The sequence below is a fragment of the Sciurus vulgaris genome, assembly GCF_902686455.1.
Source record: "Sciurus vulgaris genome assembly, chromosome: 8".
Taxonomy (NCBI): domain Eukaryota; kingdom Metazoa; phylum Chordata; class Mammalia; order Rodentia; family Sciuridae; genus Sciurus; species Sciurus vulgaris.
The window spans coordinates 39,341,293-39,413,381 of record NC_136468.1 but is presented as its reverse complement, the minus strand read 5'-3'; the positions used below and the strand labels follow the sequence as shown (position 1 = coordinate 39,413,381).

General features: G+C 34.5%; 1 protein-coding gene across 1 annotated transcript; it reads right to left on the bottom strand.

Annotated features, from left to right (window-relative positions):
- Positions 1 to 30,084: 30,084 nt before the first annotated feature.
- PPP1R3A (protein phosphatase 1 regulatory subunit 3A) lies at positions 30,085 to 67,779 on the bottom strand. Its single transcript, XM_079150539.1, is given in 5 exon segments — positions 30,085 to 33,458; positions 33,461 to 35,108; positions 37,015 to 37,139; positions 37,240 to 37,298; positions 66,935 to 67,779. Coding segments are annotated over 5 exon segments (3,339 nt in total). The 5' UTR covers positions 67,723 to 67,779; the 3' UTR covers positions 30,085 to 32,739.
- Between the last annotated feature and the right edge of the window lie 4,310 nt (positions 67,780 to 72,089).

Genomic DNA, 72,089 nt, shown 5'->3' with positions numbered 1-72,089 from the left:
CTACTCTGTCTGATTCAGAAGGCTAGTTGTTCTTGTGAAAATATTTTACATTTTACACAAATAAAATATCACATAAATTGTGTAGCATAACTCAGAATATGAACCTCGAACTCACCACAAATATAAAAAAGGACATTCCGAATACTGTCAGCATGCTTATCTCCACTCATCATTCACAGCCATTAATTTTATGTTTAATATAGTTGCACCTTAAACATAGTTTTATTTAAACATACATATATCCCTAAGCAAGATAAAACAGTTACTCTTTATTTTTGAACTTTATTAAAGTGATATCATCTACTCATAAGCATTTTGAGATTACAAATTTGTAAAGGCTTTCAATTTGGTCTTAGAAGTGTGTATAAAAGCAAAAAATGTAAAAACCTGAAACTCAGAACAACCCAAATCTACTCACAGGTGAATAAATACTAAATTGTGGTATATTCTTCCAGAGGCATATTATGTAACAGGAAAAATTACAGCAGAATATAACAATAAAGAATATCAATTACCTACTTGGAAAAACTTGGTGAGATGAAAGAAATGAGGATATGAGAAATAAGGGTAAAGACAACAATAACACTTTCTGAATTCTCTTTAGTAAAAAGTAAATAAAAGCTTTCTAAGTAGACTTTTTCTTACTAAAACAGAATTCAGCACTTAGTAAGTTAAGCTTTAACAACAGGAAGGTGATTCTTTCTTCAAGACAGTCTCTCCCTGGGAGGCTTTGCTTTAACCATTATGCTCCCTGAAGAGCTGCTAGGTCACCACTTCTCCAAGCTGCCAACAGAGGCTGGTTTTCTTCTCTGGGGCCTCAGCACATATTAAGAAAGGCTGCCTGCAGCCTGTTCAGGAGCTAGCTGACCTGTTTATTTTGTCCCATTAAGGACAAAGGCCAAATCCATTAAAATAAAACATTACCCAACTCAATCATGGAAAATGTTTTCTTCTATTTCAATAGGGGAGAGGGTTGCATTTTGCTGAAGATTTTTTAAAACATTAAACAGTGTTACATACACTAAATTTGAGTTGTAGAAATTATTTTAAGATATGTGAATACATCCTACTGTTGAAGTAGTAAATAATTACTCCTATAAAGTTTTTAAAAAAATATACATGCCTATAGCTAGGAATATTCTATTTGATTTAAATCTTTCCCTTCCAATGTCTGCAGTGTTCTAGGAATATAACATTAATTACTACGATAAGCTAGTCTAAGTTAACACAACTTTGCTTCATCCAGATCCATTACAAAAAGGTAAAGTTCAACTTTTTGTTGAAAAGACAAAGAAGGAATTCTTGTTTATGCTTCTGTCTCAATGTAAGCAGCATATTGTTCATCTAAGACACAATTTTCCATTTCCTAGAATCTTAGTCACATTTCTCAGCTATCTACCTATCTATACAAAAATATAATGTGCAAAAATTATCACATATCATTCTGAAATTGCAATTATCATGGTTCATTTAGATAAATATTTTATTTCTGCAAGTAACAGTTCACACTTCTATAACTCTGTACTCTTTGCAGTTAAACCTTGCAACCCAGGAGGTAATTACTCTTATTTGTCCTCATTTTGCAGATGAGAAAACTGAGCCCCAGGGAGGTTAGGTGACAATGCCATCATGGTAACACTGCTCCTATGTATTAGATTCGTAATTCAAACCAAAAGAGCCTGGCTCCAGGGTCCATGCTCTGCAATTTTCAACTATGCAGCCTTTACAAAACAGCAATAAATAATGAAGTCACCTAAATTACCAGTAGATAGTTAAGCTAGCAGCCCAACCAAAAGATGATATTTTCAGTTTGTTAAACTACTTTGAAAGTTAGGCTTCAAAGTCTTTCCACCTTTATTAAAGAGATACATTTTTTCATTAGCAGTAATGGTGAGACTGTGAATTCTTGCCAAAATGCATTCTTAACAATTTCTGTTCTCATGAACTTAAGGTACTGCCTGTCACACACTCAAAAAAATCCCTGATAAGATAAATTAAGGACAGGCTAATGGAACAAGTTGGCAAATTAAAGGAAATGGAGAGGTAACAAGATGCTTCAAATCAAAATTTTGTTCTTGAGAAACAGTAAAGTTTTGGGCCTAAATTAGTCAGATGGAGAGCCTGTATATATCTATTTTATTGAATTAAAAATGTTTATTAATTTAATTACCTTCATCTTTCATCTGTGTCCTTGAGTCATAAATTATCAGATTACACCTGTAATTATTTTAATAGTATACAAAAATTGAACCTGAAAACTTAAGTAAATAGCATTCTGATATCAACATAATGCACTCTAATGCCCCAACTTATGTTCAAAAGAATAGTTTCACCAAATATTATAGCATATTAAAATACCACAATATAGCTCAAAATCAACTAAGTGATTCCCACTGAAAACAAGTTTAAAGGGTACAAAATTTTCAAATGAAGAAATATTTTTAACATCTGCTATTATGGACAAAAAATACAATTGGCAAAAATTCACTCCTCAAACTATTTTAGTGAAGAAAAATATGAGGTAAGTATTTGTGGGTTTCCAATCTTTATGGCCTGCCACTTACCTAATACATGTAAAAGAGGGAACTTAGATTCCCTGCCCTGCTAATCTCTGTATAAAAAGACTGGGCCCATTATAGCAATCGTTCTATTCTTTCAGTTAAAGTTTTATTGAACACTTATAACACAACACAGCTCTAAGAGCTCCGTAACACACTGTTTGTGGGTGGTACTTTAACTTGCTTCCAGCGTCCACAAGAATTATTTTGTTTTGAGTCAGGAGGTAGGAAACAGTGGAGGTGTTCTTAACATATCGGATGTGGAAACTGAGGCCCAACCTATTAATTACATTTCTTAAAGTCACAGAAGTGGTAACAAAACCAGAGCTACCAAAGCAATAATAAAAATAAAAAGCAGAGAGGGAATGGGCCAGTGTGATCCTCACAGAAATAGCCCATCAAAAGGTTCTGCTTCATAAAAGTCTTCATTTTAAAGCAATGTTAAATGGCTTGGTTGTACATGGAATACACGCCAAACTTGCTTTGTCATTAAGAGTTAAGTTTCTTTTGATTAATACAAGCCAACTTCCTATAATAATGCTGTTTTAAAATATGGTTGGTGTATTTCTTTATCATGCTTTTCTCTCTTCTTGCTTAAACTTAATTGAAAAAACAAGCTTCACAAAAGGCACCCTAGGAATAAATAGGGTATGTAATGAGCAACCATTATACACGATTTCTTCACTCATGTGGAACCCCTATAACCCACTAATGAGTTCACCACTTGTGAGGTACTAAGGCCTTTTGTTTCAACTAGGTTAATCATATTTTATGGCCAACCATTATGTCTCTTCTATTCATGTGTACTACTCTTTCATCGCTAGGTAAAGTATTCATACTTTATGGTCCAATTTATTATTTGGCTGTATCTGAAAATCCAGCCTATATGAATATTTTGTTTGATATGCAAAATACACCAAAGTTCCTGTTATCTTTACAAAGATACAATAAATTATATAAAAAGCCAAACTTTAGGAAAAGAAGAAACTGAATATTGGGAGTTCTTAAGCATTCTCATCTACAGTGTTGATACACTTAAGTATGAGAAAATTATTTTGACCCAATATTGATTATAATAATGGCTATTATTTAATGAGCACCTTCTTTGTGCCTTACTCCTCACGTATACGTTTATATATCCATTATTCCACCTGACCAAATCTTTAAAACTGGCAGTATACAATAGTTAACTCGCTTCACAGCTGAGGAAACTAAGGTTCAGAAAGAATAAGCACCTTTTCCTCGTCACGCATTGGCAAACTCCCAAGTTGGTTTCAGCCCCGCGCATGCGCACACTCTCCAATACCCACATTCTTTCCCGCCCTCACTCCCTCTGCTGTATCAGACCAGCAGGCAGATCTTCTGTCTGAATTCCTACTCCATCATTCCTCCAGCTCATTTCTTCAGCCGTTTATTCAAAATGCCTTCATCCAATGCCTACTACAGGCCAGGCACTGTTTTAGGAAATGAGGACACAAGGCAAACAAGATGAAATCCCTGCTCTCAAGCATTATAGTCTCAGGACAAAGTCAGGCAACAAGATATAAACAAACAATATAATTTCAGAAAGTGATAAGTGCTGGGAAGAGTTACAGGGTGGAGTGCTAGAGAATACGGGGTGGGGGAGGTGCTAGTGGAAAGGGGAGTGTCTATTTTAAATTGGAAGACGTTCATGAGGAGGTGACATCTGAGCTGGACTGTGAGTGATCTCAGGAAGACACCAGGTAATCTGGGGCTGGGCGTTCCCAGCAGAGGGAACATGGAGTGCAGAGGCTTACTGCAGGAACAGCTTAGCATGTTCAAGGAATAGTTGGAATGCCACTATGGCTGAAATTCAGTGAGCTGAGAGCAAAGTGGTAGGAGGAGACAGGGCTGGAGAAATAAGAAAACACCAGGTCTGATATAGCCCTGGTAAAGGATTTTCTCTTCTTTTTATCTTTTTAATTCTAACTGATATACAGAAACACAAAAATTGTACCTGTTAATGGAATACAATGTGATGTTTTAATATGAATATCCATTGCATAATCAGATTAAACATATCTGTCTCCTCAAACACTTAATGCATATTGATGGAGAAAACATTCGAAATCCTTTCCTCTAGCTTTTTGAGCTATACAGTACACAGTCACTATCCACAGTCATGCTACTGTGCAATAATCACACACACAAGAAATTCTTATTGCTGGGTACCTGTAACTTAGAATCCATTGACCAAACTTTCCCCACTTCTCCCTTACAACTATTTCCCTCACCTCTGGTAACCACTACAATACTCTCAATTTCTATAAGATCAGCTTCTTTAGATTTCATATGTGAGTAAGATCATGGGGTATTTGTCTTTCTGTACCCAGCTCGTTTTACTTAATATAGTAATCTCCAACTCCATTCATGCTGTTGCAAATTACAGGATTTCATTTTTATGGCTGAATAGTATTCCATTGTGAATATGTATCTCATTTCCTTTATCCACTCATCAGCTAATAGAAGCTTAGATTGTTTACAATTCTTGTAAACTATTCAGCGAATAGTGATGCAATAAACATGGGCATGCATATCTCTCTTTGACATCCTGGCTCAGTTCCTTCGGATATATATCCAGTAGCGGACTCCTGGATCAAAAGGTAGTTCTACTTTAAATTTTTTTGAGAAACCTTCATACTGTTTTCCGAAGTGGCTCTGGTGAGTCCATCCAATAGTGTACAAGAATGCCCTTTTCATCACATCCTCTTATCCTCTTGAGCACTTGGTAGCTTTTTAATTTTGAAAATAGCCATTCTTATTATAGTGGGATGATCTCATTGTAGTTTTGATTTGCATTTTCCTGATGATTACTGAGCACTTTTCCATATACCTGTTGGTCATTTCAGTGTCTTCTTTTGAAAAATGTCTATTTAAGTCTATTGACCATTTTTTGATTGCATAATTTTTCTTTTGCTATTGATTTTTGAAAGTTCATTATATATTTCGGATATTAAACCATTGTCAGATGTATAGGTTGTAAATATTTTTCTCCCATTGTGTAGGTTGTCTCTTTACGCTGACGATTGTTCCCTTTGCTACACAGCTTTTCAGTTTAAGATAACCACATTTGTTTGTATTTCCTTTCTTTGCTGTGCTTTTGTGGTCTTGTGCAAAAATCCTAATTCATTTCAATGTCCTGAAGCATTTCCCCTGTTTTTATTTCTTTTTTTTATTTCTTTATTTTTATTGTAAACAAATGGGATACATCTTGTTTCTCTGTTTGTACATGGAGTGAAGTCATACCATTTGTGTAATCACACATTTACATAGGGTAATGATGTTTGATTCATTCTGTTATTTTTCCTTACCCCCCACCCCTCCCACCCCTCTTTTCCCTCTATACAATCCCTCCTTCCTCCATTCTCGCTCCCTCCCACCCCCATTATGTATCATCATCTGCTTATCAACAAGATCATTTGTCCTTTGGTTCATTTTTTCCAGATTTTACATTTAGTCTTCAACCCATTCTGAGTTGAGTTTTTTTTTTTACTGGTGAGGGTCAGGGGTCTAGTTTCATTATTCTGCATGTGAATCCTCAATTTTCCTAGCACCATTTGTTGAAAAGACTGTCATGTCTCCAAGGTGTGTTCTTAGCCTCTTTGTCAAAAATCAGTTTTTGCAGATCTACAGGTTTCTTTCTAAGTTTGCTGTTCCAGTCTATTGATCCCTATGCCTGTTTTTATGTCAATACCATGCTGTTTTTATTACTACCACTTGATAGAATATTTATGGCCTCTTGAAATGCCCACTGTCCAGTAGAATCCTTTCAATTCTCCCAAACACTTTTACTTGGGTCTTCTCTTCCCACCACTCTCAGGAAGTATGTGAATGCAATTCATGCCACCAAGGAAAAGCCTGGGATGCATGTGGTGTATTTGCCAATGTATTTCCAGGAATCATCACGATTCCTAGAATATAGGAGCACCTCAATGCCTTGGGTTGAATGAGTAAGCAGTAAATTCATGAATGAAGTGTTTGAATTGTTAATGTTAGTTTTACAAAAGGAGCTCTGCTGTGATCTTTAACACTGATATCACACAAACTTGTATACATATAATCTTTTGTGTATATGAATCACATATATATATATTTCATTCTAATTCTCTTCAAAAAAATTTAATAGGAAAGAGAAAGAAGGAGGAAGGAAGGAAGGAAGGAAGGAAGGAAGGAAGGAAGGGAGGGAGGGAGGGAGGGAGGGAGGGAGGGAGGGAGGGAGGGAGGGAGCACTGGCTTCATCCAACTTTGTTTACCCCAGAGTGGTCTTCTGTGCCCAAGCAGCTTTGCCAACCAGATGTTAGAGATGATAGATGTGAACTCAACATTATGTCCCCCTTCTAATAAAGTAGACACAATTCACTTATTCAGCAACATTTTTTTACACTATATTTAACCCTACATTTGCTTTCTTATTTTCTTTCTTTTTCCTCTTTCTCCTCCCTCTAGGCTAAACAAAACTGGGTGTGACCCCAACTCAGATATGTCATCTTGAGCAAGTTAGTTGATCCCTATGATTCTCAGATTAATCTATTAAGTGAAAATAATCCTATTAAATCCAGAGTTTTATTGTGGAGATTAGGGAATTGTTAAAAATAAATTGCATAGCATTATGTTTGAAATATTACATCTGCTTAGAAAATAAAAGATAGTTTATCATGATCTCTAAAAATTTCATATGCTCCACAATCTCTCTGATGAATTATAGCTTTGTTATCCTTTATCAGTAGATTTATACCCTAGAATGAATATTTAAAATTATGAACCAGCAAACTCTTCTTAAACCCAATGGTTTCATCTTTTTAAACTATAAAAATTTGGTGTTTATGATCATAGGTTTTGTTTTCAACTTGATTATTTTCCAAGTCAGATGAATTTTCAAGTTAGTCGTGTATAAGAAAAGGGAATCGGACATTTTATACATATGAAGCTTCTTTGGTTTTGACAAGTTGAGAGGTATATTGTGCTTAGTTCTCAGGATCATTTTTTTACTTTTCAGACAAAAGGTTTTCTGCTACTAATCTGTCAGTCTTAAATCTCATGGGATACACTGTCTTCAACCTTCCTCTCTCTTGTTTTTTGAGTAAATAATTATATGATGTTTTCTTCCTAATGCATACATTGCTCTAAATCAAAGCTCTCTAAAAGAAAAATTTACATGGAAATGAATCACATAGTAAGTATTAATGGTGTTTTGAAATAATAAACAGCAGCTATAATGGCTTTTGGCCAAGTCCAATGAAAAAAAGTAAAATAGAATAAAGCAGAGGTTACCAAGTTCATGCTGATGTTATTTTTCACATCCTTTCTCTTAGAGTTAGAAAATCCAAGAAGAATAACAATAAGATCCTCCAAACTTGAGTCAACAAAAGAATTAGAAGAGTAAGTCCAAGATATCACACTTCCAACTTTAAGGTCAAGGAGAATGAGAACCCTAAGCATATAGATACATTCAGAGTCTTCATTTGTCCAATAGTACATGTGAATTTCTATGGTGTTGACATCCACAGCCCTCTCATGAATTGTGAAGGAGTTTTTGCTTAGCATTGCATTCAGTCTAAACAAGCCAACAATCACTAGTCACTCTTTTGAGTTTAAAGAACTTTCTTTTTATGTGTTTTAAAAAATGTTGTATAAAATTGGAAATTTACAGAGTGTTGTTTATGTTCAAGGACAGATTTAAACAATGAGGAGACACTAGACTTGAATGAGTCTCTGAAAACAAAGACAGCCAATATCTTATAAGAGGAAAAGATATTATTTGGAAAACGCTGTGAGTGGATGAATCACAGGACACACATTCGCCCATAGAATGATTACTGGCAAGTCCCTCTCCCAGGCTCTATGGCTGCATGGCTTGGTGTTCAAAAGTGCTCAAGAGCTGTAGTTTGCACTGTGGATTTCAGGGGGCACCTAACAAGACACCCACATTTTGGAAGCAGTGAGCAGGAGGATTAATGAGTTGCTTAGGCCCCCTCCTTTGAATGAGTATTTATTGATTCTGACAGAGACACGGGGATGTGAATGATAGAGAGTAGAGTTGCATATCTCATCCGACTCTCTGCCTTAATTTGTTTGTGAAAATGCATTAAGGCTGATGGCAAATAAGACTGTGCACGAAAGACAGACCCAGAAAAGTATAATGGCCACTGAAGGAGAGGGCATCAACTAAAATATCCAGTTTTTAGCAGGATGCTATTTTTATAATCTAGGATTTTAGGCACACATAAGCTATTTTCATATCATGCATATGAATATATTCACAAAGTTATCTGCAATTTATAGCCTTAAAAACAAGATTTTCCTAACTTGCAGCACTGTAGACTCAATTTCATGTACCTGGGTCTGAAAATAAAAATCAGACTGTGTTCTTAGTCTCATATATCATCACCAATAAAAGAGATTTCTGGTATTGGACCACAGATGGCACCCTTGTTAAAGATGCATGAAGTCAATGGAATGGGCCTCATTTCTTCACTGCTGTTGAGGCTCTGGAGGTCGGTAGTCATAAGCATTTATCTGTCATTTGAATGATGCATACATAACTCAGAAAAGAAAAAAAGAGAAGGGTGGGATTGTTTGTTTCTTCATTATTTTGTTTTGTTTTGCTAAGGTAACCTGTTGGTCCAACCAAAACTAAGATTAAGAATGAAATGCTGTTGGTATCATCTCATGCCGTGTGGCTTTTATCTTCTCTTGTTTCGATGGAATAAAGCTGTTGACTAAAGGCTACAGTCAGCTCTGTCACTGCTCAGCTGCACTCTTGTATTAATTTCCAGGGCTGCTGTAACAAACGCCACAAACTGGACGGTTGAAAACAACAGACGTCTGTTGTCTCTATGTTCTGGAGGCTGGAAGGCTGAAGTCAAGGTGGGTGAGAGCATCCTCACTCTGAAATCTGCAGAGGAGAATCCCTCCGTACCTCCTCTAGCTGTCAGTGTCTGCCAGAAGCCCTCTGCATTCCTTGGCTTATACAAACATCACTCCAACTCCCTTTTCTATTGTTGTGTATATGTCACTATCCCAAGTATGTCTGGCTGTGTTCTTTTCTTCTTATAGGTATTTATACTGTATTTAGGGCCCATTCCCCTCCAGTATGACCTCATCTTAATTAATTATATTGTCGGAAAGTCCTGTTTCCAAAGAGCGTCCCATTTTGAATCCCAGGGGTTAGGACTTCACCCTGTCTTTTGGAAGGAAGCAATTCAGCTCACAGCAATTCTCAAATGATTTTCCTTAACATATATTTGGGTGACATACTTACACGAAAGAGAGTAAGAAGCACAACCCCTCAAGAAACAAAATTCCGAGAGGACTGGCTCTCATACCCTCTCAAGTTCATTGCAGCATTCATCTCCTGACTCCATCTTTTCAATTATAGAATGAAGAGCAGTTTCCTAGTTTATGGTTTGCTTGACACAATTTCTAAAAATAAACAAACTACATATCCCAGTTTACTAGCTGCCTGCTAATGAATCAGCTTTCTCAATTTCTAATTCTATTGATGATGATTTTAGTCATCTTTTCATCACTGTGACCAAAAGACCTGAAAAGAACAATGCAGAGGGGGAAAGGTTGATTGGGGGCTCACTGTTTCAGAGGTCTCAGTCCATAGATGGTAAACTCCATTGCTCTGGGCCTGAGGTAATGCAGAACATTAAGGCAGAAGAGCTAGAGAAAATAGTTCAGGACCTGACAACAGGGAAGCAAAGAAAGATTAAACTCAGCTCATCAAGGACACAATGTACAGCTCAAAGGCACATCTCCCCCAGAGACCCACTCTTGCGGTCACACCCTACCTGCCTACAGTTATCACCCAGTTAGTCCATTCAAGTGGGTCAGTGCACCAATTAGGTTAAGACTCTCATAACACAGTCATTTCACCTCTAAACTTTCTTACCTGGTCTCTCATGTGAGCTTTTGGGGGACACCTCATATTTAAACCATAACAATGATTCAGATTATCTTCAGTTAGTCCTGGCACTCATTTTAGAAACCAGAGACCTACTATGTGCCAGGCTCTGGGCAAATATAATTTTCAGCTAATGTTTTGTGAAAGCCTGTTATATTAGGCATTATTCTATTCATTTTACACCTAATTGAACAAAATAATTGTAGATACATGAGGCTAACAACTTCTTATAAAGTATTAAAGGGAGAACCCTCCCCCCCCCCCCCAGGGCTTTTGAGTGTTCCCTTAAGCCAAATAAGTGGCTTGACTAATTTTTCCTCTCTGACTTTACTGGTTCTTTTGGTGTAATGCACAGATTAACTCATTACTGTTGTACATGTAGTTTGTGCTTATTTTAGAAGGGAAAAAGCATTCCCTTAATTTACCTTTTAGAAGATCTACTTTCCACTACTTTTTATAAAGGCTGACAAAAGAAAATCTACCTATTGTTAATAAAAATTAATACATCTTAATTTTTCTCAATTGTAGAACACACTCAGAATTTGAAGCCATTATCACATGACTATGTCTTTATCTGGTTGCGAACATTTAATTCAATTCAATCTACACAAAACTTTTATTTTAGCATTAATATGGTAATTTGATATTTTTTAAAACAATAGTCATAGACCTGCTTTATTTAAACTGAGAAAATAACTGATTCTATCCTAATAGCAAGAATTAGATTTTATCCACTGTAACATCTTCCTTTCTTATAACTACCTAGAAGCAGGAGAAGTCAGTCTGTTTTTACCTGACACCCAGTATAGGCCAAATGAGATCTGAACACCCTCTCGCGTTGCCTGGTCTGAGCTCTGCCAACCACTCTGCAGCTCCACACAGCCCTACTCAGCAGGAGCAGTTCCTTTCTCTCCCACAACCTCCACTCTGGCTGCTCCCTCAGCTCCTTCCTAGCTAATTCCTTAAACTTACTCAGGCTTCAGTCACACTTAGAACAATTTGTGGGTGGTGTTATGGGCTAATTGTTCATGTCTCCCAAGTTCATATGTTCAAATCCTATCCCCAAAGTGATGGTATTGGAAGTAGTCTTGGAACTTGTGTATATTGTACATATTCATTCTCCCTCTCTCTCCCTTTCTCTCTCTCTCCCCCTCCTCCCTCCTTCTCTTTTGCCATTCCTCCAGCTTATGAAGATACAGCAAAAATCTTGTCTTCTGCAAATCAGAAAGAGGGTCCACACCAAGAGCATGACTGTGACCCTACAAACTCCTTGATAATGAACTTCCAGCCTCCAGAACTCTGAGAAATAAATGAATGTTTATATTACCCAGTCTGTGATATTCGTTACAAGAGTTGAAGCTAAGATGCCTTTTCTGTTCACCCTTTTAAAGTATATTCTGCCTCCCCTCGCACCATGTTACTCTCTAACTTCCTGTTGTTTGTTTCTTTAAGAGTATTTAATAACCTTAATTATTTGTTTGCTTGTTATTGTCAGTTTCCCTTCTAGACTATGTGCTCTGTGAATACACAGAATATATCTGTTTTGTAGACTATACACCCAATATCTATCTCATTGCCTGTTATATAATGAATATGTACTTACTACTTAGCTTTACTGTGAAGGCCTGGTACATGTTAAGTATCATTTTAATTTTTGGTGGTTCACTTACTACTAACAAATGACATAAATCAAAGAAAGACCAATAGACTGGTATTGTATATTCTGCATTTGTTTTATTTTTGTTCACTGTTATGTTGTTATTTTCATGACATTAAGACTTTAGGAGCTATATAGTTAATTACAGGTCTTTTAAAGACAATATTTGACTCTAATTTTTTCATCGCTATTTTGTAAAAATAAAAGAAGTTATCATTCTTGGGTTTTATCACACATTTTACATGCAGTAACTGAGGACATAAATGATAAAGATAAACTTAGTAGTGAACGCCAATGCATAAATTTTAAAGAGATAACTCTCCTTCCCTTCTAAAAAACAATAAGGGAAATCAGGAAGAAATGCATAACTATGAAAATTATTCAGACCACTCAGGTTGTTGGAGAATTTTAAAGTAGATATAAGTACAGCAAATAATGACTTTATCATGTGTATATGTGTGTGAAGTGATTGAATGGTAACTACTATCTTTATTACCATCAGTCAAAGTACCAAAAATGCATTTGTTAAAATCTTTAATATGATACATTTTTCTTTTAAAAAAATTCCAATGAAAATTGTTGCTATTTTTCAAAATTGTTCAGGACCCAACCAATAATGGTATACTAAGTAAGAAGTCCATACATGTCAAATAAATTAGTAGATATTAAATATATGCTATTAAGTTGAGAACTGAAAAATACGTGTCCATGCTTTGAAGTTTCCTAAACATGACCTTTACCCTGTAGTACAATGATCAGGACCAGGGACTTTGTGCATGTCTCCGAACTTTGACATTTTTATTGTCACTTAACCATCTTTTTTTTTATAAATGCAGATATTAATATTTATCTCATTGGGAGTTCTTGAGACTGCATGTGAAGTATTTAGTCTTCAGGCCAGCTAACAGACCAGACGATCATTTGTAGTCCTTTCTATTCCTTAATCAAATAACTCCCAAAAGCTTTTCAAAAGGCCTTACCTAGAAACTGTTCTCTAAAAACTATGGTTAATATGCAAATTTTCATGTGTTTCACAATAGCTAATAAAAATCCCAAAACATATGCTTACTTACTCTGCAGATCACAAAATTTCCAATAATAATTAGTAAATAATTATAACAAACCTCACTGGGAGTTGCTGAAAAAGGTTACTGCTTTGACATTATCTAAGTGCGTCCTAATACACCTTTTGTCCCATTACAGAGTCCTCTCTTTAATTTTACCTGCAGGGGTCACTGGTGTCACAGGGCGATATTCTTCTCTGTTTAGGTTTTGATGGGTAATTACCTGCTGGCAGGTAATGTATTATGAGAATAAGGTAATATATTCTTACAATTTCCTATTCAGTAAAGAATTCATTAACATAAAGATTATGACCTAGAATATACCCTTGGGAAACTCTCATGTTGATATGCTTTTATTTGGAGGGTGAGTCACTATATTTGTCAGGGCAAAATAGTTGACAGTAACTTCATTTTTAACTTCTTATTGTATATAACTGTGGGGTTCAGTCAAATGACAATGAACCAAGGAAAACATGGAGAAATTTATCTAAACTTTCTAAAACAGATATATCCTTGAATGTCATAAGGGGTATGATTGCCATAAGAAAAATGAATTATGTAAACCTACTTAATGAAACCAACTTTACACATTTTAAGATTTGCTAGTAAATTAGCCTTCATTCCATTCAGTTTGTTCATACAAGGTACAAGAGACCCTTTCTCTGAATTAGATAAATTGGTGAAAATAAACCAAAATTTTACAATCTAAGAAACATTTGATTTGGGAGTTCATAAACTAATTACTGTATGTACAGTATTTATGTAAGCATCAAATGTTGATTTTTGAATGTTTTCTAATTGTCAAAAATGGCCCAATGAGACTTATTGTTGACCCTGATTATTCTCTTTGAACAAATGTTAAGATACGGAGATAAGACAAAAATTGAACTAAATCTAATCCACTTCCTTTTCTAGGGAAAAAAAAACTGGGAACAGGGAAGAAGGTGCATTACTTGTAAAAAGCTTCCATGCAAAACTTGACTCAGGAGAGCATGTCATCTACAGGCAAAACACCTCATCGGTGCTGTTGGAGAACAGTATGGGAAATTCATTGCTGTTTGTTTTTCATAGGGAAAGAAAATAAACGTGACCAAAAAAAGAAAGGACATTTGATAATTTTCCACTGAAGTTTAGATTCACAATACAGTCATCTCAGCGGGTTTATTTTGAAGAATTGATTTTTTTTTTTTTTTTTTTTTTTTTTGCCTTAAAAACCTGAGTTGGCAATGAGACAAAGTTCAAATCCATAAGAAAATTGCATGACTCTATGATTGTTAGGACTGAACTCATTAAATTTTTGCAAAATTAAAAGAGGATTTTTCAGAGCTAATTTTTTAATTCCTTGGAAATTTCTCCATAACCTTTCTCTATTTCACAATGAAAAGCAAACACTAACTTGAAGTTTAAATGCAAGTGAATTAATTCTGAAAAAAAATAAATGTATTTGAACTAGAACTGCAAATGTTTGACAGAAATTTGAAAGTGGCTTTTAAAGACACTCTCCGCAGGAGAACCATAATTAGTTTTAAGATTAACTTCTAGTGGCTTCTTGGACCAACAGGTCTTTGTTTGCTGTAACATCTTAAAATATCTAGAGGACATTCATGCTTCAAATATCAAGGGATACATTTTACTATGTCCCAAAGAGCAATGTGAAAATATGATGTAACGGTCATAACAAAGATTTCCAAATAAAAGTCATATAACTTAAGATCAGTTTTCTTTATTTGGAAAATTTATCGAGATGTTTCATAACTTTAAAAATAATTTTGTATAACTATCTTTTACTTTATGGATTATAATATCTATTTTGAGGCAAGAAAAACATACTCTTCCACTATTTTGGTGGCATGTGTTCTGATTTTTGGGGGTAAAATATAAAAGTACACAATAAAAATTATTATCTTTTTGGTTTACTAAATCACGGTAGTAAGACAAATTATGGTTTTAATTTTATGTGTCCAATTCATTCTAAAAACTGAATCTGGTAAATTTTGCCACCCACTAGAAAAGGACCATAATCAAAGCATGAACTTCACATTAATCAATTAAATAAACAAATATTTGAAACTATATTATATACTACACTGTCTTTAGAGATTAAGGCATAAAATGTGGTCTTTTCGTTAACTTACAGTTTGGATGAGAAGAAATGCAAATAAGGTAATCAATGATAGTGTGTGCCAAGTGGATGGAGATAATAAACAAAAGTAAAAATCTGTCACAAGAGGGAAGATATTTGTATCTGTGAACAACCATCATGAGCAAACATTAGGTGTGAAAGCATTTAAGCATAAAGTGAAGCATAGAGGGTTTGTGACTTCTGTAAATTAAGGATCATATATTTATCAGTTTGGCTTCCTTATTTTGAGAGGAGGAAACAAACAAATGATGAAAATAGTAAGTGATGCATCCTGTGACCAGAAAGAAATTGATCATCTATCTAGTGTGCTGTCAGGATTCTGAAAGTGGAACTAAATTATGGTAGCAAAGCTAGTTTGGTTAATGGCTCTACCCTCCCTTCCTCCAGTCTAGGTCCTATTATCTAAAGGATTTGCCAAAAATTCCTTTGATCTGTCACTGAGTTGTTTAAAGACCTCTTCAAGGCTCCACAAGATCTGAACTTAGGGCAGCTTTCCTGCTTCTTTGTCCTCTTACTACTCTCCCTGCCCACTGTGTAAACTAAACACAAGCCAAGCTATTTTCCCAGCATAATGCTGAATGTTTCTAGAAAAACATGCCTTGGTACACTGTCCTTGACCCCCTTAGTGCCCTTTCCCTATCACTTAACTGCAAGCTTCTCTGTCCTATATTCTGCTCAACACCCTCTTCTGCTTCTTTCCCAAACTCTTCTCTCCTAGTTGGAATTAATCTTTCTCATGGTGATTCCATTACACCTCAGGGGCATGTATCTGTTTCTTCCATGAAGTTGAAAGTTCTTTGAGGTATGAGATCTTCTACTTAACATGTTTGTATCATCTGCACAACATTGAAAAATTATACACAGCCACAGAAAAGTAGCTATGATTGAGCAGTGTATTATTGAAAATTGAAATAGTTAATTATCACTTCCCATGGCAGGCGGAGGAAATGATAACACCAACGCCTTTTTTGGTGCAGTGAAGCTTCTTCCCTTTAATGTGGACAAAAGGCGGAACTACTCCAGGTTGTATAGAATACAGGGACCAATCAGAAAGTTGTCCCTGTGGCGAATGCATGGACATAATCAAGTAAACGCCTAAAACACGTACGTACACAAGCCAAGCACAAAGTACAAGCCAATCAGGAGTACTTCCTGAAACTTGTTAACAGCTTCAAGCTTTTTCTGGCACCAGGCGCCATCTTGAAGATCAGGCCAGGGCGTGCCCGCCTCTGTGGGCCCTCAGAGAGGAGCGTCCCTGACAGTTTATCGATTAGGTACTACCCAGTGTCAGGCACTAAGCTAGGTACTATCAATGAAATCAGAATTTGAAGTCAAAGAGATCTAGGGTCCTTGTTTTTAGCAGCATGGGCTCTGGAATTGACTACTTGAACTGAATCTTGATTCTACCATTTAATTGCTCAGTGAAACTCTGTGCCTCAGAGTTTCAACCATAAAATTTTAAAAAAAAGTATTTAACTTGTAGGTTTTTGATAGATATACATAATTTGTGCTAATTACTTTCAGGATACCTAGTGCATAACAGTATAGACTAGGAGTTAGCTCTTATTTATTAATATTCTAAGTATTTGTTGAGTTAATGAATTCTACCCTCTTGGGTAAAATGCTTCCTACTTTCTCATCTCTTCTCACAGTCCTAGTCTAACTTTAAGGAACAGCCTATGTAAAATCATTTCCAGCCGGGTGTGGTAGCACATGACTGTAATTCCAGCTAATTTAGAAGCCGAGAGCAAGATTATAAGTTCAAGGTCCAACTCAACAACTTCATGAGACCCTGTCTCAAAAAATAAAAAGTGATGTGGATGTGACTCAGTGGGTAAGCTACCCTAGGTTCAATCCCCAATATCAAAAATAAAAGAAAGAAAAAAAATAATTTCCCAATGAATGTCTATGAGATTATTCTATCACAACATTGAGCACTTCTAACATTCCATAGCAGCTAACTATACCTTAACCACAGGAATTATTATGGGCATCTATAGTTAGCTATAATGTAAGAAATAGCTAATAGTTTGTAAAGTTTTGCCCATAATAAATAAAAATAAAAACTGTGCAAGTCAGCTTTTGTCACTATGACCAAAATCCCTGACATAAACAATTTAGAAGAGGAAGGATTTATTTTGACTCATGCTTTCAGTGGTTCCAATACAAGGACTTGAAGTAAGGCAAAACATCATGGCAGAAGGGCATGGTGGAAGAGACATGCTCACCTCATGGTAACTGGAAAGCAGAGAGAGAGGGGCATGGGGAGTGGACCCAGGGACTAGAGAAACCAGGGCATACTCCTAGTGACCTGCTTCCTCCAACTAGGACCCTCCTCCTAGTTTCTACCAACTCCCAACAGACCATTAACATTATTAACCCATCAGATACACTAATTTACTGATGATATTAGAGCCCTCATGATCCAATCATTTCCCCCAAACTCCATCTCTAAACATTGTTGAGGGACCATGCCTTCAACACTTGACTTTTAGGAAGGACATTGCATATCTGAACCATAACATTCTGACAGGGCTCCCAAAATCTCATGTTCATCTGGCAATGCAAAACCATTTATTCTATCTCCAAGTGTATCCAGAGCCCCAACAGTTTCATCATAAGTCCAAAGTCTCTTCTGAGACTTAAAGCAAATTCTTTTTACATAGGCTGTACAGCCCTATAAAAATTTTAAAAAATAAAAATAAAAAAAACTTAAATGTTTCCAAAATACAATGGCACAGGGTGAATATTCCCATTCCAAAAGTGAATAAAAAGGAAACGAGTGACCAAAGCAAGCAAAACCTTGCATCAGAGCCACGTGGTGGCAGTATGTGAATCATCAAGGGCTTGGTCAACCCTGCCCCGACAGCCTGCCATTTGCGGCCCTCATGGCTCCTCTGCTCCCCATCCCCACCACTCTCTCTACTTCCCAGTTGCCATGAGCTGAGCAGCTTTCCTCCACCACACCCTTCTGCCATGATGTTATGCCTCATCTCAGGCCCATAATGATGGAGTCAGCTGACCATGGTTTAAAACTTCTGAAACCATATTCAAAATAAATGTTTCCTCCCCTAAGTTGTTCATGTCAGATATTTTGGTGACAGTGACAAAAATTTAACTAACATAGGATCATCTAACCTTCTGTATTTTAGATCCAATTTTACCAGTAGCTTACCTAAACATGTGAAAAATATTCTTGTAGTAGACAGGAGACTTCGAAAGAACTGAATGAGAATATACAAAAGAATAACTTTATACTTGGTCACACCTGCAGCACCATTCCAATTTATAAATTGAAAAGAAGCAAAAAAACTCAGAGTCCCCAGATAGTGTTAACATATCACAGATGAAGTGATTACTCAATATACTTGTAAAGTCCCAATTTAATTCAATCTTTTCCTATACAGGAATTATTTTGGTATCTGAGGAGTCATATTCAATTTTCTAGGTCATTTTTTTAGAGGTAATCTATAAAGATGTATTTTCTTATAATGAAAAGCAAATATATACCAGGCATTTTCCCTGAATAAGATCAAAAGAATTTTACAACAATTGTCAGAACATGATAGTTTGTTGGTTCTGCTGTAATCCATAGTGTGGTTCAGGAGAGTGACATAAATAATCAGAGGAGAGGTGGCAATATGGTATCTTGGTGGTGGTGTATTTTTGTCCTGCGTTTGAAACTAAAATATAACAGTAGTTTGAGTTGATCATTGGCTAATGTGGTTTTTAAGATGAAATAATTTTTTAGCCCTTTTCTCTAGTAGAAATAAACTTTATAACATTAGATATTATTTAGTGGGGTAAGAGGAAGCACAAATCTGCTTTAACCTAGTCCTAAAATTTTGTGAGATATTTCCTTGTTTAAGTGTGTGAGATCATCTCAAGGTAACAGTAAAATAATCATAGTAGCAAAGATGAAGAATTAAAGAGGGTCGAGAGGGGATATAAAATGAAAATTGAAAAAAAAAGAAAAACCCTGAAATCCAAAAATTGAGTTCTCTTTAGACTTCTCAAAGGAATTGCATGTCCCTGTAGAGCCCACCATTCGTTTCCTTGCTACAGTGTGTGGTATATGAAAACAATAATATCAACTACTAAAATACATATACCTGGATTTTATAGAAAATATGGTTTCATTTGACCAGTTATTTGGACATATACCGTTCAAGCCCTGGGGAATCCTTGGATTACAATGAAATAACAATTTTATCAAATGTCTAGGAACTTTATATAATGAATCATTTCCTTTTATGTAAACATAATAATTTTCAGCATGTGTTCTACATATTTTGAATTTCATAAAAGAATATGTGGTAGTATAATTTATGGATAAATCACAAATTTTTGAGAAATTCATTTCACCCAATAGCTCTTCTAAATTCTTACTAATTTTAAGATACTCTTTAGTGTCCATCAAAGAGAATAAACAGCAATGTACTCAATCAATATCACTTTCTTTTGCTAAAATTTACCATCGATCAACTAGGTCTTCTAAACAAAGCCTTTCTCTCGAGTAAACTAGACTGACATAATCCAAAATAAGTAATGTTGAAACAGAGAAAACTAGTGAATATCTCCCCTCTCCCTCTAATGACCATTTTACCTAATATGGCAGGGCTGAGTTTCTCTCCCTTCTTTCTAACCCTCAATTCCTGCCATTTCTACAACATGATATACAATACCAGGATAACTTAAAACATTCAATAATGCAACTCAAGACCTATTCACTATTTGAAGCTAAGAATTAGATACCCTTCGCATTGGCAGAAGCTTATAATCAACCCAACTACACCACGGAACAGTCCCTTTTTAAGGGAAAAAAAAAAAAAAAAAAACACTGACTAAAACTAGAATGCAAATTTAACAAGTTTCAGGCCTAGGGAAAAAGCAGAAATAGCTTCCCTAAACAGTACAAACCCAACCAGCTGATTTCGCAGCTGGCAAACATTTCTATTATCTCTATGATACACAAGCTCCAAATTCATGACATCATCATTTCACATGTGTTTTTGTCATCTTTTTCACTGCTGTGACTAAAAGATCTGACCAGAATAAATTCAGGAGGAAAAGTTTATCTGGGAGCTCACCGTTTCAGAGGTCCAATCCACAGACAGCAGGCTCCATTCCTCTCGGCTCAAGGTGAGACTGAACTTCATGGCAGAAGAGTGTGACTGAGGGAAGCAGCTCACATGATAATCAGAAAGCAGAGAGAGACTCCACTTTCCAAATACAAAATATTTACCTCAGATCCACACCTCCAGTGAACCAGCACATGTTCTACATGTTTTGAATTTCATAAAAGAATATGCCTTCCTGCCTTCAGTTACCTGCCTCAGTTACCCCACCTGCCTTCAGTTATCACAAAGTTAACCCCACCTGCCTTCAGTTACCACGAAGTTAATCCCATCAGGGAGCAATTCACTGATTAGTTTAAGGCTATATCCCAGTCATTTCTCCTCCAAAACTTCTTGCACCAAAACCTGAGCTTTTGGGGGAACCACATCTAAACTATAACAACATGTGTGATCTAGAAACTAGGTAAATGTCACCACTAAACAGTGGAGGCAAGGATAATGAACTCAGAGAAAGAGGCAAGGAAATTATGAACAACAGTCTAAAACTCCTGAGGAAATCAAATAGCAATGAAATAATCAAATCAAGAATTGGAACATGAAGTCAATCCACATTAAATTATTTTATGGAACATTCCAATAAAATTTTAAATATCTAATTTAAGATGCTCAAACTGATAAATGAAAGAATAACTTACTTTTTAAATGGCAAGTTTTTTTATCCTCTAATTTATCTTTCCCCACTTTTCCTTTTTTCGCTTCTTTCTCATTTCATTCTACTTTCTCAGAAATTTCCTCTATTTTGTTTGTCAACCCTTTATAATTTTTTCTTCCCACTATTATCTTTTGTTGTTGTTGTTCACTCTCAAGTCTTTCAAATATCCTCGGGTTCTTTTTGAGAGTCTGTGATATTGTGTTCTCTGTGAGGATAGTCACAGTTGTTTTGAAATTTATTTCTGCTCCTGGTATTGTTTCTTTTATTTTAGCTCATCTGGTCCATATTTATCTTTTTGTTTCTCCTTGTATAATAAAGACTTTCTTGAAATAGCTGTGAGTACTGGCTTTCTAATAATAATCAGAGGTATAGTGAAATAACAAAAGAGTTCATTGAAGGCTGTGTTGGGAGAGACAGGGAGACTCATTGATTGATGGCTCTTGTAGTAGGGAGATATAACCAAGTTACTTCATTGATGGATCTCCAAATAAGGAATCTCCAAATATTTCTCTTACTGAAGATTATTTTCCCCCTTTGTGGTTAGGATGACCAGTTTATTAAAAAAACAAAATCCTGGTCTTGCCAGAACTGAAGAGGCACAATTGAACAGATGTATAAGGAGACAAGGGATCTGGGGGTCCAAATATATCTTTTAAACATTTCTTATTTTCGGCTCTAACAGTATTTCCACTTTCTGACACATTTGGTACTTCTAACTGCTGAGCATTTCTGGTGTAACTGGACTGATTGTGAGCTTCTATCAATTCTAGGATAAATTTCAACCTTATTTGGACTTGGAAGTAAATTATCACTGATCAAGATATGTTAGAACTTCCAAAATTGCTACAGTCTTTCCCCATTGTTTTTGTTGTTTTAACTCTTTATATAATTTTGTCCTTTTAATTTCATTTCATGAAATTCGAAGGAGAAAATCAACAATTATTTGACTCTACCATGTTTATCCAGTTAAAGAGAAAAATCTTAAAAGTTATCCAGGGTGAAGCATAGACTACCTTCTCCGATGCCAGAAAATGATGGATGTCTTCAAAGAACTACCCATATCAAATGCCACACTCAGAAAAAAATCACCGAAGAGACATTTTCAGATTTACAAAGACTAAAGAAATTTTTACCAAAAGACCCTCAACTAAAAGGATAATACTTGGATGTACTTTCACTGGAAAAGCAGGAAACCCAGAGAGATGGCATGAGATCCCAGAGCAAACACCAAGCTGGATGAACTAATTGTAAACTTAATGATTGATTTAAACACAACTATATTTGTGTTGAGATGATTTTTAAAATCTTTAGAAAACAGTAGTGACATGAGGTAATTGAAACATTCTGTGGTGCCAGTGTTTTGTTGTTGTTTTGACAGATCTGACAACATAAATGACCTTGTTGTTAAAAAATTGAGTGTGTATTTTAATAATTAAGAGTGAATATCGGCAAAAGCTAAAGTGTGTGTGTGTATCTTCTAAAAGCAACAGAGAAAAAAAAGGATTTATCACTCCCAAAAGCACTAAGAAAAAGAAAAATAATACACAAAGATTTCAAACAGAAAATTCAAAATAACAAGATAAAAAGAAGTCATTTTGATTAGTACCAGATAATCAAATTATATAATATTGGTAATATGTAATTAGTACCAACTAATCAAAATAGTATAAATTATTCATACTTACCTTTTGGAAGATGGATTACTGGTTGAATTTGAACCAACTGAATGTATCTAAAATGGTATTTGTACCTTATGGCATTATATGGAATATTTAAATGGAAAAAATTGAATGTAAATGAGTTATACACTCCCCTCACAAAGCCAAGGTCAAAAAATAGTAAATCGATTAAAAATAAAGTATTCAAGATACTGAATACAGCTACTGCCTGTTATCCCAGGAGCTCAGGAGGCTGAGACAAGAGGATCTCAAGGTCAAAGCCAACCTCAGCAATTTAGTGAGGTCCTAAGCAACTTAATGAGACTCTGTCTCAAAATCAAAAATAAAAAATGCCTGGGGATATGGCTCACTGGTTAAGCACCCCTGGGTTCAATCCCTGGTACCAAAAAAAAAAAAAAAAAAAGTTCTTGTAAATTATTAGCGATAAATTACCAAGTATATAATTAATAACTAATAGAATAAAGTAATTCAACAAAGTAGCTGAATAAGTGACCAAAAAAAATCAGCAATGCTATAATGTCAATTCTTTTCCCAAAGAAATTATAATAAGAGAAAAATGAATTCATAATAGCAACAAAATCCATATGGTACCTAGGAATAAGTCTAGCAGTAAATGTGCAAGGTAATCATGGCAAAATTTTCACGTTACGAATGAATAAACAAAGGAAATGAATAAATTAAGAAACATACTATTCTTATGGTTGGAAAGACAATATTTTTAGAATGTTAATCTCAAATTAAGGTCCATATTCATGAAAAATCCCATAAAAATCAAGGTTTTAGTGAAATTTGATAAGCTGATTCAACATTTTATATGGAGGAGAAAAGGGCCAAAGCCACAGAATTTTAAAGAACAAAGTAGAAGTTCCTGCCCTGTGTGTTGTCAAGATCTGATCTAACTGTATAGAAATTAGGACTCTGTAGATCTACAAAAGGAGCAAAGAGGCAGAAGTATACCCAAAAGATTAGAGAATTCTCATATGAAGACATGATTTACAAGTCTACCACTCTACCAGCCCTTTGAGAACCTGAACAGCCCCTTTTGTGGGGAATTCTCTCATTAGGAAGAAGTAGCGAAACCTCCTCCCCTCACTCCTCCTCTTTCGGTTTGCAGGAAACAATGGGTTGCCTTCTGAATCTAATCCAGACCAAGCCAATACATTTCTGTCTCCTGGGAGTTTAGAACTAAGATCCAGAAAATCAAACCAATTAGCTTTTGGGTGTGTATAATCAAGATGTAAATCCACTCTTGGATAATTCTATTTTAGGGATCACATGTCTCAAAGATTAAGTGGAAAGAGAAAACTCCCTGGCAAACACAGAAAAGCAAAGTGGATCCAGAAAGTGGAATAAAGTAAAACTAAAAGACATGAGAACATGAAAGTCAGAAGAGGCTCCATTTCTGACAGCTTTTCATTTCTTGACTCCTACTCCTAGTGACGCCTGTTTTCACTTCAAGCCCTGGAGTTCTTTATTTCCTATTGCCATGTTCCATTTTTGGCTTAAACTACTTTCCGAGATTTTGTTCATTTCCAACAAAAAAGCCTTGAGTGATAGATTCAGTTTGACTATTATCAAATTACCTTTGACCTTAATAATGAAAATTGGTGATGCTCAACTTCATAAAATACCATAGGCTCTTACACACCTTCCAGTAGAGAACAGCTTTATAGAAACATAAAATTGATGCCAGTGATATTTTTGGAATACCCAAAGAGAAGATTTAGAAAGGGCAGTTTTCGCAAATCATTCCTCTATGCTGGTAGAGGGAAGATTAACTGAAGCCAGTAGAGGAGTGGCTAAGGCTTTTATGGCAATTATGCTGGCCCTTTACCTCATATCGACATGAACATATTCTGCAGTCTTCAGTAATTCAAGTAGTTCTTTGGATAACCTTCCAGCACACCTATCCCTTAAGCATATGTGAAGGAAGAGATCCAGTGTCATTCACAGCTTCCCACAGTGATACCTATAGGAAGTAAAGCCCAAAGCCAAAATTTAAGGTTATTGTAAAAGCCAAAACTGAATAGAGTGACAGTAGTTCTGCCTTAAGATATTTTTGACTCTTACTGGATATCTTGGATCATTTGTTTACATCTTCATTTATTTTGCTATTCTAATAGTGATGTCTTAGCTCATTATTGTTCAATCTCAATAACAGAATCTAGTTATCTCTCCCTATTCCTGGTGATAAGCAAAATGTATACACATAATATAACTTTCAGCAACAGACACCATTAACATAACACACATTGGCCTCCACAACTTTTATTCCATTTTGACTATCCTGAATGATGAAATTATCAAGTCCTGAGTCCTCTAAATAGGTTAGAGTATTCAGTTATGCCATATTAATAGTAATTATCTGAAGTTATGTAAAGTTATGTAAATGACTTTTTCTAATACATTTGACCAGCATATTCTTCAAAAAATATTCTTACTTTTAAAAAACTGTTCTCTATATTATTACTTCTGCAAAATGTTGTTCTACTTTACCTGGGCTGATCAGGAGTCAGTGATTTCAATTATAGTCTGTAACTCTAAAGAAAAGAATTCTGTCTGTAGGTTATAAATGGCATATGAATTGGAAAGCATTCTTCTTTTTCATATGAAACAGAGCTCTTTAAATCTACTAGTTAGGTTATTTTCTTGGCTTTTTAGGCTGACCTTTCAATTTGTCACCCAAACAATATTACTTCTGAATGTTAAAGGGGTGCTATTAATATGGTACCTGTCATAAATAAGCACTATACCAATAACATCAAGATATACCCTCATCCTAATTATTATATATGTAAAAGTTAGTTATAACTTTTGAAGAAGTTTGTTGTGATTTCCTTGATTCCTAAAATTCTTGTGATAAAGAAAAGAAGGATCATCTCTGAAAAGTATCAAAGTATCATCTCTGAAAGTGATAAACTGGAGGACAGCATGTTAAGCAAAATAAGTCATGAAAAGACAAGTATCATATGTTCTCTCTCATAGGTACAAAATAAATAAACAATAACCTGAGGGAAAAAAGAGAAAAAGCATAGAAAAGAAAAAAATAGTAAAGTGCTTTTAAGACCAAACTGTCCTTCCTTTATGCCATTTAAGTTCTTAAATCTTACTTCTGTTACTGAACTGGTCACAAGATGTTGCAATTATTTGTTTACATCTCCATCTCATTTACTATACTCAACCTAGGTAAGATGTTGTGGCCTTGATGGAATCAACCATTTCTTTTTTTTAATTGAAATATTTTGAATAAAAATGAATTGAAATTAATAGAATATTTTAGAAACTTTCCACACTTAGGAACATTGATAACAAGGATTATCTGCACAAAAGACATTGTGAGTAACCTGTGCCTATAGCACTACTTGCATGTTGATGTAGAATAATGCAATTTATAAGAAAACTCAGTGCACCCAGATTGAAGGAGCAGCATAATGCAATGGTCAAGAAACTGAAGAAAAGCTGCTGGGGTGAGATCTAGACTTTGCCAAGTACTCGTACTTCCTTGACCTTGGAAAATTAATCTCCTTTCATCTGTTTCCGTCTACAAAATGAAACACTAATAAAACTTCTCTCATGAATTTCTTAAAATAAGTGCTATTTTATATGATGAGCCTAAACAGTACCCAGTTCATTATAAATACTCAAAAACCAATGATTAGGAGCTGTGGTTGTGGCTTAGTGATAGAGCACTTGTCTGGCATGTGTGAGGCACTGGGTTGGATCTCAGCACCACATAAAAATAAATAAGTAAAATAAAGGTATTATGTCCATCTACCACTAAAAAAAATATTTAACAAAGAGCTAAAGTGTTGTGAGGAGGTGAACAATTAAAGAAAAAGAACCAATCATTGTTTTGCTGTGCTGTTATTATTATTATTATCATTATCCACATAATCATCATTAATATTAAAGATTGAACTTCACATGCACAGATCAGTGAAGCTATATATGTAGTTGTTATACTCAAAGATTCAAACTACAGCTTCATTATACCTTGTTTATTCATATAATAACACATTAACTGTTGTACTTTAATTAAATAATAATTTAAGAATGATTTGCAATAGGACCATGTAGCCCAAATAATTCACTTGGGAAATGGCTTAAATTATAATCTAAAAGTCTTATCCAATGTATTAAAGATCATAAAGTGAACATGAGGAAAATTGTATTTCATCTTTATTCCCAATTTCCTTCCAAATTTCAAAGAGTGGAAATGCATTTAAAATATTTTCACTTATATCTGAAGTCAGAAAACAATATTTTCTTGAATCTTGATTCCCTTTTGTAGGTAGGACTCAGAATCATTTCACTTTGAAAGAGAAAAAAATTTACATGCATCATGAAAAAATACAATTGGATCTCCCAAAGATGGATTCATTAATTGGAAATTCACTTAATATGTAGAAACAAAAGAGGTTTTAAGAGTGTATAAAAGTAATTTAATGGTTCAATATTTTCATAAATGTTCCTTGCTAAAAAATTTTTATAAACTCGAACATAAAAGCCTCCTACATAAAATTACTAAAAGTAGATTAAGGTTTATTTAAGTGTTTACCAAGAATTTGTAGCCTCTTAATAATGATACTTAAGCACTATCTCTCTGCTGTTTGATATTAAGTTTTATAGAGTGTGTCTTTAGGAAATTTTAAATTGTTTCCATTCTGAACCAAGTCAACCAATGCATGAAGTTAATGAATTCTACAATACAGCAGACACATATCTGGCTTTTGTTTAAGTCTTAAGAGACTAATTGTTGATGATCTTAAACTGTTATAAGACATGCTTCTATATTCATAAGCCATGTGCTGCTTTCCTTTAGACTCAGCCTCAAAAAGAGGCAGGTCTTTGTCTTATTTTACTTCTCTATCTGAAAGGGAAAGGATCCTACCAAAGAAAGGATAAACCTCCACATATGACATACATCACTACACACAGTATTTGTACATTACTACATTACTGTAATTTATTGGAAATCATAATATTGTGTGTGTTCTCTCATATTAATCAGGCAAATGCTTTCTTTTTAAAAAATCCACTGACTGCTTTTTTTTTTTTTTTTTTTTTCCTAGTTCTATTTGCTTACCCTAAAGGTTGACATGCAGAACAGGTGTGAAATTGAGAGATCAGCCATTTGCAAAGGGCATGGGAGCATTTGAGAAGATTGAATTTCTTACACTTTATACCTTGTGATGTTTGTTGATTTTTAAGCTACTGAGCTACTGAGCATACCTTGTTCTATTCATTTTCACCTTAGCCGCTGTATTAAGATATGTTATTATTCTTTTAATAGATAATAGGTATATTATTTTCCAAAAATCAGAATAAAGGGAATGTTCCTTGTACTAGGAAGAATTTACAAATATGGACAATCAATTTAATTATTAAGAGAAATATAAAGAATTGTTTCTCCCCTTCCCACATCCCAAATCCAGTACATCTCTGTCTTACTTCTCCCCATTCTCTTTGTCTTTTCAGCCTTGTCTTCAGAAGTTTACTTCTGTAGCATCCTAGCTTTGATTTGGTTAAGTTCACTCAGTTTTAAATCAGATCTCAGAGTGCCCTGTCCACATTGCAGCAAGAGGAAAGAGAGGAGGTATCTTTATAATTCAGTTCTGTCCACAAGTATTCACTGAGGATTCCTACAAACTTGTCCTCAGAGAGTGTCAGAAGAGAGAAAAGAATTTTGCTCCTCTCTGGAACAAGCAGATGGTCCACTCAGGATGATTAATTGAAAGCCCAGTGTATGCAAGAAGAAGGTTAATATCATAAGCCATATGGAACCAAAGCCCACAAACTGAAATAGTAGGCTACTTCAAAAGGACAAAGACTTGAACTGCACATAGAAAACTGTGCAGAAATGATAGGAAGAGTGGAGTAGAGACAACTGAAGGTGTCCTCTGGGCAGAGGGATGTATGTATTTAAAGTCACAAAGAAACAGGTGTAGCATATTCTGTGGAACAATGTACTTTGCTTGACTAAGAGAGGACTTGAGGCAAGGGACAGTAGGAAATAAGGTGAGGTGGTTTGGGTTGAGTGATAAGAAGAAAGATTCGCCAATTTCAAACAAGGCCAGTAATTTAATTAGGCATTGTAATCTATTGCAAAGTCAGATTTTGAAGTTATCTCCCAAATAATGATATATCTGTAATCCACTATTGACTTGCCCCTGTCACTTCATGTCCTTGAATATAAAGAATGGAATATAACAGGAAAAGACTTGGGGAATTTTTTATTAAATTTTCACACAAAGTATTGTTTCATCTTTGAAAAATGAATGTAATATGCGTGCATTTAACAAATAGGGAAATGATACAAAGTAAAAATCCTGTACTTTTTAAAGAATTGTTTGTTTAATAAGGTTTTAGCACACTACAATTAAAGATATTTCTTGCAAAACATGCACAAAGCCAGTTTGAAAACCTAGTGAAAATTTAATTTTTAGTTTAAAGTGGTTTGGATAAAATGATGGAAATATTAGATTAATGACCAAATCTACTTTTAAGAATGAAAAGGAAATTATGGTGCCAAGATTTTTTATTGCAATTTTTCCTGAAAACAACAACAACAACAACAAAAAAATCAAATGAACCTAAATAAATAAAAGGAACAGTTTTAGCTGTTCTCTTCAGGTAAGTGCACCTCCACAGCTGTGGAAGTGTCTGGAAAACATGAGCTGTCAGAATTTTTTGTACCTTGTTGCAGAATCAAAGTCTATATCCTATTCCTCAGTTTGATAGGAACTGGTTAAGATGGGATTCAACAAACAAAAGATCCTTATTGCATGCTTCAGTTTACATATTCACTCAGGGAAAATTTGAAGGCAAAGTCAAATATTATAACAAATCAGTAGAAGGTACTGCTTACATCTTTCTAGTTTTGCTATTTTTTATAATTTTGTTTGTTCTGATTTATTAATATGTAAAAGGGAACCTAGTAGAAAAGGCAACAGGCCTGGTGATACAACATAACATTCATGACTGGGAAAATATTATGAACAAAACACTATGAATGCTATTTGGGAGAAAAGAAAATATTTACTTCCCCAAATTTGGTCTGGATATTCATGAGTTTTCCATGTAAACCAGAAAACTGGTTTCAGATGACAAACATATCCTATTTCTCTTGCAAAACAGTGATAAATATATAGATACACATACGTCAGCTCATCAGGTAGGCAGGGTTAGATGAACCCAATGCTCTTTAATATTTCTGGATGAATGTCATCTTGTTGATTCATTATCTCTTAGTTGAAAAATACATTGTGGTATTGATGGCTTATACAAATGTGGTTTTTTAAAAAAATAAGTGGTTTCTTGCTTGACATATCAATTAATTTTTATAATTTTGTTTCTAAAAGTTAGAAGACCATCAGGATGAAAGGCAACAGTTAATTCCATCATGTTTCTTATTCAATGCATAAAGGAGACCTACAAATCACGCCTGAGCTGACACTTCTGCCACACCCTCATTTGGCTCTTACTCATTACTTGGTGAGACATGGTGCCAGCAGCTATGCTTAAAAGATAATGATCCTTCCTGTGATGATTCACAGCCAAATCTTTATTAGCCAGGGTCTACCAGTTGTTCCTGAGATCCACCTTTCTTGTTCAACATAGAGCAATGACTCTAACAGCTTGCAAAACTTTACCTCTCCTTCTAGCAATTATAGTATCACAAGTTCTTATGACTATATTTCAAGTTCTATAAGTAATGTTGGGAAAGTCAGTTCAACCATCAATTATTTCTTCATTGCATGCAAAGAATTATATAACTACTTTTAATTCTTTGAAACTTCTTACTGTTTGATTACAAACATATGAGAAGATTGGTAAGTCATGTTATGAAAAGTCAAATAAAATAGATAAAAGAGGTTATGTTATTCTTTTAAGGGAATAATTCCAGCTCAGACACCTGTGTTCATAAAGTAATGTAGTGTTCTTTGCATTAAAGAGATGGCATATTGACTAAAACTCTTTAAAAAGTAGAATTCAAAAGCAAACCATTAAGAACTGAAGAAATGCTAAACTTAACTCCATTATAATTTGGACCTGCCAACAAAATTATCAGGACAGCAGTTTGGGAGATAATTTCCAGGTACATTTACCGTATTCCACTTGTAGTAAATGAAAATGTGCTTTATCAAACAATCAAATATTTGCCCTAAGTTCTACTTCAGGATGTTTATATTTGCTCAACTTGAAGTCAAGCACTTATTTTCAATGGAACTTGAGGGTTGCATGCAATTAGAGGATTGGGAAATAGTTGTGCACCTAATGAAAATTAAGGAAATAATTTACTACCAGCTAAAAGTCAATTTTAAGTGTTTCATTCTTGTCTTCTCAAAATTTCTCGTTATATGTATGAGCTGATATATGCAGATTTTGCTCACTGAATTTACCTTTACAGGTGAATAGACTCTTTTCCTCTGAAGATCCACATTACATGTTCTATCAAACATGTTCCTATGAAAAAGGAATCAACCCCATAGGCTTCTTTCATGTGACTTGCTTTCTCATTCCTGCAGCCAAGTTAAAAGGATCATAGTACATAATTAAAACTAGATCTAGCTATGGAGAGTACCGAGTGAAAACCTCCGCCATAGAACAGAACACAGGGTTTTGTAGACTATAGATTATTTCAACAAATAGTTGTTGAAATAGATTGTATCTGAATCCTTGCATTGTTCCTAACTAAACTGACTAGTTCTCCTATTCCTTCTTTTGCCATAGGTACCTACAGCAAAGTCACTGCTACACTTAATATTCATTTCTTCTTCAGTAGATTTCCACAATTACCTATTTACCTACTTAAAATTTTGAATTATCATCTTAAAACCTCAAACTCACATAATGAATATCACCAGAGGCTATTTGTTCTCTAAATGCACCTTGGGGGATAATTCATTCCCTCAACAGGAAGAAAGATAAAATATTTTTAAAAAAATGTTTGAGGGTAAAAGTAGTACCACATAGAATACATAGTTCATTTGGATATCTTTTTTATTAATATCATTTAATGCTTTATGTTTTATAGGTACAAAGTCATTCTGAAACAATGCTTGTGGAACTTTTAAGTTTTCCACTCTGAATAATAGTTGACATTGAAATTGTTCAGCTATGTTACAGTCTCTCTTTATAAGAGAAAAAAACATTGCTTAAAGAGAGGCCATCCACAAAATTTTGTAGAACTGAGAAATAATTTTCCAATTGTTTCAGTCTTTTTCAAATTTGGCTTATGAATGCCCTGACTTTGTGGGCATAAAAGAGGTACAAGGTGTGTATATAAAGTCTAACACAAGTGACTATAATGTGTGTGTTTTTTCAATTTAAGTTTACATATTTCAATATCCATGAGTTTTTTCTTACAATTATGAAATGAAAGTTGAAATATTTGATCTATCAATATGTACCAATAAATGATATAGTGGTAAATGCAAATTTCATGGTCAATTCTAAAAAAAACAAAAGAAAAAAAAAAACTTCTTTCATTGTTCATGTTTTATCTATTTTTAAAAGCCGCAGGGGGAAAAGTGCTCTCAGGGAAAAAAAAAAAAAAAAAAAAAATGAAGCTTTACTGCAAAAGAAATGAATGCAAGAAATAGCACTTTAAGTAGTGAAGAGACATGAAGCATTGCGACTTCATAGCCTGCTAAGGAGCAACAGCTGTACCTAATTTCAACTTGACGTGCTTCAGATCTCATATTCATATAGGTATTTAATGATCCAAACATAATGGTCCTATATAGAATAATTACTGATATGAAGGAGCAAACTTCATACGCATTCCTTTTTAAATGATCCTTCAAGAGAAAAACTGCACTGGCTCTTTGAACAATGAATAGTCTCTTTCACCAATCCAAATGTTTGGGGCTAAATAGCTTATCTTTTAAGAGAGAATAATAATAAGTGCCAAGGTTACTTCTTTTTGACAGACTCTTTTTGTCTCCCCTCTTCCCAGTACAGCCAGTACAATGATAAAAGGTAGAATGCCAAGCCTATCATTAAGTCATACTGATAGATGGTCACAAGAAATATGAGAAACAAAAGGAAATAAGATATTTTAGAACTGGTGTATTTTGAGAGTAGAGATTCATTGCTTTGAGCTTGACTTTCCTGGACAGAAGCAGAGCTATCAGATTCTTTGTCACCAGAAGAGCTTCGCGACTGTCCAGAGTTCATTAACCCTTCATTTTCATGCCTTTCCTCTTCTGTGTTCTCCAGAGGCTCACTGATTAAAATCATCGGCCCCAGGGATTTTCTCACTCTGCATTCTCCTGGTTGAAAACTCTGGCCCATACATCTCTCTTTTCTACTATCTGATATCATTATTTCCGAACCTTTGGCAACTTCTTTGGGTTTAAGCACAGGGTGACTCTGGGTTTCACTGGTTGAATTACAATTATATTCTGATTTGGTAGGAATAGAATGGGGAGTCATGGTCGCATTTGTACTCTCTACAGCGACTGCCTGTTCACAAGACGGCACTGACACTTTAGTCTGGTAGCTGGAAACAAGAGAGCCATTCTGAGAAGCTCTGCTGGTGTCTGAGTAAAAAGCAGAATGAACCACAGCATCTAAGTTTGTTTTCTTTGATAATCCTTGGACCTGCCCGAGATCTCTATTTTCTAGGATTTTTTTTTGTCTGTTGACAACACTCCGAATTGTAAATCCAGTTTTGACATTGCTTTTTGATTGCCTATAAGGACCTGTGAAGATTCTTCTACCGATGTGATATTTCCAGTGCCACATTTCTCCCTGTCGTGTGCCTTCCCAGGATTGTACATAGACATGGTTTCCTCCTTCTCCATTTCATCTACACGCACGTTACAAATATCTAAACGTGACTCCTTTTCAAAGTCGTTGTCATCAATTACACCTGCTGTATCTCGTTGACAAAGGGTATAATGTGAATCATCGTTTCTCCCTTCATGTGGATCAAACGATGTTTCTTTTACCACCATGGGCCTGTCACTTCGTGCTGTCTCTTGAGGTAGCTTAGCAATTATTGCTTTCTCTCTAGCAGACATGCTTTCTGGAGTACTTTCTGATGTTGTCTTAATTATATAAGCTGTTCCTGCTTCTGCTTTCTGAGTAATACCATGATCAGCTACAGAAGACAGTTCGTAACTCTCTGTTTCTTGGCAGGTAAACAATTCTTCCCTAGGAGTAGCTTTCAAACTCCTCATGTTATCTCTTTTTCCACACATGTCTTCACAATCTGCTTGTTCTTTGATCTGCTCAGCTATATTTATCTTACTCCCTCTTGCTTTTTCCTGACTTTCCAGAACATTCCAATATTGTGTAGGCTGTTTATTCTTATTCCGATCTTCAGGATTAATCCAACCTGATTTTTCTTCTTCAACTTGGAAAAGATAATCATCCCTCAAAATATTTCCATTTCTTGGTGAGCAAGCTTGACTGGTTACCCCTTCTAAAGGGTTGCCTTCATCTCTTGCTGGACTTGTGAACATAGCTTCTTCCCAATTCTGATTTGTCCTTGATGTGGGGAAAGTGTCTGCTGTGATTGTCTGGGCCAGAATTGTAGTATCTTTGCCTGGCACAGGAATTAGGTCTCTGTTCTTAGCTTCCATCTCTTCCACACTTATTTCAGGGTGGCCCATCTTTCTTTCTTGGTCATGTAAGAGTGATTGAAATGTTCTGCTTTGTTTTTCTTGAACACCTAAATGTATTCTTTGTTTCTTTTCATCCGGACTGTTGCCATAACCGTCCTTGGAAGATCCCTTTTCTTTTGATTCTTCCAGATATGTGGATGCATCTGAATGGAAATCTCGTCTTAAACATTCCCAATCCGTTCTTTCAATTTTCTTAGGTCCTCCTTCATGATTTTTATTAAGGTTTTCTGCCATTAGTGGATCTGAGGAGGGACAGAATATTTGCACTCTGCCACCCACGTGGGCTGGATTAGCATTATCATCCAGAACTTCTTTGCTGCCAGTGTGTAATTGCATTAATTCATTACTACTGGTTTCTCCCAGGGATGACTTGATTTCTCCCAAATCTGAAGCAATTTGCTCTGAAGATGGATGACTGTCCTCATTTCCTGAGGAATATTTTTTATTGTGGTAAAAATCTCCCTTGAAGGAACTTTCTGCTGATGAACTTGGAGACAAAGGCCTTTTGAACAAGTCAGTGCATATTTCACCATGAATTTGTTTCTTCTCTAACCCCTCAACTTTATTTGGGAAATCCACTGGATCTGTTGAAAATGTATTCTTTTCATCTCTTGAGGTGGCACTTCCAGTTCTTATTAAGCGTTGATTTATCTTATGGGATAAAAACAACAAAAATAGTGACCATCTAATTAGATAGGTTTTATTATTTTGGTTAGTAATTATCTGATAGATTTCCTCAATGCACTTCATTTGCAAAAATTTATACAAACTCTGTAAGCCAGATGTTTTGGGGAGATCCTTGTAGGCTATGACTTGGGAATGAGATTAATAAGAAAAGGGGACCAAATTAATCACTCTCCTTCCCAGCCTCCAAATATCACATTGTATTATTCAACTATTCTTGCTTGTCATTGCACTTTCTCCTCACTTAGGATATACACATTGATAGCTCCATGCTAATCAATTAGAGAGCAGCTTCCTGGGTGCCCCTTGCTGCATTTACACTTGCTGTAGGTGCCCCCATTACAGTTTCTCTTATTAATATGTTTTCTGCAAAGCCTCTGCAAACTATTAATAGCAAAACGTCACTCAAAGAAAAGTGAGGGAGTTAATGTCTCTGCAAATTCTGTTTTAATGACCCTCTGCCAACTGGTACTCAAATGTATTTGAGCTCTTCAGTGATGCCAACTGTCAGGATTTAACAGTGAGATGCCTGTGTTTTTTTTTTTTTTTCCTCCTCATAACTGACATTTGCATGATCTCAATAATTATATGCAAATCTTACGTTTTCCCCTTCTTCTCACATAAGGCTCATGTTACTTGTCAACTGCACAGCTGTCTTGTAAGCCAATGCCTGTGGGTTCCACAGATTTGGTTGTATTTCCATCTATTATAGAGCTTCATTGTTTTATGCATTAACATCAGCATGGAGCAAATTAGCATCTAAATTACAGCACCCTGTTCATTTATTGGACTTACAATCTCAGTAACTTCTAAACAAACTTTTATATTTGAGCCTGCTCAATGTAATGAGGTGTATTGGTGAAGTATGTGATTTTTCAGGGTCCTTTCATTATATTCTGTAGTTGGAAAAAAAAATGGTGATGTTAACTTTCAGCTAGTGAGAATTCTCAGAATGGGTGACAACTTTGTAGTTTCTTAAAGTTGGAGCAAAGTAAATTGCATACTTTAGTGATGCAGTTGCCATATCACTATAGAAAAGGTGAAATATGTGGGGAAAGAGATGAGCGCTATTTCTTTTCTGTTTCAGTACTGACACTTGAAGAGGCAAATGTCATTTTAATCTTAGATGATTATGAATCCATGTATCCCAATGATATGAGCTCCAACCACATACAATAAGGGATAAATTGCATTATGTGACTCATTTACTTCTATTTCTTCCTTTATGATAAAAGTGCTATCTAAACCATCCCCCCAAAATATCCCAAATAGATTGAATGCTCACCAAGTGTGAAATTTATAACAAATTTAATACAAAATTGTACAGCACTGAATTTGTTTCCTGTTTAAAAATTATGGCACAGGCTATTTTCTTCTCACTTGGTAATTTAATACTTTACAATGATACAGAACTTTGAGATTCTCACAAGGATGGAACTAAGTAAAATGTGAAATGAAATGCTGTTAAATGCAAGGATTATAGACTTGTAGAGTTGGACAGGACATTAACAATCATCTAGACCAGCCCTCTCATTTTACAGACGAGTATGTGCTAAGTGTACACGTGTCACAAAGATTAGAAATGCACATCAGGATAGTGCTACCTCTCCTACAATTCCTGTAAACTATTACTCAGAGCCTCTGGTAAAGAGATAAGAAATGAATGTCATTAATTTACCATTGCAGAGACCAGAAGCAACACACTGAAATCAAAGTGCCTTGTTGATCAAGCCAGATATGCAAGGACAGAATAGACAGTGCTTTCACGTTTGCAAATTATATTAGTTGAAGCTATTGAAAAGCAGGCATTGCAGCATCTTTGAAGCATAAATGGATTCATCTTCTCTAATACCGTGGCAACCAGAACACTTACCATCAACTCTAATTCTTTTTCATTATGTTCATCATGTTCCCTGTTTATGTCTTTTACATTCTGATTACTGGCTTCCAAGTCTTCCTTGTCCTCATGAGAACAAACGATTCTTGGGATATAAGTATCTGTAAAGTTGATACAATGGGCACCTTTGTAAGATTGTTTTAATTGTAGACTTTTACAAAGGCGAAAAATTCTATTTAAAAATTAAATAAGAAATGTTACCTGTAATCTTTGAATTATCAGAGTTATTCTCTTCTGATGTTACTGATGATTCTTCTTTACTGTTAAAGTTAAAACAAAATGTTATACATTTGTTCTGGGACTACATCTTCTAAATATTTTTATACAGGGGAAATTCAAATTAAGAGAAAGCCAAATAAACATTACCAAACATATTCACATTTTCTTGTATTACTCTGTATATTTTTAAGTAAAATTGATTTTTAAGAATAATGCAATAACAAATATTGACTGTGGAAAAATGTTTAATAATTCCCATAATGCCATATTTCTAATCAAGATTACATTGCTCACATTAAAATTTATATGACCAAAGTGAAAATGCATATAAATGTAAATTATTTTATCATTCACAAATTTAATAAGGACAAGTGAGAACATTTCTCTCTGGGTTTAAGTGATGAAGTCTTATGCACTGATAGTCCAGTTGTGGTCATGAAATTGCTTTCTAACATTTCAACTATTGGTTTTGTGTTTTATATTATCTAAAAATTTTTTCAATGGAACTAATATAACATTTACTCTTACTGAAGAAAAGGAGGGGGAAAAGTTAACTAAAAACTGAAAGGCAGCTAAATTTATACTCTATTAAAAGATTTTATATGTGTATTGCCACTGGCCATTTTATAACCAAGACTTGCAGATTGCTCAAATTCAAGCATATATTTTCTTTCCTTAAAATGATTCAGGTTACATTCCCTTTCCTAGTATATTCTCTATACTGATTCAAAATATTACTACTTTTTTTTTCAGATGTTAATTTGTTTGTAGATGTATTTGTGGGATCATTAGGATTTAGTTTTTCTGTAACACTCAGTAGGAAAAACATTGTTAGTGGAAATGCCCACTGATACAGTAAAATCCAAAGTCAAATATCAGAAATATTTGGCCAAGTGTCCACATTTTCTGGTCTTAACTGAATTTTCTTCTAGTGACTTTTCCTAGTGACTTTTCTGCAACAAAAGAAATCTAGAAAGTTAGCAATGGCTGATAAATTTGCCTAATAGATTCTAGTTTTCATTGCATGGATAATTTTAATCCAAATCCCAGGAAGGCTAATTTTTTTTTTAACAAAACATAAGAAAATTGCAAATTCTTCTATTGCTAAGAAGATAATTCAAGTTTATAGATATGTGTAATGTTTAATTTTAACTTTACTAAAAACAATATCTTTAGTGGCAATGTAAATGAAAATAACATTTCTATAAAAATAATTTCATTAGAAAAATATAGTTTTCATAATTGACATTGAATTGATCTATAAATTTATATGGCTTAATGAGGCATATAACTATGAAAAGATTTATTTTTATGGAATCCATCTACAAACTGACCTATATTTCCTTCTCCAAGTATGTAATGTATATGTGTTTAAAAAATATAGAGACCATGAAATGACAGTTATTCCTGTCTCCTCTTTATTCCCACAACAATACTGAAAATATCATTTGTAGAGGGAAAATAGTATCTATTCAATGATTTTGTTTCCATCTAATCAAAATACTATCACTCATTTTTCTAATTCAGCTCTTTAAGATAATTTTTTTGAGTGATTGAGTCAAAAGTGAAGGAATCTGCCTTTTAAACTCATTTTGGGGACAAATGATTAGGGATCCAACTGTACTTTATTATGGTAGCATCATTGAAAAACATGCCAATATAGATATATAAGGGAAAATTTTGCATTCAGGGATAAATACAAGAAAAGTAAAAATAAATGAAATTTATATATTATATGAACTACATAAGGCAAAAACTAACAGAAAGTGTGCAAAATTCTTAAAGGGAAAATAAGATTAAGAAATATTAAAGTAGATCTAGAAAAATTAAGTAACATACCATGTTCATAGATAGGAATGACATATTAAATTGATTTAAGAATTCAATTCCAATGACAATTTAAAAACTGTTTAACATAATTTGGAAATGTGATTCTAAAGAAAAAAAAGGGCTAATGATAGCTGGAATATTTCTAAAAGAGAAAAATAGGAAGAGGAACTTCCCTTAACTGATTTCAAGAATTCCTATGAAAATTTAGCTACTGAGACAGTGTTATACTGGTTAAGGGGAAGACAGACTGACCAATAAAACAGGACTGAGAGATCAGTAACATAACAACACATATGTAAAACTTTGGTATACAGCAAATGTAGCATGTCAGACAATAGGAAAATAAAGGATTTTTCAGTAAAGAGAGATATGGGAAGTGGTTTCCCTTATGGCAAAAGATTAAACTGGCACAATGCACATTGAAAATTCTATTCCACTTGGATTAGGACCATAAGCCAAAAATCTTAAAATTTCTTAGAAGGAAATATATGTGAATATCTTTTAGACCTCAGAGTAGGAAATATTTTCTTACATAAGAAAAAAGAAAAAAGTAAACCATAAAAATTAGTATAACTCTATTAAAATTTAAATTTTTGTTCATTAAAAGGCTTGATTAAGTAAAAATACAAATTCCAAACTAGGGGAAGGTGTTTGTATTACACAAAGTCAATACAAAAAAGAATCAAGAGTATACACAGAGAGAACTTCAAATCATTAAGAAAGCATGAACAATTTTTTTGGTATTGAGGGGACATACATCTCATAAAACAGAAAGTACATGGTCAATAAACACCTAAAGAAATGATCAGCATTACTAGAGTACAAAGAAACAAAAATCAAGATAAAAAGGCAGTAGCCTTTTACACTGATTTAATTGGCATAAATTTGAAAGATACCAAAAGCGCAAGATAATTTGGAGACAGCCTTTCTTACACACAGCTGGTGGGAGAATAAATAGTGAAATACAATTTGGAAAACATTTTAACAGGTGCCTTTCTCTAAAATTTAACATTTATATAATCCATAACCACTGCATCCATTCCTAGACAAGATGTGAATCAAAATATTTTCCGAACTGGCTTTCTAGCCTAAATTAGATGATGCCCATAAATAAAATTCTACTCCGAAATTCAAAGTGTCAGTCATGTGACCTAGCATATCAGAGTTTAATTCGACACCTTTAGTAAATCTGATGAAGATGATGAACTTGATGGTTGATGACGATAGGAACCCAGAACTATGATTGTGATAAAAGTGAAATGTACTTTTTAAATATTTCCCATCTCCCCTTTATGTTCCTTGTGTCCTTTTTGAACAAGTGATGATTTCCTTACTTTTCTGTATTCCCAGTGGTTAACACAGTGCCTGGCATATAACAGTGGTACCATAAGTGCCGTTGAATAAATAGGTGCACCATATCCTTTCTATCCCTCCCTTTTCCTTTCTATCTCTCACCAACATTATCATAACATTGTTCTTCTCTTCTCTCTCCATTAAATTTTAATTTCAGAAAAGGACATAGTATTTGAAAGCACATTTGTTTTTATATGTCTTCCAAGTCTTCAAATATCACCCTTTCCAAAGTTCAGGATATGATTTTAAATCTGGATTCAAATCATTACACACAATTTTTAAGTTGTTTATAAATTTAGAAATTAAAAAGTATAGGAGATATGTTACTTTGTGGAGCAAAATATTTATGGTTTAGTGTACCATAAGTCATGTGACATACTCATTATAGTATTTTATCATATGAGGGTCATTCAGTTTCCTAAAAGATATTTTAAATCCTGCTGTGCAGTAATGATTGTAACAAGCCCTGGAAAATCAAAGATGATTATTCTCTAGCCTCTTACCTCAGAGAAGCTAAAATGTAATGATAAAAATAGATCCATCAACAGACCATTATAATTACTATAATAAGTGATAACTATTATAACAAAAAAAAGGAGATATGATAACAGTTTTCTTAGAGATAAGAAAGGACAGAAATGAAGACATTGTCAGAAGAATCAATAAAACCTTCACAAAGAAGTAGCTTTCTGAGTTAGCTTTTAGGGATCAGTGAGAGGCTCCCAATTAAAGAAGAATGATAAGGTCATTTTAGGCAGAGGAAAGAATGAATAGTTAAAGATGAGAGTAAGAAAGCACAAGACAAGGAAAAGTCATCCAGAAGCAAGATGTTCAGAGGATTTCAACTATGGAGGAAGAATCCCCGGGGACTCATCCGGAGTTAGTTTGAGCCAGATGGTAAAGTGTTTAGCCAGATAGGCAAAATGGGACTGAATTCTTTAGATAGTTTTTAATCAGTTGAGTGAAGATGAGGAAGTTAAATGAGAGAGGGAGAGAGAGAGAGAGAGACGGACAGAGAGAGAAAGAGAAAGAGAGACAGAGAGAGAGATAAGGCACCTATCCCTGGGGATACTATAACGGAGAACCTAGAAGCAATGGGTCACAGTGAAGCAGGAAGACTAGTTAGTCCCGAGGCTCCTGCACCATTGCAGGCAGAAATGATGTGGGTTAAGGATGAGGGTAATGAGGAAGAGGAAGGAGAATCAAATTTGGGTTATAACTTTTAATGCAGCATCAGTATGACTTGTCGATCAATTTCCTACACATAATTTTGTAAAATGCTTCTCCCTGCCTAACCTTGGTTCCTTTCATGAAAATTAGAAATCTGCAGTGTAGTTTCTGCCAAGACCTAAGACAGGGAAAGTTAAGTCTGGTGGTTAACTAAGGACATCTGCATTACAAGTCAGCAACGTGTTGAGTTAGTCAGCCTTCTGCCTTAGTCAGGCTGCCTTCTGATGTCACGGGGGCTAGGTGATCTACATCTTAGGCACCCACGTAGACACTGCGTTCAGGCTTTTTCCCTCATCTCTGGAGCACAGCCCTCACAGTGGACCAGCAAGTCATGCCTAGGTTTTCAGTTTTACTGGAGTCCTTCACAGGGGGAAATAAAATGCTTCCTCATCTACAATCTGTTCACCCAAGTCTATAAAATTCTAAATAGTCCTTGAAATTTTCCTTTTACTAAATCTGGGCATTCTACATAAATAGATTTTTAAGAATCGAAATCAAGATCACATAGGAACTTCAAGCCTCTCTGTTGTTCAGGAGCCCTGCTACCCCGTCACTACCTTCTCCCACAGACACTATTGCTCTTAAATGTTACAACAGTTCCCAGAATTGCTTTCATTTCAGAAACACAAACCCAATTTCTGTAAATTCTAAAATAATATACCTGTTCACAAGTCGAGGAGCTGGAATAGAGTATGATGATGCTGAAAATCTCCTAAAATGATGTGAGGCCAGATTTGCAAGCTCCTGACAAAAGCAACAATGTAGCTCTGAGCACCAAGTCCACTGAATTTAGCTATGATATGTACTTTCCCTTCCTAATGAAAGGTATTTTGGAAATTCTTTCCTTTATTTGGATGGAGCTTCTGGCCCCAAACCCAGTTCCCGTACTGCCTACCACTTGTATGTGGGTCTGCAGCATACTTGCCAGTATCTAGGTTGAGAGACAGAAGATGAGCAGAGGTTTCTACTTTGAGAATTTAAAAGGATGGAACCATGATAATTTGAACAATGAATCAAAATGCAGTCTGTGAAAAATAAAGAAATAAAAATAAATTTAAAAAAGAAATGAAGCCATTAAGATCCTGTTGAAAAAAATAAACAAACATCATGAATCATTAAAAAGAAAGAAAGAAAGAAAGAAAGAAAGAAAGAAAGAAAGAAAGAAAGAAAGAAAGAAAGAAAGAAAGAAAGAAAGAAAAGAAAGGAAGGAAGGAAGGAAGGAAGAAAGAAAGAAAGAAAGAAAGAAAGAAAGAAAGAAAGAAAGAAAGAAAGAAAGAAAGAAAGAAAGAAAGAAAGAAAGAAAGAAAGAAATGGAGAGTTTAGGAAGAAAAGCATAGGTAAAGGAAAGAGCATTGTTGCAGAAAAACGTGTTCATCTTGAAGGTCTTTGACCACATTGGAAATGAACACCAGTGCTTGTTGAAAGAACATTGCCCTATTTTGTCATTTTTCCTTTATGGCTCACAGTATCAGGCTGATTCCATCTTTACAATTGCAGGTAAATTTATTCCTATTTTTTTTAAAGTGGAACATAATAATGAAATTTTATGTAATGACCTGCAATAGATATTAAATAAATATGTGCTTTTATAGGAAGAAGTGAACTATTTCCAGCCAATAGTTAAGCTTTTGAAGTATAATAATAATTTTAAGTTTATAGTAATTCATTTTTATTTGTTCATTCAATTATCATTAAACAAATGTTTTATTGAATACCTACAAATTTCCCTATGTTGCATAAGATCACAACAAATAAGATAGAGTTCCTTTCCACAAAGGGTTACCCAATAATGGGGACAGTAAACAATCAAAGCAATAACACAAGAGTGTAAGTATGTGCTCAGTGAGCAGCGGAGAGGGGTCAAAATAGCTTCCAGTAGTATTTGACCTCTAAGTTGAAACCTAAGCAAGAAGTAGCATTAGCTAGAGAAAACAAGAGAAGCAATTTCAAGTTTAAGGCATCAGATGCATATTTCTTATCAGGAAAAAAATTATTATTCCAAACATGTCAATTCCAGATACAATGTGGAAAAAAAAAATGAAAGGTGAAAAACCAGGTGAAAAAGGAAAGGTGATCGATTGGTAGTGATCTCACTCAAGCGGCCTGAACCTAAATCCAAACAGTGCCTCCCAAAATAAGATTCATAAGCCTCCTACTTGAAAATGATCTGGTCCTTGTTACAAATGCTTTGGTAGCCTGAAACCTGATCTACTGAATTAGTGTCTTTGGAGAGAGAACCTGCATCTTGAACTGGAATCACCCGGTCTGATGAGGTGCACTCCTCTTTGAAAACCTTGGTCCAAGTACATGTGTAGAAAGGGCTGCAGGCAGACCTTCTGAGACCACACGAAGGAGCTGCAGGAAGTGCCTCCCTATACCTCTCAGGCTTCTAGCAAGACACCACACTCAATTATGATAAAGACGGACCATGAGTATAGCTCTATGCATGAAAGAAATTAATTGTATACATAACTTGCATGTACCCAGAAAAGAGGCACATTGAAAAATAGACCAATCTTAGGTACCCCACAGATTAAAATGATAAAACATTGAGGGGAGAGGTACTGAAACATGTTTTCAACCTACCTAACAAATGGATAAGCAAACAATAACTTGTGTTTCTGAGTCAGCAGTTAATCTTTCAAAAATGTGTCAGAGACTCTTTACCTCTGAGTCCCATGTATTTTGCAAAAAGTTTAGCCAAATTTTTCTCATTCACATAGGATCTCATATTTGTAAGGGACCTCATACTTCAAAGTCCTATCCCATCACTTTACAGAAAAAGAAGTTAATGCTTGATTAAGCAATGTGGCAACAGTTATACAAGTTATCTAGTGGCAAAGCTACAGATGCAAGGGTCTTAGTCCTCAGGTCAGTGTTCATTTCATAGAGGGTCAGTGCATTGAAGAAGAGCAGAAAGACCTGCATACAAATGTATCTTTCCTGGTAGTTAATAATCTCTAAATCAATTACTGACATGTGATCTCAAACCACATATTTTTATGGCTTATACCTCATTTTTCTTCAAAATATTGCTTACTTTCTTACACAGAATAGTTAAGTATAGTTTTTAATATGTAGAAGTGTTTAGTGAGTTTACTATTATTATCACTATTATAATTCACCAACTACAGTAACTACCTCACTAATCATTAGTTTTATCTTAAAATAGAAACCAATACCTATCCTTCCCCCTTTTACTTTGAATTTTCTGTATTTTTAATGTTTACCGTATTTTCTCATATCTTTAATTCACAAAGTACTTTTAAGAGTAAAATTTGCAACCCATGGTAGCATACTTGCTTAGATTTTTTTAAAGTTTGCACTCTGAAAATAAATGAGATGATCTCCAGGAAAAATAACTTTTATTTAAAAGGATCCTCTCCAAATACAGTGAGCACTGGAATGCTAATTCACACCTCTTTTATAATTCAATTGATTTATTCAGTGTCAGGATTTGGGCATCATGTTAAGATTACTGCAGTTTCTGGGTATGTTGTATGTCCGCATTTGGAGTTATTTTAACACTGTCAAAATGTAGCAGTCTTTAGTATAATTAATAATATGGTTTTTCCTAAAGTCTTATAAAACCATTGTGCTAAAACCCCACATGTGTCTTAAAGTATAAATGAAACCTCTTAGAGACCTGTTCCACAAAACCTAAGTCTGATGTGATAGAATTGCCCAACCAGTTAGAGCTAAGGGCAGGATTAGGTTGTGAACAGCAAAATATAACTCTGCTCCAAAGTGAATTAAACAGTTGGCATACAAAGGGATCATTTCCCAGGTGAGCAACAGATGGTGCATTCGTGTCTCCTTAACGCTGCTTGAAAATGTTCAGAACTGTTTAAAGAGGACCAAACTTGGAATTCTTGGGCATTACCTCTCATTCGATGATAAACAGCTAAAAATGTTAAACTACTCGAGAAATTCAGACCCATGCTTATTGTTCAAAGTTTACGGTCTCATTTGATTTCCTTTGTCCTCTTCTCCCCCAAGAAAGAAAGGAAAATAAATGATCTTTTAAGTCATAATTATGAACCTCATTTAGGAGGCACTGAAGAACAGTATATCAGCATTTGGCCCTAAGTGATACAAATACACTGAACAGCTTTCCCAGGGTAAAATAATTGTTTATCGTGTACTGTTTCTTTTCATACTGTTACGCTGAGTTTTCCCTAAATGCAGACTTTTTAGCATTCTGACATTTCCTAACTGCTTATGTATTGGAGGAAGAAGGAAAGTAGAGACATAATTAATGAGAGGTAAAGTTCATATGCATTTGCCAGCTACTACAGCTACCACAGGCTTTTCCTTTGGTGCCATACCAGCAGCCTTCTCTTGATCAGGAATGAAACAGAACAGAAGAGAAATGTCTGATCAAAAGAGAGATAATTGAGATAACTGTCTAATTGTGAACAGAAGTGTCTAAGGGAAAAAAATTTAAAGGCATTTTGCAGAAGGAATTTAGGATGAAAAGATGCATTAAGTTCAGTTTCTTGATGATAATGCCAGAAAGGAAAACAAAATGAATGTAATTCTGCATTATTAACAGCAATTGAAAGAAGCAGGAAATAATCTCTAGGGGAAAACATGAGAATTTTTAAATGGAATTATTATTCCCTTTGTATGCTGATTTGTGGACTAATATCTGACATTGTAAGGGGCATTGGTTTTAGTGGGCTTCACATTCCTTATCTTTACAGTGAAAGCTCGGGATTAGATTAGGGATCACAAATACAACTCTGCTCATGCTGACCTCCCTCTCTAGCACCCATGGCAAACACCAATAACAGATAGAGGGGCTTCCTTGCTAAGTCCTGAATGAGCCCACGACTCTTTTTTAACACGGTTAGGTAGCCACTACCCATCACCCTGTATTGTTCACAATGGAATCAATTTTTCTCAGTTTTGATATTAAATAATACACTTCTCTGCTTGAGAGCTCTGTATTTCTATAACTAATAGGAATATTCTATGAATATAATTTAGAAATGTTAATTTAAAAATACCTTAATGTTAAGACATAATTGCTGGCAGAATCAATGGAAATAACTGCTAATTTAAAACTGCAACATAGCCAAGATAAATTCTCAGTTAAATCTTATAATCAGTGTCATCAGTTCAAATTTAATATCACAAATCTGACCTGTACAACTTGTAACCTAGTCTTATTATTTGTGCTATATATTACAGAATGATGTTTTCCCACATCATTTGAAAGTAAAACTTTTCAATATCAGAAAATCATAAATCTCTGCAATCAATTAAGGTAAACAAATGTATTAGATAACACGTTTAGGTTAATTTATTAGTTTTAAAATGTAATCATAAACCATGAGAGGCCACAAATTCTTTGTACAGATCATACTGAACTGCTCAAGCACTCAAGGAACTAAGAACATACCACTACTAAAGTGTCTACATGGTTTTGAGTTATTTTCCTATTTTGCATAATGCTGAATTACTATATTTCTAAAACTCAACTGTTTCAATTTCTAAATTAGAACACTGTTTATTGCCTTGGTGCTTACACTAGAAAATGATAGTACTTTGCTTTCTTTTATTCATATATATATATATATATATATATGTTATAGATGGACACAATATCTTTATTTTTTTATGTGGTGCTGAGGATTGAACCCAGTGCCTAACACATTCGAGGCAAGTGCTGTACCACTGAGCCACAGCCACAGCCTGTACTTTGTTTCCTTGATGGAAGAAATTTCAATAGCAGAGAAAGAAACTGAAGGATATAACCTTGCTGGAAAAAATCTTTGGTAATTCTCTCTTCCACAGTCTCTTCATTTTCTACCAAGAATTACAGGTTTAAATCCTCTTTGTCATATCAGAGAGGAGGATACTATTTTTTGTAACTCACCCCAAAGAATCAGGGAGAAAAATACTTCTGGTACTTTATTCTGTCATTGAGTGGAGCACCATGTACAATTCATCTGTGAGATGTGTGCTTTCTAATGAGGCCCTAGATTGTAAGGAGCCAATGCATGATTACATGGAATCATGGAAGTCCAAGTATGGTCTCCCCCAAAAAATAAATTGCAGATTGCTTTGGACTCAGATGCAATTATAAGCAGAATTCATGAATTTTAAGTGGAAAAAGACTTATAGAAAAACCTGGCATGAGGGACTCCTCAGCCGCAACCTGCCAATTATATGCTATGGACAGAAATGTAAATGTTTTTTGAGTGATGAACACTGGAACAACTGTAGAATGTACATCAGAGAGATATGAGAAAAAAATTCTTAAACTTACTGGCCTAATGTCCATATTTTATCTCAGTTCTTAAAGGAAATAATTGTCACCTGTTGAATGACAAGAAACTAGTGATTATACAGCTGATGGTCTTACTACCTGGGAAGTAAGACTTTCCAAATCTTCACAATTCTCCCACATAGCCATTGCTAACAGCTTTACACTGACACCATTTTTCAAAAATTTTCAGAATACTGTCATGCGTTATTTTCCCCTGAACTTAATAAATTTCAAGCATTATTTTCTTCATGATGATATTAATTTGTTTGTGGTTGTATAAAAAATCATTTGCAGGTCAAAACTACTGAGTCAGTTAGCTGCAGTTAAAGAAAATCTGTATAAATATGATTTCTCTATGGAATCTACAGTGGCCATCATCTGAGCTATTTGGTTTGTTAAATATGAACTCTGACACCCAAGCTCTACAGCCTTTGTATTATTTTGAAAATGTTTTTAAGGAATGATTATTTAATATATTAACTGATAACCCCAGTGTATGGTTGTAAAGAATCAGACATGGAGTGAACACAGAGTGATGTGGGACCTCCAGACTTCGACATGAAATTATTCAGAAATGACACTTCCCAGAAGAGGAATCTCTAGCTAAACCAAGGGTGGAAGATGCAAGGACAGAGATCACACTGCAGTCACTCACCTGAGCATCTCTGCTTTCTGTTCTCTCTCAAAATGAGACTATCATGCTGTTATTTCTTTTGGGGAACAAAGTACCAACTTCTCCAACTTTCCTCCCAGCCTCTGTCCCAATCCTGGCTCTTGACAAGTATTTCAAACATGTATCAATGTGCCTCCCTTTATCTGAAGAGTAAATTAGGTGAAACTGTATATTATTTAATAAAAATACTAGAAGAACAATTCTTTAGTGCAGATTTTATGGTAGATAACAGATTTTGGGTTTGTATTAAAAAATCACATTTCTTCAATATAATAATTAGGACTTTTTAACAAAAGTTAAAATATAAAGCAAATTAGAAATGTTAAGTTATTCAGTGCCTTGTTGTGGTTATTTTTTATTTAAATGTTAAATTTAAAAGTTATGAAATCATTTCTTAGATCAGGGGACATTTCTGGGTTGCTCTGCAATCAAATAAATGTATAGTATTTCCTGTAATACTTTTAATTTTTTATACAATTAGTTACTGCTTTTTAGTTTTAATAAGTGTTTAGTAGCCTCTGTGATATGAAGTCTGTTGGTATTCATTTCCATTTCCAATTAATTCCATTTCAAAAACATTTTCAAACTAGCTCTACTTATGCTAATCATATTATAAATTAATATATCGAGGAAAACAGAAATAGGGTAAATTAGGCTAGATGGTTTGCATTAGAATCCAAATAAGAGACCCATTATCACACTAGATTTGTTTTTAACAGCATTTGAAAAGTTTTTTTAGGCAGTCTCAGTAAGTCTTAAAGCATTATTTCTAAATTTAATGCTTTTGTGAACTTACGTCACACATTAACATTATCCTAATGCACCTTTTTGTCAATTCTTCACAATAGTATTACAAAAGGAAGGGAGAAGAGGACACATTTAAAAAGCAAATGAAAAAGAGCTCAATGGAAGCTTATTAGGCTACCTGTTGATGAGCATGTAAGAGAGTCATTAATATGCGGATCATTGACATGATAGGCCATAATGACTCCTCCAGGGACTTATCAGTCTATTGTGTCAGAGACTAGTTAGGGATTCATTAATGTGAAGACTTGTGACTTCTTAATATGCAAATTATTAATGCAAAGCACTGAGGCATACCTCACAAATGTCCACACTTTGCGTTACACGTTTTCTTTGCCAACCCCTCACCCACACCTTTTGTGAACTACTGTCTTTCTTCCATCCTCTGTCACAGATGCTTCACAAAAGATTCTATACTCACGTGGATCCTACTACTGTGCCTTCAAAGACCTCCTCCCCTTCGGCCCGTTTCCTTGATTTAAGGCAGGTTTGTACACATGAACCATTTGAAGCATTTTGACTAAATCAGTCAAAATTTAGTCCAAAATATGATTTTATATATTTCTTCAGTGTCAAATTGACTGGTGGCTCATGACAGAACAAAATGAAGAAAGCACTTTTTTAAAAAAAAATTGAATTCTGAAACATGAGTAACATAACCAGCAACTAAATAACTTGGACTAATGTAGGCAATGAAATAGGAAAACGAATGATAGATCTGAAAGAGGTTTAGGAGAGGACATAAAGAAAAAAGAGCAATTAAGCCAGGAAAAAGAAAATATCTATACCCATGTGATGCATTAGATGAGAAAATGGACTTAAATCACTTCATGCCCAGAACACAGCAAGCAGTCTATAAGTATCAGCTCTTTATTATTGTGTTGGCATTTTGTATTTATGCAAAAGTAATGAAATTAATGCTCATAGTTGCTATTGAAACAATTTGAAAAATATTATCACTGAAAGATATTCAGTCTAAGAAAATATACTCCATGAAGGGGATCAAACTTTTATTCCTTCAACAAAATTACCTACAGAATCCATGGAAAAGTATTAAACTGTCTTTTGAAGCTTATCCACATACCATATTATGGAAAATACGTTACAGTATAACTTTCCATCTGAGACTTTATATACTGCCTATATTCACATTCTTGCCACTTTATTACTTGTGCCTAATCTAAAATACAATAATTTTTATTGCTATTTCTCTAAGAAACAGACCCTTAGTTCTTAACTTGTAAACTCCATATGCCCTAAACTCTTGCAATGAGTTTACAGAAGTTCATATTTATTTAATATTAATTCCTCATACGAAATCATTAATATAAGTTTTAAATTAACTTACCTTGAACAGATACTACCTAGTTTTATTTGTTTAAAATTCTTTAGTAAGAGGCAATGTTATTTATAACATAAATAACATTTGATATAATTGTCACAAGCAATTAATTATACTTCATATTCTGGTTAATGTTAACTTCATTACTAAAGGCCAAAAGATACCCAACAGTATTGGTCCTATCCAGGGTCAGAGATGATGTAAACGAATATGTAGATTGAAGGAAAGAAGTCAAACCAATTTAGGAAGGTCGCTGTACAGTCATTATCTTGTTTTCTTTAGATTCTACCACTAGATATGATGGAAGAGGTCAGGGGTTCATAAATCCCAAGATGGCTCACCAAGAGGGCATTTGGGTCCCTGATTAAATAGAACAAAGTTCATACCAGAAAATCCTAAGACAACGAAGTGGGGAGGGCTAAGACAGACTATGGTTGGAAATTAGTACAAGAAAAATATGCTGTTTAAGGAAAGACAAGCTGGGAACCACATACAAATGGGAAGAATAAGGATCAGATTACTGAGGAAGTTGGGCCACATACTGAGACTGCTAAAAGTGTCATGTACAAGAGCCAAGTTCTGCTGAGATGCAGTTATGTTAACAAAGATGAAAATCTTAGCCACACTTTCAGCAAGGCAGTCGGACTTTATAATCAACACTGTGCAGAACACTGCTATGAAGTGCGTTTAAAAGACTCCATACACCTACTGAACAGGATGCTAATTCAGAATAGTGTTGGAAACAATTCAACATGAATTCATTCAACAAATATTTAAAATGTATTAGATATTAGACTAGAAGTTAAACCACTAGCTCAGATTAAAGTTGAATGAATTGTGCCTTTATGAAGTTTATAACTTAATAAAAGATAAATACAAACCAGTATTTTAAAATCACAATTGTATATATCATAACTAGGTATGTTTCCTTCCAGAGGAAAATAATAAGAGCACTAACACAAATTCAGGGAAGGGAGGTGAGCATGGAAGATTTTCAGGAGGAGAGAATATTTCATGGGAGACATGAAACTTCAGTATGATTACTCAGATGAAGACACAGAAGCAGGAGAATATTCCAGGCAGATGGAGTATCATTAAGCATGTGGTGGGAGAGATTCGGTCCACCCCCTTCTTCACAGTTTTAAAAGTTAAGCAAATACTAACATAGTTTCTAACACCTCAAGGGCATATCCCTAGGATAATGCTAGTCTGCCTGAGAAAAATCGAGATTGCCAAAAGAATTTACTCTTTGTTCTAGCCAAAAGTCTGAAGATAAACCTCTGGTCACTACTTCTTAGAGACTTTAATAAAAAGGGTTCACAAATTTGAATCCTTTCTTTTACCCTCTGAGATGTATGTATATCCCCTCTGTTTCAAGAGTGCATTTCTCAAGGACCCAAAAGTCATTCCTTTACAATGTAATCATTCCCACAGATAGGGTCTCTTCCAGTCCCTGTGGAAGTACAGAATCCTAACTGACAATTGCCAACTAACAGACACAGCTAACCTAATCCGCATTTATACAGACCAACCCTTCTAAATTCCTGTTTTGCCTCCCTCTCTGCTCTTTCATTTTCTGTTAAAAATGTCTAATCATCTCTGCACAAATTTGAGTTCAGTTCAGTTCACACTGAGCTTTCTTCCCTATCGCAATAGTCCATTAGTCATTAAATCTGTCCTTACCACTTTATGTCTCCAAAAAGAAAAATAAATACTCTTTAGAAGTTTACTTTATTTTAAATGGAAATTAACCTTACCTTGCTGTATAATGTTGTTTTCCTCAAAGAAATGTGTTTTTTCTCCAATTCATCACAGGGGTGAAAAACCTTAATAAATATTTTATAAAGCATATCTATGGTATCTCAATATCTCACTTCCATTAATGTTGCTATTCATGCCTCTGATCTTTCTTGCCACATTTTCAAATGTATGATTTCATTCAGATTTACTACATTTCCTTGACGTAAGTAGCATTATTCTTTTGATGAATATTGCAACTAATTAGTGGATTATCAGTATTTTAAAATTGTACCTCAAAGCACCATTTATGTTGTTTACTCCATCCATTCCCAGCCCAGTACTCTTCAGAATCATCCAGAGAGTCTTTAAAACATATCTGTGCCAGGAATTTGCCCCAGATCAAGTAAATCAGAGTCTTTGTGGTGGGGTCTGAAGTTGGATGGTTTATTCTTCCCTTTTCTCTAAACAGATGAATTTTAAAAGCACTGGTTTATATTACTATTCCACACTGGCTTTCAGTACATGAAGGTATGGTTATGATGAAAATATTCTGGGGGTGGGATTAGGAAGGAGATGGGTGTACATAATCAAAAGCACCAGCATTCATGTAAATTATACATGGGTTGTATTTCTGCTACTGTTGGGGCTGTAAAACAATTTTCATTCACCATGTGACTTATATATTCAAAGTGAATTTAAACTTGCTTTTTAAACAAACACTATAAAGAAATCTAGATTTTGGGAGGGGAGCGATAGCACAATAATATTTATCATTTCCATGTTAACAATTACTACTTATTATAAAATTGGCCATGTTTATGAAGATTGGACTTGGGCTAACAAAATGTTTCCCAGTTATTACACTAAGTGGCAAATGGCCCAAACAATTACAGTAAATGCAAACACTCTGAAGTGTATTGCCATGTACACAAACAGGTTAGATCTCATAAAAGAAACAGTCTTGGGGTGAAAATAAGATGATAGTTGCTAAAAAAGGCAGAACAAGAAACATAATGGTTTAAATTCAAGTTCACAGATACACTGAGAGTTTGATATGCTTGGATTTTATCATGTGCAAGATAATATTTCACATAAAAATACCATAACCACATATACCCTGGTCTTTTCATGACATGGCACATAAGTGAAACCACTTGCAAGATTACATTTGCTGTCTTTCAGAATCATTTCAATGGTTAGCTTGATTTTTATGTACATAGTGCCAATTTAATGGAAAATATTTTCTTCTCACAAGTACCAATTTATGTAAACTTATCCAATCTGTCCACTACTCACAGTCTATATTCAATAAAATGAGGACATTTTGAAAACAAAACAATAATAACTACAATGATATAGGGCTTTTTAAAGATAACTCAAGCGTGGAATTTCTTCTGTGAGTAGATTAACTTAACAATTCCATCTTCACTCAACTAGTAAACAGATTCTTCATTGAAAAAGATGGACCTACCTGACAGGTTTTGAGGATCAGGACTCTCAGAAGGTCACAGGAAAGAAGAAAAGGAGCTCAAAAGAGTTTAGTGTCAAAGACAAACCACCCACAATTGTGTGTGTTCATTCGTGCCTTTCCTGTACTGTCTTTACCTTCAGAGATCTTTGTGGAGTTCACAGGAAACCCAGAGAAAATTTGAAGGGAAAGGGCCATCACTTAAACATGGTTTCACCAAACATGGACACCTTCCCCATTCTAAAATACAATCCCCAGCTCTACAAACTGATCCCAGTGTGTGATCCACTGATGAGTAAACAGAACAGATCGTTATCTAACATTTATGCATTGTATAATTCCCATACAGCAGCCAGCAACAGACTTTAAAAATAAAAGCTATATCCCATCACTGATAAGCTTAAAATTCTTCAGTGACCCTCTATTTACATTCAGAGTAATAGTTAAAAGACTTATGGTAAGCCACAATGCGTTCTACCATTGGTTCCATACAGTCTCCTTGACTTCATCTCCTATTCTGCTCACCTTCATTCACTCTGCTTCAGTTACACTGGCCCCCTGGCTACTTTTTAAACACTCTTGTTCACTTTCTTATCAGAGAATTTGCACCAACTGGTCATTTAAGCATGGCACTCTCTTCTTCCATATATCTTCATGGCTGACTCTTTTCAAGTGTCTGATCAACCTTCACTTTTTCAATGACAGTTAAAGAAGAAGACATTCCAATTCTACTTATTCTTCTCTGCATTTTATTTCCTCAAATGCAATTATCTTCTTCTAACATAACTTCTTATCTGATCTATTATCTATTATTAGTTTTCTGGCTGGGGGAATAGCTTAGCTGGTAGAGTGCTTGCCTCAAAAGCATAAGACTCTGAGTTCGATCTCCAGTACCGCAAAAAAATAAATAAATAAATAAATAAATCCATTATTAGTTTTCCTTTCATTAGAATATAAGCTACATGAGGACAGAGGATGTCATTTATTTTTTCATGGCTACATCTACAAAGCTTAGGATCATACCTGAAACATAATATGCATTTGATACATATTTGTTGAATGAATGAATTTTTTCACTATCACTTTGCAAGCTGAAAAGCATAGTGTTCTGTTGATATTTTGATAGTTCTTTTCTTTCATGTTAATCATGATCCATCACTTCTCAACCTTGAGGTCACTGTTATTAAAGAAGAAACCATATTTGAGTAATTTCCATGTATCCATCCAAGAGGATAAAGACTGAACTTCTTGGACTAATTTTTTTATATTAAGGTCAAATATTAACTTTAGATTTAAAAAATACTTGGATAAAAACCCTATAATATGTATAATCAGAAAAATAAGATTATACTCCATTTATGCATGATTTATCAAAATGCATAAATCCACTCTACTGTCATGTATAACTAATTAGAACAAATATAAAATTTTAAAAAGAAAAGAAAAAGAGAAAAAAATCAAAACCTAAAAAAAGTTAATTATAGCAGGAAATAGCCTATTGTGGCAAGATGAAATATCTAAAACTCAGGTAGGTATGGTGGTACATACCTGTAATCTCAGCAGCTCCAGAGGCTGAGGAAGGAGGATCACAAATCTGCAAGTTCAAGGCTAGTCTTGGCAATTTAGGGAGACATTTAATAATTTACCAAGACCCAATCAACAGCTAATTCTTCTTAGAAAATCTTTACTCTAATCTCACAAATAATATTTTCAGTGGAAACCTACTCAGATTTGTATATTAAAAGTTTATGGGAAAACTATGAAATGTCCATGATTTAATTTTTAGCTAATTTCATCAAAACATTTATTCTGAAAAGGTAAAAAAAATATTTACCAAGGACATGCATCCCCTACCTCAATAATACATTTATACTTTGGATAGAGACTTCAGGTTTTATACACAATTATTTAAGGTATTGGGGATTATAGTAAAATTCTTAATGAACTCTGAGAAGTTAACGGCAGTGACATAAGAGTTAACCGATACATCATTAAAGATGAAGCATTTTATTATTTTGGCCATAAATTCTTATGATTATTCAGACTTTATGCTAATGTCCTAAAATATACGTTTAATTCTTATTATTATCATAAAAGCAAAACACAATTTTAAAAGTTTTTAAAGCATTATAATATGTCTTATGATTGTAATACTAATTGTATTTACCTTGAGTTTATTTAGATATATGTATGTGAGTGTAATCCTGGGGATTGAACCCAGGAGCACTCTATTACTGAACTAAACTTCGAATCAAATTCTTTTTTTTTTTTTTTTTATTTATTTATTTTTTTTTTTTAATTTTGGGACAGAGTATTGCTATGTTGCTGAGGCTGAACTCGAATTCGTGATTCTCCTGCCTCAGCTGTCCATGTAGTTGGGATTACAGGTATGTGCCACCATGTCCAGGGAGTTCATTAATATGTTTACAAAATATTTGAGACATGCTTTTACATTCAGCAAAATCAGCAATCATTTACAAACTAGAAAGTAACCATTGTTTAAAGTTTTTAAAAGTAAAAACTTCGACCTATAAGAACTAATACAACTGAATCCCTCTACTATAATAGTTTTAAAACATTCATATCCACAAATGTGGGAATTATTCATATTCTTCTTGAACTTTTCTATAAATCTAAAATTATTCAAAATAAAAATTAAATAGTATTCAACAGAGTGTGGCAGACACAAAGCACTACCTCATTGTAGGACTTATGTTTAAAAAGTTATACACATTACATTTCTGACCTCATGAACCTGGCATCCAGCTGGAAAGAAGAGGACAAATACAAGTTTGACTTTTTTTTTTTTTTTTTAAAGTACAGAAAAGAACAATATTTGACTAAGTACTAGGTGAATAATGGAGGTGTTAAATTCCAGTCTTAAGGAAGGGAAGACTCTGAATGAATTGGAGACATCAGGAAAGCTCCAGCAGGAAAAATTAAAAATTGAGCGGGTCCTTGATGGAAAGTAGGAATGGGATAGTCAGAGACAAGAAAGTTTCCAAGTAGGCTAGTGGCATAGATTGAAGCAGGAAAAACAAGCGGAAGAGCTAGAGTCTGCATTTTGGAAGCTTTAAAAATATGACTTTGGCTTTCTCCATGTTTACATATAATTTTTATAATTAAACCAAGCAAGTCCAAATGTTTCTTCTCTATACCCTGCCTATATTATAGCTTGCAAAATATAACCTCACAATTGTATTTTTTCTCATGGTTTAAGTGTAGTAATACATGACCTTATTTGAAAATAGTAAGTATTTATTGCAGTGCTTCAAAGTAAAATAATTTTTGAATTTTTAACAAAAATTTTTGGCTTTGTAAAACTACATATTAAAATACAAAACTTAAAAATAAAATGTGAAAGTCTGAAAAAAAAAAAAAAAAAAAACTTGTCCTGTATAGGAACTGCCTAGAAAAGCCATCATTGTAAACATTCTGACTAAACTTATGCAGAGGGCATACATCGAAGGCCCTCTTTCTTTCAGACACACAGTTATAGTATTAAACAGTAAGTCTCTTGCTAAATATTATTTTCTTTATCGATAAATAAATTGCATCAGATATAATAATAGCAAACAGCAACCTATTCATCTAAGGACAGCTTTTTTATTTTGTACTCTATAAGCTGCTACTCTAGAGGAAAATCCTGCCAGAAATACTGGAAATTTCAAAGAAGCATAACAAAGCGATGCAAGCCCCATAATGTGGATAGATCAACAATAGGACCTGGGCTCCTGTTGAACTAAATAAATTTTATAGGATTTGTAAACAAATATCTTGAATGCTTGCATAACTGCCACTGTCAACAAACACGACTTGATTTACCAAAGATAGCTTTGAATGAGATGTTACTGATATAGAAAATGTTGCACCATTTGAAGAATGTTGTTTTATATGCATTATACTCACTTGTGCTACATACACACAAAATTTAAATGAAAAGCTTACATGTACATGTGTGTATGAGTGCATTTTCCACAGAAAAAACAGTGCACCATGGTTGAACTGAAAGCAGATGCAAAATGACACTGTTCTCTAGGTGTAATTTCCTAAATAAATTACTAACTAGATTGGCAGCTCTAGTCCTTTACATATATTCACTGATTAGAAGAAAGCACTATTACTTAAAATTGTACACACACACACAGACATATCAAACACACAGACACATACAATCAGGAAATTTAACATATATTCAAATGATTTGTGCTTGTAAATAAAATATTAATTTTTTCTATGAAAGAATAGACTTAAGCTAATTTAAACTTCACTTGGTCTGTATTACATTTGGTTTTTCAAATTTATTCAAATTCTTTTAAAATATCTTACTTATTCTGTTCTTGAACGCAAATTTATTTAAAAACTAGGTGTCTAGAAAACAGCATAACTACAATTCTAAAATATACTCTATTTGTCCAAGAGTTTTTCAGGAATTCTAATACAACTGTATTTTTAGGTAGGACTGAAGAATAAACAATAATATTCTGAAGTATTTTTAACTTTCTAATTTTATAAAATAGTCTCTTTCCATTCTCTGGCTTCCAAAGAAATAGCATAATAATAATAACTTCAATACTCAGAACTCAAAGCCAAGTGCTGGATTAGAAAAGCTCCTTAGCCAGTCAGCTGTTAACCCATTGGCTGCCCTTGACCCAGCAGGCCCAACAATGTAAGGCCCCTGAAATAGTGATCTCATTCACCCCTAGAAGAATTCAACTAGCAGTGGGTTTTTACTTTTCTGACTTTTGCATTAAAATGTTCCAAACTAGTTTACTAGTTTATTAGCTTAAACCTCCAGAGAAATACTAAAGTTATTGAGGTTATTTGACATGAAAAATAGAAATCAGTGAAATAAGTCATATAATCCTGCTTAATTTTGAAATATAAAGTACAGGGATACCAACATTTAATTCAACTGAAAATCAGAGTAGATGAATGACTGAAGACACAGTAATATGAAAGGCTGTATATTAAAGACATAGAACTTCCTTACAGAACACATTATTAAAGAACACAATTGTCCAGGAGATAGTTAAAAAGAGACACGCAGTCATTTGACTCTGGTGGTTTTCAGAATAATTCTGCCTCAAAGCAAAGGACAGAATTAGATCGTTTCTTCTATGATAGGATTCAAGGAAAATTGTTTAGAAATCAAGTGCCGTAGGCTGGAGATGTAGCTCAGTGGTAGAGAGCTTGCCTAGCATGCACAAAGCCCTGGGTTTGATCCTTTCATCCTAAGTATTTCCAAAAAAAAAAAAAGAAGAAAGAAAAAAAAAAGAAATTGAGTGCTATGTTAAGATCATAAATATTGATGATTATTTTATTTACGCTAAACACAATCATTTTATGCACCTCCTTAAGATTATAGGTGAGGGATGCAATCTTTTTTTGTGTTATATCTGAAAAAGATTTTTTCCTACTGTTATGCTTAAATAACTTACATCATATCAATATGTTATGAAATAACAAATATTAATCTACGAAAGGATTTGTTGGTAAAATGATTTTTTTCCAGCTTCATTCCCTACACAGTTTATGAAGCTGAAATTTACCTGAGCAAGAATTCTGTGGTTTGCAGTTGGGTTAAGACATCTACACTAATTTTAACAATGAAAATTAGCTTGAGGTTTTCCTTTTAGAATTAGAGTCAATAGGTTAGGGTTGTACCTTGGTTTAATTTTGTAAAACAAACCAGAATACCACTGGTGGTCAGGTTAGGTATCCTGATACTATCATGAGTTGGGAAATGTTTTCACATGGTTAGGGAAAGCACTGTCACTATCCAGCACGATTAAAAAGTATCTCTTGGGAAAAAAAAAAAAAAGTAACTCTTGGAGGAGGGGAAGTAGTTTGATCATTTACTACTTCAGACTTCAAAAGGGGTAAAATTCAAGTGCACAGTTGCCCACAGGACAGGTACTATCTTTCAATATTACAAGCTCATTTATAATTGTGACCTGAATACCACTAAAGGACAACACAGATCATTTTCAGAGTAACCAGGGGTGGAGGGAATATTAAAATTTCCTAAGACAGGTTTGTTTAATGTACAGCTGGTCTACATCATCAAACAATACAGTGGAACAGTCCAGTTTAGTAACTTATTTCTATTCTTCATAAACTCTTTTAAACAATGGAGGCGGGGCAGGGCATAAGATTAAGCCTTCAAAACCAGGTGTTGGTTATCTAATGGATAAAGGCACCACCATGCTGTTTAACCTCGTAAAGTTCAGAGCAAGAGAACAGAAATCTGAAAAGATTTGAGAGGTATGTCCTGAGGAGCTTTTCCTGTTCATATAGTGGCAGGGAGTTCAAAGAATGCTTTAAAATAGAGGAATGACCAAAATGTGATGATAGAGCATGCATTTTCTTAGAGGAAAAGAACTATATAAACTTTGACTTCATCTTCTAGTCATAGGTATAACATTATGATAGGGTGAATTGTATGTAGCCAACTGTTATTTGATTCAAAAGAATCATCTTTAAAAGAACCATCTTAAGAAAAACCATGTGGGAGTTTCTTCAAAAATAGATCTAGTCTCTAACATATGAACAGGTAATTTTCCAACGTTTTTGTAACCTAGAAATTGCTGAAATTTAAAAATCATTTGTCCCCACAGAAGCATAAATGTTAGTTTCCCTGGTTAGTGCCCAAGAGCTTATTGAACATGACTAATTTTGAAACTATTTATATTAGCCTGGGTCCTGGCAGCTAGAATGATAATGAGGGAAGAAAATATTTCTGCATTAATTCTGGACATAGGACCAGCTGCACAAGAGAGTTTATCACACTGTCACTGATACTAACATTTGGATAGATGCACATATATGGCTAATGCAGCCCTCATTGCAGCCCTGCCAAGTAGAAATTATCATCCCTGTTTTGAACCTTAGTTAAATGGATACAAAATTATAATTTTTCCAAGTTCAAATGGTTGACAATTAGAGTTAAAGCCCAAATCTGCCTTACTCTGAAGCCTCTGCTGTTTCCATTATGCTTCATTATTTTTGGAATCCGCAAGCACTGATACACAGGCATACTCCAGACCCCTAGAGCCCTTGGAGCCACAGTTAGGTATTCAAATCTGTCTTGTACCTTATGGTACCCTCTGCTCTGAAACTATTCATTCCATTATCCCAATGCACACCCAGAACTCTTCTGTGAAATCAGCTTCAAGGGGTGTAAGCTAGAGATAGACTCTGCCACTCTGGAGGTGTTTGCCCTTTGGGGAGGGGTGAGGTGTATGCACAGATCCATACACATAAACACACCCCACACACACATATGTAAATCCATGCAAGGTTACGAAGTGAGGAATCAGAGTATAGATTATCTCTTAAATCTGACAGAACACTGGACAATCGGGCCCACCAGGAGTCTACCTTGAGGTCACTTCCCATACTTTATTCCTGTTGTGGTTTGGGGTAAGAACTTGGAACGGGTACAGGAGTCACAGCTAACGGAATGAGAGGAAAGGGGAAAACTACACTGGCTTACTTCACAATGGTGCCATCATTTTTTTGCCTAGAGCATTTTTGGCTCAGAGTACTCGGGCCCTGTTCCACTTTTGCAGGCTGCAGATGGGCTTCTGGTGAGTAAGTTAGGCTTACAGGAAGGAGCATCCACTCCAAGTGTGGCATCCACAGTGGTTCCTTTCATGGAGAGGTTGAGAAAATCCCTGAATGCTGAGAATCCCTCATTCCTCTTCTCTCAGAAAAGTTTCATACTAATCTCACGGTAGTCTAGGCTTATGGGGGTACAGATTTCCACAAAACCAGGAAGCCGCGAAGCCCTGGTGGATCTCCAAGGAAATTCTAGGCTAGTTGGCTTCTTGCTGTCAACCAGCTGGCAGCTTCCAACACCCTCTTGATGGGCCTGTGCAGCTGTGTTTTTATGTTTCCATAAGCCCTTGCCAAAGGTCCCTCCCCTTAAACAGACCCAGCTTCCACAATTAGCCGGGACTCAAAACGAGTTAGTTATGGAATACATTAGGTCCCAGAGGCCTCGTGGAGATATTTACACCTCTTTGGACTATTTCCAGGACCCCAGATTATGCTGTACTGGTAAATGAAGGAAGTCTCACAATCCAATGGCTCTAACTGGAACTTGCAACATGGTCATATCTTGTGCCCCATTTTCCAGTGCTTTTCTTGGCCTTATTTTAACAATTTTATCATCCTGGAAGATAAACTCTCCACATTCTTAAACTACCCTTTAGAAAGGATTTCTGTCTTTCCCTCTCCTGACTATGCCTGGTTCTACTCCTCAAGTATAAAAAAAGAAATACTGAGAACTAATCAATTTTTTCCTTGGCATTAAAGTCATCTAGGGTTATATTTGCATTAACCTGGCCAAGTTATAAAAACCATCCAACACCTATATCATGCTGTTTCTTTACTTAAAATAATAAATTGGTTTCACTTAATAAAATACAAAACCAGATGAAGTCAACCTGTGTACCCAACAGTTGAGAACATACATTAAGCTAGTGGAGGGGAAAAAAGCAAGGTGCTAAGGAGGCCACTCCCCTAGCCAGCACCCAAGGTCAGTTATAGATCACACATTCTAGAAAAGCTAAAATATAAGTAGTTCTTATATTTTGAGATCTGTGGCTTCCATTGTATACCCAGAAAACCTGAGCTTGGGTTTGGTATTTTTCTCTCTCAATCTCCTCTCTGCCTGTGAGACCCTCTGTCTTGGGGACTCTCCTTATCCTCACAGTCCCCTGTCTCCAGGCACACTTCTCAATTGGACACTGCTGCCTAAACACAGGACCTGGTGCACAGGTCCTTGAGAAACATGTGTTGAATTTGTTTTGGAACTTGAACAAGGAAACCTACAGTGTCTGGAGAAATAGTGCAAGTCCAAGGATCAGGAAATTAGTTAGCTGAACAAGATTTGGTAATGATAATGACCGTTGCAACAGTTAGCTTTTGACGATAATATGCACCAACACTCTATTAGAAACTTTAAATATATAATCTCATTTTACCTTAGTTTAATCAACACAACACAGACTTTAGATCCCCCTATTTGACCAGTGAATTAACTGAGGCTTTAAGAAATAAATAGGTCCATAGCCACATAGTTATTAAGCATATGTTTTGCTGGTATTAATATGCATGTCCTTTCCATGCCAAAATTAATGCCTTTTTTACCTAGTTAAAATTAGGTAAGACTAGGCAAAATTAATGCCTAGTCTATTGCTTAATTTTTCATGTATAAACATTTAATGGTAACTAAGTTGTCTTCTAGTTTTGAGATGCTCTTAATATAAGGTCACACATATCTCATGAAAATTCACAGTTCAGTTTTGCTTGTTGATTCCAAATCTGCAAGAGTGTTTGGGGTGTAGCTCAGTGACACATGCACAAGACCTTGGGTTCAATTTTCAGAAACATGTAAAGAAATTGGAGAGGGACTTAGAGGCAGCTTAAGCCTTAACAGAGTTTTTCAAATATTCCTAAAGCTTGAGTTAGCATTGCCTTTTTACAGCAGCTAATATTCATTGATAACTTCCTATGTTTGAGACACTATGTCAAAAGTTTAGATGTATTACCTCATGGAAATCACAAACAACCCCTATGGGACACAGTCACTTTTATTCCCAAGTAACAGACGAGGAAACCCAGATTAACTTGCCCAAGTTAACATATAGTAAAGTTGGGAATCAAACACAGAAATATTTATGAAGTCTATAATTTTTCATTTTGAGGGTACTCCATTTCTGCATGCTATTTTTTGCTTATTTATCTATATACATTTAATGCAACTTATATCAATGTCTTTCTTGTCAGATATTTTTAAATAAGCCCATGGAATGTAGATCCACTTAGTAACAGTTTGTTTGCTAGCACATAGCCCAGCCCTGCATAAGTGGTGATATTTAACAAGCATCTCATGATGCATGCCTGTCAGTGGCAATTAAATACCTCTGGGTCATTCTCAGTCACATGCCTCTCAGTTACAGACTCTGCTTTCCTCTCCCTCTACGTATTTCTTTCTGTCCAAAGTGGATAAATTAATAAGCATCAAAAGAAAACAGAAGGTCCACACCAATGTGAAGATTTGCCAAATCTGACCTGAGAAAAATCTCCATAGAGAACACACAATGCATGGGTGGATGATTGACATAATAGAAATCCTACCTCACAGTGTTTCCATAGTTCATCCCATACTTATTACAAGGGATTATTGACACTTTCAGAAGATACAATCTCAGGGATCCTGATAGCAAATTAACTTTGGTATTAAGAGTAATTGAAGTTAGAGGTTGCTCTGTGCACTAGGACAGACAATTTTCATTTTAACTCCGACTTATGTTGCACAATATTATTAATCTACTTGCATGTATGAAGCAAAATTTCACATACATTTCTCTTCTCTTTTTATATTTTGAAAGAAATATCCTCCAATTACATAAGAAATGTTCAAATACTCAATAGGTGACACTTTTAGACACTGTAACTATGTGGAAGGAGGAAGATATTGTATGATCTATAATTTTTATCAAATGTGTCAGTTCACTTTAATTTTAACCAAGTACACATTTTGTAAAATAACACTAATAAGGTGTGCTCTTTTTCTCTATTCTCAAATTCTTCGCAATGAAATCCAACTGCTATATTCATTTAGAAATTTGATAATGCTCTCTTGTGTGAGTTTTAGGAATATTTGAAACCCCATTGCATATAAATTATATCATGGAAAAGCTGTATAAATATTCTATTATGGCACATGCTGTTCTAAGGATCTGTCAGGATTTCCTTTATACACTCCATTTTGAGTGGTATATAAATCAGATGTAAAAATTCACGTTGGACTGAAACTCAGCACAAAAAGCCTCCTCCAGAGGCAAATGCTTTTTTCAAAGTGTGGTTTGAATTATGTTGGTCATTTTTAAGTTATAGAAGTGCAGAAAATGTATTTGTGGTTTTGAAGGAGAGAGATTTTTTCCATTTTTATAACTCATTAGGAAATTTTACAGGCCTTTAGACCATTCTGTGGTTTGGTTCTTCTCAGGTTTTTCCCCAAAGCAATATTAAAACTTGAATGGTGTCCGCTATGAATCCATTGATGACTATTCTGAATAAAAATGTGTGTGTGGGTATAGATAGTACATATCTTCAACCAGGAGTAGTTCCAATAATGTCATGACTGAGGTAGAGGATAGGCCTCTCTGTGGCCCATTCTTTGCTCTTGGTATCCAGTCAAATTTAATCTATCAAAGCAATCCCCTATCTAAACCATATAGTTCAGTGTGGATTGTTTTTCATTATAAAGCTGCATCTTTAAATTGCAGGAAAATCCACTGAGTTAAATGCTGCTTCTTTTATGAACCCTTTGTCAATTAAGGCTGTACCTTTCTTAAATTCTGTCTGCTCTAACTTATACTGCAGCATGCTTCATAGATATTCACTGATGATTAGCTCATGCACAAAGTATTCAATATGTGCATGTTTAGGTATAGAGGTTAGTTTGCTAAATACCACTGAATTATTTTGTCTCTATAGCTAGAATGTTGCTGAGTAATTTTATAAACATTTAAATTATTATTTTCACATATATACAATTATGATTCTATTAGCTCTCTCAACAGCATCAGTTAAAATCTGAGAAAGTTGGATTCCGACTAAGAAAGTTGACATAATTCACAAAGTTGATTAAGCTACTCTTTTCAATGACTTTAAAAGAAGATGAAATTAAAAATATCTTAAATGTTGGAATTGCTTCAACCTACACTACATTTAGTTCATTAATGTATTAGAACAACACATTCAGTAGTTATTATTAAATGCCTTATATATTAAAACACAAAGAGGTTAAAGAGTCTTAATATCATAGCTTATAGGTTTTTTTTTTTTTTTTTTCCACTAAATTCTGCTTAGAGAACTAAAATCTGGGTGTTTTGATTCCTACTACCATTCCTTTTTATCATATTACACTATTTCTGATGCAGTTACTAAACTCTGTTTGGGGACAGGTAGGATAGATCACTCAGAGGATAATCAAATATTTGCCTGTGGCGAGAGGGGCAGCATGGACTTGTCCTTTGGGACACTGTGCAGAGCAGAAGGAGACTAACTCCTCCTGAATACTTTATCTACTAACCCAGTGTCATGGAACTTAGCTAACCCTGCACTATAGAGAGAGCTGAATGCCAGGGATTTTTTTTCCACATTAATAGGAGAGCAGGGTTACTAATGAGGGGTCACATCCCAAATCTCTAATCTATATAGCGGAATATCCTTATTTCTATTTGGGTCATATTTGATTCTGCTCCACTTACTTTTAGTAAATTATACTAATTTGTGTTGCACAATGTTACATTTGGTTATAATTACAAAATTTCATGTGTGACTTATATATCATTCACATACTTACATCATTCTGCTGGTTTATAATTTAAGTATTATCTCTTACGATTTAACTTAACATCTATCACTCCAGAATTCCTTATATGCCTTAATCAGTCATTAAAATATTTGTTTTTGCTTTTGGGGAAGGTCTACAAATTTCTGAGAACAATGTGCACACTGAATATATAGTTTTATGTTAATCAGAAATGTTTCAAAGTACTGCACAGACATTTAAAAAGTACTAAACATATACTTTAAATGTCAAAAAAGAGCTTATATATATATATATATATATATATATAAAGACTCTGTATTTCATGGTTTAAAACTAATTTATAACTCATTAAGCAAGTAATACACATATTACAGTTTCCCCAACCATCTATTATGTCATACCCCTATTTTTCTTCACAATTATAGAAGAAATAATATAGAACTATTTGACTAGCATTGACCTTGTTAAGCCTGACACCATTGTTTTTCACATAGCACACAGTATATCTATTTAAGAGTAACTATTTCCTACAGCATGTCATATAAAGGACAGAATTAAAATCTTTCAAGATGATGAATAACAAATAATGTAAAATATATCCTCACCTTGATTTTACCTTTAAGCAGCCTTTTATTTGTCTATTAGAAACTTCTTCCTGTGGCTTCACAGACTCTGGCTCTTGTTCTTTCTTTTGACAAACCAATGCATAATTTGTGCCATTATTATTTGACCAAAATGTACCAACAGAAGTTTCATAGCGTATACAAAACTCAACTTTACTGCCATCTTTTTGATAAGGAGGAACTAATGTAATCTTAAAGGAGAACTGATCAGTTTCACCATCACATGAATTAGGAACATATTCTGCTAAAATGTCATAATGTGTCTGCCAGTCATCTAAGGACATTCTCACATAAACTAACTTCTCAAAAGAAATATTCAGAACTCGAATAATGCCCTTCATACTTGTAGACCCAGGAGGATACTCAGTTGACTCCAATATTGCTTTCTGTACTTGAAGTTGTTGCATAAGATCTTCTTTTGATGAAGGCAAATCAAAGAGTGGAGACAGAACATATTCTTCAGTATAGAAAGTATCCTTCTTTAGGTCAAAATTGGTTGAAACACCCGGTAATTCCCAGCAATCAAATTCTTTAATGGACACAAGATTGAATCCAAAGTTGTCAGCAAATGAAACTCTTCTGGTACCTGAAGTTGGGGTGTCCAGGTACATGTCTTCAGAAGACTCAGAACCCCGTCTACTTGGTTGAGGAGAGAAGCCAGGTTTGAAGTTAGCTCCAACATCTTCATCTTCACAAACAGAATCAGATAAATTGGGAACTTCTAAAAAATTGTCTTTGCTAATCTGACTAGGTACTTCAGAAGGCTCCATTGGGCTCTCTGATATCAAATAAGAGAGAACTATACAACTAGTAGAGGCTGATATTTGAGATACTGAGGCTTAAAATAAGTGTAATGTTACAGTTGACATTGCAAAAAGGAGTCAGTTCTATAAATAGGCCCAATGGCTTGTAAACTATGCTAGCCTGCCTCCAAAGGCCTTTAATATGATAGCATTCATGCTACATTCGCCAGTGTCTCAGATTTAACTCTCAGTATTTAAAGTTGCATTTGTTTATGAACTGAATTCCAAAGAGGCATTTACAGGACATTTTTCACTGTTACAAATTCTGAAAATTTAGGATGAAAATATTTCAAACAGTTAATCTTAAAAATAAAAACTTGCAATATTTTTAAAGGAATAAAACTAGTAAAATAATACTGAAAATGCAGTTTAACTTAAATCAATACATGGAGTAGGGAAGGGCAGACAGGGTAGTATAAGAACCTTTATAGACTTGAAGAGATTTGAAGTCTGTTAATAATGATAGGTGATGGTTATCAGAGACTTATAATGTAAAATGTTTACTGGAAAAGGGTTAAACGGATGTGCTAAAAGTTCTGAGGAAGGAAACATTATTTGGATAGAGGGTATAACATTTGAAATAAACCAGAAAGAAAATGTGGAATTTAGACATGCAAGACTGAGGTAGATTTTTCCAGGTAAAAGAAATAGCCTGAACTGAAACCTGGAACAAAGAATTAATCAAATCTGTTGTTTTAAACATTAGTTTCTTTTCATGAAGTCATGGAAAAATACACATAAGTCATATGTTATTGACTTGAAAATATAAGTGGACAAAGGTTAGCCTAGCTCAAGAATAAAATATTAATGTAAAATAAAATATTCATCTTTGGCAAATTGCCATTTTATGCCCACAAAATAGAAGTTGATACCATGTCATCTTGGAGTCATTGTGAATTTTAAAGTGTGAACAGCTTATTTGGACTCTCATGTGTGCCAATGTAAAACCCACTTTAGGGATGGCAATTTGAGAAAAACATGTTAAAAAAATATAAATGTATATGTGCTTTAACCCAGAAAGCTTCCAGCTAGAAATCTGTCCTATCAGTATGGAAAAGTATGCAAAGATAAATGTAGATATATATATTCACAGTAGAATTGTTTATTTAAAATTTCTATCTAAATATCCATCAATGGGAACTGAATAAATAATGTTACCCCATTACAACAGAATGTTTTACAGTCATTAAAGATGATAAAGTATTGCTTTATGTACTGATATGTACTGATATTAAAACAAGATAATTAGTTACATGAAAAAAAAAAAGAAAATGTACATAGATACATGTCTAGAAAACTCCTGGAAAGATACAAAAGAAGATGTTAACCATGCTCACCTCTAACCACAGAGATTGAAGATTACAAGATAAATGGGCTCTTATTCATTGCACTCCAAAGTAGTCTGTATGTTCGAAATGTTAGTCATGAGCATGCTTTTCTTTCAAAGTATTTATAAATTAAATTAAATTGAAAAAAATATGAAGTGTAAGAGGTGATGATTTTTTTCAATAAAAGAGCCCAATGGCATAATTTCTTTCCCAAGGCAACTTTTTATAAATATGTTGTAACTAATTAGATAATTTGCACTGCACATAGTAGTTGATGAAAAAAATATTTTTTCAAAGTGAAAAATGATTGATATCTAGGAAGAGAAGGAAATGAAATTACTTAGCCTTTATCTTATCATATAGCTAAAATGATAATGAACACCATGGATTGTTCAAGAATGGCAAGTAGTTACTCTTGCCTGCAGATTTGATGACCAGAAGCAGACCTATTCTAAGATACCCAAAACATATCACATGTAGTCAAGGTGACAAACTACTAAATACTTAATATAATTAGTAAAAGAGACCAGAAAGGCATATAGGTAACAGAATAATGAAAATTCACTATGTAATAATATCCTAAAGAAATTTAACTATCCAGTGATTCAATGAGATGAAAACCCCAAGGTTCATATCATAATCTCTGTTGGTTACTATTGGACAAATTACAGAACATAGCTCAATTTTTCTAACCCCAAGTTTCTTGATTGCTCCATGGCAATATTAATGATGAAATAAGATGCTTCTTAAATGTCTAACACAAAACCTACAGTAATCATTACAGGTAGTAATCAATATTCTTATTCTGATAAGTTTGTGAAAGGCTAATTTACAAGATATGTCAATAGGTTTGACATGTAGAAAGGCAGGCAGAAAGATAGATGTTTATAGAAAATCTACATATGTAATATTAAGAAATTATTTGTAATTTGTTTCACTTTGGTCTTTTTCAAAGATTGCAGAATGTAACATTTAGCTTTACACATCATAAAACATCTCTGCATTGGGAGATGGTCCTGTTACTTGATCTAAATTTCTCCCTTTTTAATCTGTCTCTCCACAGAGCCTGCTCCCTTTGCCTGTGGTAATCACTGCCTTTCCTTTGGAGTTTACAGTCTTCATATGATTGCAGACAGTTGTCATGTCTGCCTTCGTCACCACTTAGCTAAAGCACAGTGATTTCGTCTTTTTCATCTCTTGTCATCTCAGCACTCCAGCGCTTTCTTATCATTTTGCTACTCCTCTATGAATGCCTTACAGTTTTCCTTTATTTTTCTATTAGTGAGCTGCCTCCAGATGAATGTAATGAAGCAGATCAAGTGTCTCTGGAGCATGCAAAGAAACATGACCAGCCTTGGCCTTGTGACTTGATGTTTGTATTTAGTTAAAATTGACAACTCCTTGTTCATTTCCACCTCAGATCAGATTGACATCTCATTTTTTCATATCCACTCCCACCTCAATTTCAGCACAGCTTGTACCACACTCTTCCTCAGCTGCTTAGGTATAGTGTTTTTAGCAGATCGAGAGTTTTTTTGCCAACAAAGGTTGGGATCTTCATCCATCCCAACCCCATTTTTTGTGAAAAAGAGGATCTCAAAGGTAGCTTTAACAAAACAGATTAGTCAGGATCCCAGTAAATAAGACAGAGATAGCCTAGATAATTCCAGGAGGGTTTATTTGCAAGGGTGTAAAGACAGAAAAGCCACAGGGGCTGGTGTGACAAACTGAGGTCAGTTGTATCAGAACTATGGCCATCCCTCAAGAGATAAGGAAAGGGAACAATTATCAGAATTCAAAATTCTTACCATGAAGAATTTATTGGTAAGAGAACATGTTAAGGGACAAAGTCACTGAAGATGACCTCACCAGAAGTAATCCAAAAGCAAAACACATTAAATTCACTCTTCTTTCCTATGATGTCCTACCCAAGGATACCCATTGACCAGAGGGCACAGGGACTTTTGTAGTTCATTCAGGTCAGTCTCCTAGAACAGATGCTCTCTAAAAAGGGTGAAAAGGGTATTGAGTAAATTTTAAGAAGACATCTGAGATTAAATTTGCACATATGATAAAAAAAACTTATACCTTATATGTATGTAAACATTTAAAACTTAAACTGTGTGTTCCTCTTTATACATATTCTCAATGCCAACTGAGTTTCTATTACCTGCTCTTTTTATTATCACACATTTATACAAAAAAAAAAAGGTGAAATTTTTTAAGGTCTGTAAGCTTTGATCCAGTGGAAGTCATAAGAAAGAGTTGATCGACAAAGGGCTTTGAAAAAAATGGTCTTTTGATATTAATTATAGCTTTGTATTTGTTTCCTTTGTTAGCATAGATTTTGTCTGCAACCTCAACTCAAGAAATATGTCGAGAGAATGTGGAACAATGGTTCTTAACTAGAGATACATAGCAAAATCACTGGGAGAGATGATCAAACTACACAGGCTCAGATATACTACTGGACGTATAGAGTAACATTTTCCAGGACGACCTGCTGTCTCACACTAGTGATTCTGATGCACAGACCTGGTCAAAGTGCAGATGGACTAATTTGCTGACCTTGAACTCAGGGACTTCTGTTCACCATATGAAGACAGTTGTAGCTCTTAAGTACTATATATTCTTTTTATATGTAAGCTATAAAATGCTTTTACCAAAAATTGGCATAAAAATATATTACAATTTTGTATTAGTCAAACCTCATGGGCCGTTAACAATCATTTAGCTAATCTTTTTACATAAGAAAACTGAAATCCAGACAATGAAGGATCCTACTTAATGACAAAGTTGAGACATGAACTCAACTTTCATGGAAATATCTAGCATTCATATAATACCAAATATATGCCAAACTCTTGTTTTGAAATTCATAATGAACAAATTAATCATTCTTTGAAAATAGCCATTAAAATTCATTTGTTCTAGATTTAGTTTATTTTTTTTAATAATTAACTTCTGTGAACTTCCTTCTTACATTTGATGGAAGATCTCCAGGGG